The 72,089-nt window shown below is 46.5% G+C and overlaps 2 protein-coding genes across 2 annotated transcripts; one reads left to right on the top strand and one right to left on the bottom strand.

Moving 5' to 3' along the window:
• Positions 1 to 10,682: 10,682 nt before the first annotated feature.
• On the top strand, positions 10,683 to 20,321 carry NUTM2F (NUT family member 2F; the record flags this gene model as incomplete). The annotated part of the gene is made up of 8 exons (XM_080668287.1): positions 10,683 to 10,698; positions 12,680 to 13,397; positions 13,750 to 13,878; positions 14,350 to 14,489; positions 14,947 to 15,191; positions 15,604 to 15,720; positions 16,246 to 16,496; positions 20,252 to 20,321. The coding sequence occupies 8 exons, from the start codon at positions 10,683 to 10,685 to the stop codon at positions 20,319 to 20,321; spliced, it is 1,686 nt and encodes a 561-aa protein (XP_080524413.1).
• Positions 20,322 to 31,917: 11,596 nt separating this feature from the next.
• Positions 31,918 to 56,843, bottom strand: LOC308248632 (protein FAM240B-like; the record flags this gene model as incomplete). Its single annotated transcript, XM_080668766.1, has 3 exons — positions 56,826 to 56,843; positions 46,943 to 47,088; positions 31,918 to 32,011 (listed from the first exon to the last, which is right to left on the bottom strand). Exons 2-3 carry the CDS (start codon positions 47,083 to 47,085, stop codon positions 31,918 to 31,920), a joined length of 237 nt encoding a protein of 78 aa, XP_080524892.1. The 5' UTR covers positions 47,086 to 47,088; positions 56,826 to 56,843.
• Positions 56,844 to 72,089: the final 15,246 nt, after the last annotated feature.

Genomic DNA, 72,089 nt, shown 5'->3' with positions numbered 1-72,089 from the left:
GCCAAACCTATGTATAGCCTTAGCCACAATAATCATCTATCTGCATACTGGGCTTGATTCCAACAACCCGATTTTAGTACACATAGCATTAAACCTCTCCCCTGGCCAAATTCTCCCATAAATCTCACTCATCAAGACAAGCCTATTCCCCTCACCATTGACATCCAACAAAAGCATCTACAATCCAATGAATTTATGTGAGGCTTGTCACACAAATGTGTGGGCAATGGTGGAGTGAGAACATAATCTATTTAGTTGACCCAGGTACTGACTGTGAGGTAGAGAGCACCCAAGCCTGTTTGACTATAACATTGTATACTCCTATTCCCACGACTTGAAATTGTACTAAAGCCACACAAATTTACTTTTCCTAGGGACAGAGTGTACAGGCAACAGAAAGAGCCTGGTAGACTTGAAAGAGAATCAAATTGCCTCCACTATCACAAACTTTCCCCCCAATCAACCCTGCAACATATTTCCTGCACCTGGATTTGGCTCAAAATTCCAGCAGACTTTGTTTCAGCAGTGGACAGCCTCTACCCGCCAAACATACTTGTTTCCACACACCATTCTGCCACAGCTCTCCAATGCCACAATGAGCTCTTCCAGTAGACCTCCTGGTACTAATCCTTCTGAGACCACTTATTCTAGGGACAGTAGGAACAGCCAATGTGCAGGACACCTCACTATAAGCAAAAGAAACACAGATAACTGTATCCAAGGAATTATCCACAGAAATTTCAAAAATGGTCCAGGAACTGGAACTGGGGTGAATCCTAATGTACTTTAGGGACCATGGTGTTACATAACTGTATAGCCTTAGATTACTTATTAGCTGTGAAATGGGGGTGGGGGAGTTATATGCACTTACTTACACATATTGTTGCATGTGGCTCAATAACACTCACCAAGTTTTACAGATAGACAGAGACTGTTGTGAAAGGGGCCATAATGTCAATGTCTACTGACTAAATAGATTGACTAAGTCAAAATCTTCTGATCTATTTTCCTGGCTTTCCTCCTCTAAGTGGGCCAACTGGTTACAAATGGGATTTGAAATTCTACTTTGTGTCCTTGTAGAATTTGGGGTCTTTAGAATGCTTTATCACTGTCTCCAAACACAAGCATTACAAAATAACACACAGATTATAAAACAACATGGAGCCAGGGGGGCAGGGGCGGGGGGAACAGGTCTCTCTAGAAACAAGCCAAAGATGCTCCTGTATGTTGTATGCCCCTGTGTATTGACCCTTATGCTGCTTCCTTCTTCACAACAGTCTGAAACCTCTAGCTCAAAGCCTGTTGGTACCTGTTAGGCACATGCTTTACCTTTCCCCTGTGCTCCATTATGCCCTACGTGGGGCTCTTGCCCTCTGGCAGTTTTCCTATTATTCTTATTACAGGTTTCACAAGACATGATTAATGGCTTTTAGTTTCCAGTAAACTGCCTCACCCAGTTTCCAGCGGACTGCCTACTGAACTCCCATCTGCACCGGGCCCGACCCATTACTCTGACCTACACAAGAGACATAAATATCCCGTCCCCCTACTCTTGCCCATTGACACCATTTTGGGGCTCAGCCCATCTGGTTTCCAGATGATCTAATAAATTTATAATTCTTTACCCCTTTCAGCCTCATATGTTCCTCCTTCGGTGACCCTAACATTGGCGCATCCCCTCATAAAGTCCAGTTGTCCTGAACCACAGTCACCTACCCCGGTTTTACCCCACAAAGCTAAGCCATTTCCTTAGACTGTAAATATTTTAACTTCTCCATGACTGTCCCCTCCTCTAGACAAGAAATGCTCTTTCTCGGGCTTTCTGGGTACTTTCGCCTCTGGATTCCCAACATTAGTTGTCTCGCAAAGCCTCTCTATGACGTGGCAAAGGGACCGCTCACTGAGCCTTTGGATCCTAAAGCCAGCATTCTCACTGCTTTAATGCTCTGAAAACTGCTCACACCTCGGCGCCCAGCTTAACACTTCTCAACCATCCAAGCCCTTCATCGGATGAAAGGAAGGACATCTTCAATTGGCCTCCTGGGCCAGAATTCAGGGCCACACCACAAGTTCGTTGCCTATTTTTCTGAACAGTTAGACCCCACTGTTAGGGACTGGCCTGCCTGCCTCCGGGCTCTAGGAGCGGTGACCTTTCTGACCCAGGAAAGACAGAAACTTACCTTCTCTCAGCCAATGATGGTCTGTTCCCCACATGAACACTCAGAACTTATCTCCACCCAGGCTGCCTTCTTTTTCCCCCTCCAGACTCCAGGCCCTTCACCTCACCCTCATAGAAACTCCCCATTTCACCTTATGCCGCAGCACCTCCCTAAACCCGGCTACTTTACTTCCTCTTCCACCTTCTGATGACAATAAACAACACTCATGCCCAGATCTCCTAAATTTTAGCAGCCGTATTTCCCACACATGAGCAATACACTTCTCCCCAAGGTGGCAGACACCTGGTTCATAGATGGCAGTGCCAGTACACACAAATCGATGCGTGGCATTATGCAGTTGGCGACAATACCCACACTATAGGATCAGAGGCTCTGCCCTGCCCCCAGCACCTCCTAGCTGAAGGCAGAACTTATAACCTTTACTTGAGCATTAACTCTAGCAACTGGGCAGACTATCAACCCAGCCGTGGGCAAACTACGGCCCGCGGGCCAGATCCGGCCCGTTCGACTGTTCTATCGGCCCGCGGAGCCGAAAGAGCGGAGGGTTCTCTTGCTCTCCCCTCCGCTCCTTTACTTTGAATTTATATTAGTTCACACAAACACTCCATCCATGCTTTTGTTCCGGCCCTCCAGTCCAGTTTAAGAACCCATTGTGGCCCTCGAGTCAAAAAGTTTGCCCACCCCTAGACCAACTCCTGCTATGCCTTTCGCATCCTCTACTCACACGCAACAGTCTGAGGAGCGGGATTTCCTCAGAACTAGAGGGATCCGGATCACCAACGCCAACCTCATTCTTAAGCTCCTTCAGGCCGCAAGATTCCCTAAAGTGGCAGCAGTAATCCAGTGCAAGGAGCATCAATTTGATACAGAACTCATTGCCCTAGGGCAGTGGTCAGCAAACACATTAGTCAACAGAGCCAAATATCAACAGTACAATGATTGAAATTTCTTTTGAGAGCCAAATTTTTTAAACTTAAACTTCTTCTAACACCACTTCTTCAAAATAGACTCGCCCAGGCCGTGGTATTTTGTGGAAGAGCCACACTCAAGGGGCCAAAGAGCCACATGTGGTTTGCGAGCCGCGGTTTGCTGACCACTGCCCTAGGGAACAACAAGGCAGGCAGGAAGGCAAGAATGGCAACCACATACCAATGTGTGGAATCCCAGCTCTTAGCTATCCCCGCTTTACACTCCTCTTACAACTGAAGAAATCTCCTAACTCACACAGGCAGGAGCTGTTTGGGAAGGGTCCTGGCTTACCATCGCAGGAAAACTGATCCTCCCACAACAACAGACAGCCCAAACCCTAACCCCAATACACAACTCCCTCCACGTAGGATGTAGGCCCCTCCTTAAATTCCTTCAACCCCTGATCTTTAGTCACCAGATGGCTACACATCTCAAGAAAATAATCAGTCAATGTTCTACTTGCTTTCAGACCTCTCCCCGGAGTTCCCTCAAAATGCCCACATCTTTTTCCACTCACCAAGCCAAAGGACAGATACCTGGTCAAGACTGGCAGGTTGACTTCACACACATGCCCTCTGTAAGGCATTTCAAATACCTACTTACCTTTGCAAACACTTTCTCGGGTTGGGTAGAGACCTTTCCCGCCACCTCAAAAAGGCCACCGAGGTAGTTAAGGCCCTTGCTGAACATTTCGTTCCTCACTTTGGCCTGCCCACCTCCCTACAGCTGGATCCTGGTCCAGCCTTCATATCGAAAGTCACCCAAGGGGTTGCCACTGCCCTTCAGATCTGTTGGAACCTACACATCCCTTACCATCCTCAATACTCTGGCAAGGTTGGGAAAATGAACTCAATCCTGAAAGAACACCTCACTAAACTAAGTCTTGCGGTCCAAGAAATCTGGATCACCCTACTCCCCTTAGCCCTAATTCACATTCGATCCCCCACATTCCTTAGCCCTTTGGGACTTTCATATGGCAGACCCTTCCTACTTGGAAACTTCCCAACAGCCTCTAGCCCTTTGGGAGAGCCTCTACCCTTAATCCTCCACTAGATCCGGGAGATTGGGTATTCCTCCAGGCATTCTATAGCATGGGAATGCTGAAGCCCAAGTGGACAGGCCCACACCAGGTACTCCTGACCACACCGACAGGGATATGCATCCTGGATCCACTCCTCCAAGTTGAAGCAAGCCCCCTGCACCCCAGGCTCCAAGCAGCTTGTATCAGAGCATCAGTCTCAGATCAACTCACCTCAAACTTACAAAAATTCTTCAGGAACGGTAAGCTCCAGACCTTTACCCTGATCTCCTATGAGCCAGGCCTCCCCCATCACCCCTCACTATTCTGTTTGTGCTGCTCTCTCTCAGGCCCCGCCCCAGCCAGCCCCTTCCCTACCCAATGACATACCACAGAACAATTCTGTGATCTTATCTTATCCTTACTCAAAGAAGTCCCTTCTCTTTGTCCCAGTGCTGAAACATAGTTACTGACTTTCTTGTGGGATTGTTATCTTCAGGGAGATTTCATAGACTTTTCTTGGGACCAAATAACCTGCTGGCTGGAAGTGAACTCAGGATTAACTCAACTAGAATTTAGTCTCATGATAGACCTGGAGGCTCTTACTCACCATTTATTCCTCAGGATCTCCCTTGTCATTTTTGACTTTTTAATGCGCCTTTGCCTTATGCCATCTGGTTGGAATTACACCCATCGCTTAGTCTACAATGACCTCCCCAAGCCTTCTCCTCCTCTTATTGTGTATGCAAGTCTAATCCATCCCTCTTAAAAAATCTCCTAAGTCCTCACTATCTCTCTCGAACCCACAACCTAATATATCATCTCTTCAATACCACCAACCCCACTCTCACACAAGACTGCTGTCTCTGTCTTCCCCTCTTATCAACTAGCTAGATGGCAGCCCCAACCTCCTTACACACATGGGCCAACTCCAGTGTCTCCGTCCTCTGTAAGATACATGGAGAGCCCTGTTTCAACTCATGTGCCTTGATAAACTTTATAACTTCCAAATCACAGAAATGACAAGAGGAACATTCACAGGCAGAGCCATTCAGTTACTCCAGTCATACTTAAACATAATCAAACACTCATCCAACAAAGTCTCCAAAGGACCAGTGATAACCAACACTGTCCCAGCATATAGGCACCTCTTTGCATCAATAGAACACTCTATGCAGGAAAGGTTTTAGGACATCTTGATCAACGCTTATTCAACTTTACTCTTGACTTTCAGCCTTCCTCTGACTGGGCTATTTCATTATCCAAACAGCCCCTTTTCTGAGCCTGGCCTACCATCTCAGTGACCTTTCCTTATAGAATCATGATTCTATGCTTTCCTAGTATTATTTTCATTCTAATTTTTGCCTCAATAATTATCCATGCTATTGAAATTGTAAAAAATAGTTGAAAATGATATCAATGAGACAAAAGCAGGATTAAGACAAATACATGTATTTCATGATATCAGAAATATCTCTGCACTAGAAAAGCTTTATTCTTGTCTCAAGGAGAGTTCGAATGGAAATAATGTATGTACTGCATATTATCCCTTCAAGTTATAAAGATATGGGAACACCTGAAAAAACAACAACAACGCCTTATTCTCTCTTTTGATTCTCCTGTAGATGTTCCATTTTTATCTTCAATTGTATAGTCTTTTTTCCTTTTCTGAACTGTCCCAGTGATGTGTTGTCCTGCTTTCTTAGTTTACATGGAGATAACAGAAGGAGATGCAGATGAGTTTTGTATTGAACCTTGTCCATAAACTTTTCACTGTCAGTGGCACTGGTCACCAGAAAGGTTGTCGAGGAAAATAGCCAGTTGTCTTGTGAAGCTTTCCCAAAAAAATCTTCAGAGCTGTTTTTTCTTTATCAATCTCCCTAAACCGTATATTTAATGCCTTCTGGAGTTTTTGAATGTGGAGCCTAGTCCTCTTTTCCTCTCCAAGGTTGTTCACAAGGGCCTTTCGCAGGTATACAGGGTCTCCTATTTTCATGGTGCTTTTCTTCACTGTATAGCCCATTCCACCCATGTTCAAACTTTGGCAGAGGAGGTTCAAGACATGAGAAGGAGGCTGCCTGTAAATGCCTCAGTAAAATGATTCTCCTGCAGCTTGGAATGTCAGAACCATGGCACCATGGGAACAGAGACTCATAGAATCTTGGAGCTGAATGGCATCAGAGGTTCACTTAACCCAAATCTTCATATCGACTGATAATAAAATTTTAAGCTTACATATATAGTTAGATTAGAAACAGATGAGCATTTTGATAGATCAGAATGGCCATCAGGGTGCCTGTTGCCTTTTTGTGCTTACACTGAGGTTGAATGGTAAGTCACTTAGGTTGAATGGTAAGTGCCTTTAGGTATTCATAATCAGGTTCAGATTGTTTATGGATAGAGAGAAATAGAAAGTAGATTCAATAATTCAGTTTAGTTTTAGAAGCTATTATTCATTCCTGTATGAATTCACTTCAAGTTGCTAAATACTTGAGATATTATCATTTGTCTAAGTATTGGATTGGACTTAAAGAACTTCCTCATGAATTCTATTTTTCAGACAAGGAAAGGAAACAGGGAAATACACATGTATTTATTCACATGTGCAAAAAACCCTTAAGAAATAGAATAAATGAAAAACAAAAGAGATGATAGAGATGGAAAGGGACAGGGGGCAAGATGCAAGGGTGGGAAAATGAAAATAGGGCAGAAGGCACAGGAAGAGAGACACTTCTTTGAGTATACCCTTTAATTGTATTTACATTTAGAAATATGTTAGTTTTTCATGTGCTCAAAAATAATTAAAATAAAAAAGATGGGTGGTACCCCCTGCTTTTTAATGTGTATTCTAAGGATTTTGAGAGCCAGGTTCTGTCTGTTGGAGAAAGAAACTAAATAAAAAAGGAAAGCTATAATGTACTCTGTGGTGCTGGACTGGAATTGGAGATGTCAGTATGAAATTAGGGCTCTGTGAATCAGATGAACTCACAGTTCTAAAAATCATTATGGATTTGTAATTCTATTAATCAGTATGAGTTCATAGTTGTATAAATTGTATAAATACTTATGAAGAATGGCTCACTATAAACTGTCTTCAAAATGCCTTTGGGACTTTGGGACATAGTGACTCTCCCCCATATGGTTTGAGCCCCATTTATACTACTTGGCCACAAAATTCTATAATGGGCAGACTACAGCTTTTATGTCCCTCTCTTTGGGTTTTAGCTATAACTTTTGCCTAAGCTGTGATTATGTTATTTCTTTTAATCCATTATGAGCAGAAACATTTTTAATCAGCAGCAGAAAACTTGAATAATGTAGAATGTTCCTAAATAAATAGGAAGACACATTTTTCTCCTAACAGAATAGCACTATCAATTGTCTTTGTTTTTATTGAGCTACTAGAGGCCTGGTGCACGGATTCGTGTACCGGTGGGGTCCCTTGGCCTGACCTGTGCCCTCTCTCAAACAAGGACCCCTTGGGGGATGTCAGAGAGCTGGTTTTGGCCTAATCCCCACAGGCCAGGCTGAGGGACCCCACCCTTGCACGAATCCATGCACCAGGCCTCTTGTATGCATATAAAATCTTCGGTTAATCTCTTCCCTCCCTCCCCCTCCCCCTTTCTGTCTGAGATTCATCAGTCTGTTCTGTTTCCATGCCTGTGCCTTGAGTGTCTGCCCCCTGGTGGTCAGTGTGTGTCATAGCTACCAGTAAAACAGTTGAACGATTGAGCGGTCGCTTAGGCTTTTATATATATAGATAATTGGCATATAATGTATTAGTTTCAATTGTACAACATAATGATTCATTACTTGTATATATTGCAAATGATCACCACTATGTCTAGTTAATATCTGTCCCCACAGATTGGTACAAAAGTCTTTTTTTCTTGTGGTGAGAACTTTTAAGATCTACTCCCTTAGCAACTTTCAAATATAAAAATACAGTATTAACTATAACCACCAAGCTGTACGTTGCAGCCCCATGTCTTAATTTTATAATCAGAAGTTTGTATCTTTTGACCCTCTCCACCCATTTTATGCACCCTTCCCCCACCCTCTGGCTCTGTCAATCTGTTCTCTGTATCTATGATCTAATATTTGTGTTTTAGAATTTATATGTCAGATAATATGGTATATGTCTTTCTCTGACTGACTTATTTCACTTAGCATAATGCCTTTAAGGCCCATCCCGTTGTCACAGTGGCAGGATTTCTTCCTTTTTTAATGGATGAATAAAATTCCATTGTATTATAAATACATTTTCTTTATTCATCTGTTGATGGACACGTTTTTCTATTTCCTGGCTATTGTGAACAGTCCAGCAATGAACAAGGGGTGAATATATCACTTCAAGACAGTGATTTCATTTCCTTTTATATATACACAGATATGGGATTTTGGGGTTATATGGTAGTTCTACTTTTAATTTTTTTAAAATCTATTTTTATTGATTTCAGAGAGGAAGGGAGGAGAGAGAGATAGAAACATCAATGATGAAAGAGAATCATTGGTCGGCTGCCTCCTAGCTCTGGTGTTATTCAGAATGCAGGAGACAAAGAATGACCCTGAGAACTTAATAGCTTACACACCTTATTAGACCCGCCAATCACTGAACCATCCATGCAACAGTTCCGGTATAAACACCACGAGAAGTGAGGCGTGTGTGTGTGTGTGTGTGTGTGTGTGTGTGTGTGTGTGTGTGTGGCGGGGGTGGGGGGGGGGAGGCAAATAGCCCACATGGTGAACAGCAGAGAAGAGGGGGAACACCTGAGGGGTGAAGAGGCGGCGCCCCCTTACCTACCCTCCTGAGGAGCCCGCCATACCAGGCCCCGCACACAGCCAGGGCGGCAGTTGGAGACCCGCCCTGCCGTTAGCGCATGCGCGCCTATGGGAGCCAACCACTGTGGACGCTGGGAGCAGTTGCAGGACAGAGCCCCGCCCCCAGTGGGCGTGCTCGTGCGTCTTGGCGCCAGGTACCCTGGGAAGGGGTCCCGGCTGTCCCTGCAGCAGAGGAAGAAGGTGGAGGGAGGGGGCGCCCTGGGAAGCCTCCTGCAGGTCTTCCTGGTCAGAACCTCCCAGCGCATGTGCAGGGAGCATTTGCGATTTTAAAGCTGCAAACGTGCAGTCCATTCACTTAGCTGCGCCCTCGGGACAGAGTTGGGAGAGGCGGGCCTGAAGCACTTTCCTCAGAGGGGCAAGTGCCTTGATGCCCTTGGACTGCATTTCCGTGGTTTCTGAAGAGTAGCCCTTCCTCCTAGAAGTCTGGGCGTTCCATTGCGCAATTCTGGCCAAGAATTTTAGACCTGGGACACACTCTAAGAGACACTTAACCCTGACCCCGTTCCTCCTGTATTTATTCAGTACGTGGAGGTTTTTCAATAAATGTTGCTTCACAGATGTTTTCTTGCAAGGTTGTTGTTCAAACATTGATCAAAACGTGGCTGTCTGGGCCAGTTTCCGTTGACATGGCAGGTAGCATGGGAACAATGTGACCCTGCCCGCCCTCCTTTTTTGTATTATATTGCAGAATTTCAGTTGTCAATAAAACATATGTATAGTAGCAGAATCAACGTACTGACTTGAGTTTGTCATATTTTCCAAAAAAACCCTGAAATTATACCATCATCTTTTCGGTCATTTGCAAGAGGGGAAAGAGGCAGGAGAAAGACCCCTCACTACATTTTCCAATTTGCACAATTTGTGAACTATGCAAAGGCATTACTTGTTTAAAACATTACATTAAAATCACTCAAAGGGTAAAAAGTTAGACATTGAACAACATAATACTCTGAGAAACAAAAAGTGGTGATTTCTGGTCTTGCCCTGTAGGCTGCAGGGCCTTGCCCTGATGGACTGGAGCAAAGGGGATGGGTTGTAAGCCTGGGCCGGCTGTATCTGCAGGGCTCCCAGCACTGGGCGGAACTTGGGGCCACAGGACTGCTTCCTAAGGAATGATGTGCACACAGCAACCGAGCATGCTGCTTCTGCGGGGTCAATCCTAATTTCAAACACTGGGATCCGTGAGCCATAAGTTCCCATTATTTCTTCAGGCCGTATGTTCTGAATTTTGTTCAGAAAGTGTAGCCTGCGTTGAAGTAAACCAAGACCAGATAGGAAGCAGGTTGAGGGACCCAGAACTAGGGTGATGGATCAAGAACGGAGATAAAGGGCACATCAAGTGACTTTGGGTGCCTAGAACTTACCTTGGGGAAGGTCATTACTGTTAGTGTGTCTTTAAATTTGTGACTTTAAATTTGAAAGGAACTGCTGGTTCTTGCCTACCTATCAGAGCCCTCCATGGAATGTCCCCCACCCAACCCCAGCCCACTGGTCCTCTGCCCCTCCCCCGCTGCAGAATGTCTGGAGTCCTACATTCTACTCTTTAAATCCAAACCTTCCCTCCACTGGATGCTGAGCAGCTGTTGGAGCAGGTCACTCTCTGGATCCTCGACTTGACTTTTCTCATTGTGGAGGCTTCTAGGCAGCGGTGGTCAGTGAATGAGCCTGTGGGCATGGCTTCAGTAGGAGGTAAGCCTATAGATTGGAGGGGGGATGTTTTAAACACTGAGCTGTCCCTCAAAACTTGGGATTGAAATGTGACACTGGGGAAACATGGTTTGACTGAAGTAGGGGAGGGAGAGAGCACTGGGCCTCCAATGACCTGTCACCCGGGGCGGCTGGGAGCCAGTGGGAATCTGTGACAGCACTGGCCAGGAGGGCGCCTCAGAGGGGGTCAGGGTGGCTCAGGGACATTCCTGGGTGTGGAAAAAGGATGGCAGCAGGCACGTGGATTCTTTCCAGAGGGGAGACAAGCCACTTCCATGTGTGTGGGGGGAGTAGAGGGGGGTGGCACAGGGTGGTCTCAGGAAAGCCCAGTCCTGTGTGCTTTTCTTCGGGCACCTGGAGCTGGCCCCGCAGCATCTTTCTAAGGGATTTGAACTGAGTGCACTAGAGCGAATGGGGGCAGTGGGAGGGTGGTCTGAGCCAGAAAGCTGTGGAGTGGGGCTGTCTGTGGCCAAGTCCACAATGAAATGTCCTCCCGAGGGTGGGCTGGAAGGTCCTCCACCTGCTGTAGCCCAGAGCTTCTCCCCTGCTTCCAGCCCAGAGCTCACTCCTCCTCAGCCCAGGGAGCCACTTGTTGGCTGGGATTCCCCACGGGCAGGGCGGCCCGGAACCTTCCACCAAGATAGGGCCCGGTTCCCTGAGCTGTCCCGAATTGTTCCCTGTGCCACCCAGGTCTTCACACGACTTCCTCTTGTGGAGCATCCCATGTCGCACCCTCTGCCCTGCCCTTTCTTTACCTTTGAGATGAGGGTTTTGCTCACAGTCCACGTCCCTGCTTCAGGGACAGAAAACAGATGTGGAGCGTGGGTGGTGTTCCGCGGAACGTCTGCGAAGGCGGATTCCTTTTTAAAGGGGGAGGGGAGTGCACAGGGGCAGGAAGACCATGGTCTGTGTCAGTAGTAAACGTCCAAGGCCGCCTGTCCTGGGTAATTGGGGGCACGCGGTATGCAGCGTGCTCTCCTGGACGAGGTCTGCTCCAGTTCCTCTGAGTGGGAATGTGTTCAGACAACTGTGTCCCACTGTCACCGCTCACACCTGCTTCCTACTGTGCCTTCACTTTCCACTGTTGGGAGCTGGAAGGGGAAGGACCTCACCCAGTCTGCAGTCCGATGACCCATCTAACAGGACAGCAGCTATGGAAGTTTCTGGAAACCCCTACCGCCAGCCACACTTTGCCCCACTCCGTGGCCCTCCTCTAACTCTCTGCAGCCATTGCTGGCTGTGAAATGACAGAGCTCCTGAAGGTGGCCATTAGTCTGAGCGCTGGGGCCGAGTGGCAGGACCTGGCCATTGTTAAGTGTTCACTGTTGGTTCTGACACACATGTGCATGCTGGGCGGTGTGTTGAAGGGTTAGATCAGGGTTCCTGTGCCTTCTTGTGGAGAGACATTACTCAAGTGTTTCTGTGTTGTTGTGCAAGCCCAGGACAGAAAGGGGGTGATTTGTATTGAGGAAGAGGAAGACTGAGGAGCAGATGGGCCCTAATATGTTAGACACGGCCTGTTCTCAGAGGCCCTTTGGGTGCCTAGAACTTACCTCGGAGATGTAAGTTCCAAGGTCACCACCGCTAGTGTGTCTGCCTGGGGTCGTTGCCCCAGAGCAGACTTCTGCCCAGGGCCATGCCTCTGAGGTTGGCAGGGTCGGTGCCAGGGAAGCCTTAGGGAGGCTCTCAGGGTCAGCGCTGGCTGGGGCTGTGGCTTCTCGCAGACAGTGGTCAGGGAGCCTTGGTGAATGGGGGTAAGCTCTCCAGTGGAATAATTTTCAGCTGGAGGTCAGAGTGTGACAATGACCTGAGGACATTTGCCACCTCCGCAGTTTGCCCATCCAAATGGCCCTCCCCTGGTGAGACCACTGCCCTGATTCCCCAGTGGCTAAAGGGGCCCAGAGCGCCTCAGTGCTGTTTGCTGGTCCTCCTCCTCCATTCACCCTTCCCTTTGTCTCAATAGCATCTGCAGCGCTGGGAGCGGATGTGACCCTGAAGCCCGGTGCCTCCATGACTCCTTTCATGGCCCAGCCCTTTCCTCCGCCCTCTACTGGCCCCGCACACCGGCCACCTGGGGAGCAGCACCAGCCGCCCCTCAGAACCCCATCATTCCCTCCTGGCCGCCCCCTGGTGCTGCCGGCTTGGCCCAGGACACCTCTGGTGGCAGGAGATGCTGGTCAAGGCCCCGTTGGGACTGGGGCTTACAACATCATGGACCAGGTCAGGTCAGAAGGGGGACGACCACAGCCCTCCCAGATTCAGCCCATTGTCCTGACTCAGGCCCCCCTCTACGGGAGTGCTCCAGGTGCCACCTGTGGGGGTGCTGTGTGTCCTGCACCCCTCTTCTTGGAAGCCACTGCAGTGGAGAGGATTATGCCCCCCGTGGCTTTTGGGGGCATCCAGGCCAGCGATGGAGGCTGGTATCCCAGCCTTCCTCCTCAAGCTCCACTGCCAGCTGCCCAGCTGATCCCCATCGTCCCCCGAGTGGACCCTGGAATACGGCCACATGGTGCTTCCAGGGAGGGTGGCCTGGCCGCCTCCCAGTCCAAGGCCTCACTGGAGGACGCCTCTAACCCGAAGAGTGTGTACGAGGACTTCCGGCGTTGGCAGCGCTTCAAGGCCCTGGCCCGGGGGCACCTTCCCCAGAGTCCTGATGCGGAAGCTCTTTGCTGCTTCCTCATGTGAGTGCACTGGGCAGAGCAGGGGGCGCTCCTGGAGCTTTCCCATCACAGAGGAGGTGGGAGGGACCTGCAGGCTGGCTGATCCTGGGACGCTGGGGGGAAGGCCTGAGGGTGGGGTCCCAGCTATGGGTGCGAGTGCGGGGTCACCTCCAGTCCTGGTTCACGGGCTGGTGTGAATGTGAGGCCCTGACAGCAGTAGCTGGGAGGCTTGTCTTCCCACACAGAGGCCTCCTCCCTCACCTGCTGGCGCTCAGTCCTGCCGGGCGGGGGTGGGAACCAGGCTCCCCTGAGCTGGGGTGGCCAGGCGGGTGGAGGCCAGGTTGCGGCCATGACTGACCCTGAGGCATTACAGGCCAGTGCTCCGGCCCCTGTCCCGCCTGAAGCCCACCATGACGCTGGAGGAGGGAATAGGGCAGGCCATGCAGGAATGGCAGCGCAAGAGCAACTGTGACCGGAGGGTCTATTTCGAGATGGCAGAGAAGTGAGTCAGGGTCCTTGGTCCCCACAGCTGGGGTGGGGGTGGGGAGGGCGCCTGCTTGGCAGGGTCCAGCTGTGAGGGCTCATCAGAGAGGAGGGTGGTGGGAGGGTGTCACTCAGCACGGGGTCCCCGCAGCCCAGAGGTGCTTCCTTCTGGGGAAGCCTCTCCCTCAGCTTCAGAGCGTGGGTGCTCCTGTCCCACCTCCCCGGGAGCTCCCCCTCCTCTGACGCTGACCCGTCCTGGGCGGGACATGAAGGCTCAGGACAGGCTGGGGAGGAGGTGCCCCGCCCAGTGGGCCAGACTCCATCCAGCCAGAGGGGCTGTGCAGGAATGTGCTCAGCCAGCCTCCTGCCTCCCCAGTGTCCGGGCCCTGACAGCCCAAGGCCCTTGCTCTCCCATCCCTCCATCCGCTGCTGCCTTTGTGGGTCTCCCAGCGGCCTCCTTCTCAGCACAGCCTGTGCCCCTCACCCCCAGGTTCATGGAGTTTGAGGCGGAGGAGCAGATGCAGATTCAGAAGTTGCAGTTGAAGAAGGGGGCGCAGACCCAGCCTCCTCCTGCCCCACCGAGACCTGATCCTCGGGGGCCCCCAACCCCAGTGGTGGGCGTGCAGCCAGGTATGCCAGCACGTTCCCACAGGAGCCCAAGGCCAAAGGCAACAGGGCCTATCGCAGGCCACTGTCCCACCCACATCGGCCCTCTCCTTCAGGGGGGCTTTGGTTTTTCAAGGGAAACAGCTCTGAGAGCCGGGCCTCAGCGGCCCTGTGTCCCCATGGGGTCTGGACCTGGTCCACTTTCTCATCCCCTCTCCCCGCTCCCTCTCAAGGGCCCACATGAAGTCTGCTGAGAAGCGGGCTGGCTGCGGGGCCCCTTGGAGAGTCGGTGGCTCCACATGTCCTCACACATGGCTCTCTTGGGTGCTCCCCTCTGGCCTCCCCTCACACAGTCACAAGGCTTCAGTGCCCCCGACCCAGCTGCACCTGTATTAATGCCCCAACACTGCCCTCAGCATCGCATGCCCTGGAGGTGGGAGCTTTATCCCCTCACGCTCCCTCCTCTTCCCTCTCTGCCCAGCGCCCACTCCCAGGAAGGCTGTACCCAGCACCCAGTGCGCCCACACACCCCAGCCGCCCTGGGAGACTGAGTCACATGATGGGATCCCCCCTGAGGCCGAGCAAGAGGACATGGACATCACGGATGAGCTGCCCATGGGGGCGCCAGGTGGAGGATGGGAAGATGAAGTAAAGGAGTGGCTGCAGGATGAGGGTCTCCTGAGCTACCTGGACCAGCTGTGCTCCCAGGAAGACTTTGTCACCCAGGTGGGCTGGCTTGCAGCTCCGGGCCTACAAGATCCCAGAGGGTGGCGCTGCAGCACCCAGACCCGGGTTCTGCCAGGCTGATGGGATTGGGCCCTGCTCTTTGCTCCTGAGCTGGGCGCGTGAGAATGTGTGTGTCTGTGTGTCCATGTGTGCGCTTTGTGTGGGTGTGGTGTGTGCTGTGTTCATGTGGGTGTGCCCTTGTGTGTGTATGTGCATGTATGTGTTTCTGTGTGTGTGTGTGTGTGTGTGTGTGTGTGTGTGTGTGTATATACCTGATGACCATGATGGAGTGAAACACCCACCTGTGCAGGAAGACGGGGTGGGTCTTGGCTTTCCCATGTGTCCTCCAGGCCCCGCTGACTCCCAGTTCACTCCCTGCCAAGGGGCTCACAGCCGCTTCCTTCTGTCCCAGGTGGAGGAGGTCATTCACCCCCAATTCCTGAAGCAAATGAATTCCCCAGACGCACAGCAGGACCCCCTGGCCCTAGCTGAGGAGTTGGAGGAGGAAGAAGGGCTCACTGCTGCCCAGGTGAGCCAGGGGAGGGTGGGACCTTAGGGAGATGGGAGGGGGACCCCAAGTGAGCCATAGGACCAGGGACCCCAGGGGAGTTAGGGGAGGGATAGGCCCTAGTGAGTCAGGGAGGGAGGGATCCAGGTAGATTGGGGGTTGGGGGGGGAACCTCAGGGAGCCAGGGGAGGGTGCACCCAGGTAAACCAGGGCAGGGAGCAACCCAGAACCAGGACACACAAGCCTGTGTCCACGCCACCCCTGACTGCAGGCAGCGCATGCCGAGGGGCCAGCCCTGGGTGGGAGCAGTGCAGGACGACAAGAAGGAGAGGACATCAGAGAGGAGGAGGGGATGGGAGCCCAGAAGGGCAGGGGCACAAAGCTGGGAATATGGCACAGGGGACAGAGGAGAGCCTCATGACTGTCGTGGATTCGAGTCAAGGCGCTCCTCCCCTCTTCCCCCCAGTGCCATTGTCCCATCTCCCACACTCCTCCTCCTCTCACACACGTGTGCAGCGCCAGTCACCTTCCCCTTCTTCCTCCCAGCTGGTACAGAAGCGACTACTGGCCTCCAAGGAGGGGGGCGTGCAGGCACCCCCGAGTCACGGTGCTCCCCTGTGGGACTCAAGTCCTTCTGAGTCTGTGACCAGCCAAGATGCCCGGAGGCGTGACCACGGCCCCCAGCTGGGGGTCAGTGACGAAGCCTGCCCACCAGAGACTGGCTTCCAGGACCATCAAAGGCGCGGCCCAGCAGACGCCCCCTGCTCCAGGCCCCTGGCTGTTGCTGTCTCTTCAGGGTATGAGGAGCACCCACCACTCAGAGCTCGATGCCCCCCTCCCCCCCCCCCCCCCCGCTGCTCCCCAGGGCCACGGGCCTGCTGACTCTGCACTGGGACCCAGGGATGCCTGCGTCCCCAGAGAGCCCTCTCTTGTCAGAAAGACCCTCGGGCCAATGGACAGGCCCCGTGAGGACGAGGAGAACCTCACCAGCCTGGCCTTCCTCTGGGCCTCTCCCGGCCGCCTGCTGCCCTGCGTGCTCTCTCTGAGTCCTGTCCCTGCCTCCGGCCTGGCCTGCCCTGAAGGTCGGGGGCCCAGGACGCTGCCCACTCCCAGTCCCTGCAGAGACGAGGCCTCAGCCACGCTTCACCTGCAGCTTGCCCGTCTCGGAAGCGCACTCTGGGGGGCGGCCCCACCCATGCTGAGAAGACCCCCACCCAGGGGCCGACCTGGGGGTCTGGGGGAGGCCAGCACTGGCTCCAGGGCTGGTTCCCTCCTCACAGCCTCACAAGAGAAAGTGTGACCCGTCTGACCCAGGGAGTTGGAGGAAGCGGCACTGCAGCCAGTATGGAGCAGAGGGGTGTGCCCCCCACTGCCAGCGCCCCGAGGGGCCCAGACTCGATGGGACCTGGCTGTCCCCCAGAGGAGCCAAGGGCTCCTTCTCATGGCAGGGCTGATCCTGCTGTTCCACTGACATGGGAGGATGGGAGGCAGGGAGGGAGGGCAGGACCCTTAGGGCGGGGGTGGGCCTGGGGTGGGAGTAAAAGGGAGGGCAGGACCCTTAGGGCGGGGGTGGGCCTGGGGTGGGGTAGGAGGGAGGGCAGGACCCTTAGGGCGGGGGGGGGCTGGGGTGGGTTAGGAGGGAGGGCAGGACCCTTAGGGCGGGGGTGGGCCTGGAATGGGGGTAGGAGCAGCACCTTTGGGGCATTGTGGGTCAGTTATGAATAAAGATGGTTTTGTTTGAAAATGCTCTGGGGTCTGCTGTGTCCATACTTGGGTCTGCGCTGCTCCTTGGAGAGAGAACCTGAGAGGAAGTGAGGATGCAGGAGGTCCTGGGTGCTCTGCATCCACAGGGGACCCTCAATCCCTCCTTCCTGATTGACAGAGACCTCTTCCGACTGCTCCTGGGAGCACACAGCTCTCTAATCCTTAGGGATCCCTCCCACCATCTGCTGACTGTGGCCTGTCCCAAGAGGATAAGGCTGGGCCTCAGGGGCAGGCTGTCCCCTCTGGGCCTCCTGCAGGAGGAGCATCCTCTGTCTCAGTGGGTGATTGAAAATGAAAGGGGGTGGAGGGGGGAAGCTGGAACGAGGGGGTGACAGGGAGTAATGGACCGAAATGCTATTTTTAATCCTGCTCACTGACTGAATTCTCTCACAGTGGATAAAGGTACACAGGCCAAATTCTGGGCCAACCTCTGAAATTTAATGCCCAGCAAGTGGAGAACAGTATGAAATAAACCCTCTGGTTTCAGGGTAAATGGACTGAGGGAAATTTGTTAACCTAAAAAGGTCAACCATGATGACCTTGATGTGTCTTCAAGAAAATACAATGCGATATAAGTAAGTCTGAATATGAATAAGTAAGTGTCACATGCAAATCTAAGGAAAGCATTGCACTGTGAAAGCAGAAGGGTGGCATTCAGCTGTGGGACAGTGGTCAAAATGTGTGAATGTGTGCGGTGTTTCACTGCTCTGAGCCCACAGTCACCGAGCACCAACCTCTTATTAACTTGGCTCTGGATTTTGGCTCTGCTATTGGTGGAAGAAGGTACCAACCAGCTGATACAATGATTTTGAAACACCTAATCAAAATATTCCTTATTGTAAATGGCTACACTGTTACTCAGATTTGTATAAATTCTTGGGTAAGTTTGGCAGTGCTGGTCAGTTCCACAGCCTCTAAACTGCTTTGACCTTCCTCAGAAGCCCACCATCTGAAGGATGGCAGTCATTTTAGACATGCGATTAACAGCATTTTGCTTTAAACAGAACATTTTGATTCTGAGCATTTGGTCTAAAGTCCCATTTTATATCAGGGCTGGTTTAAATCTTCTCTTGGACAAAAGCACACCCTTTGAGATCTCTCCTTTTCCTCTCCAACATGGTAACACAGAGTATGAAGCTTATTGTATAACTAGAGGCCTGTTGCACGAAGATTCGTGCAATAGGCCTTCCTTCCCCTGGTTGCCGGCACGGGTTTTCCTCCAGCACCCAGGACCCAGGCTTTTGCTCTGGCCACCGCCTTCCGTCTTTGCTCCAGCTGGAGTCTTCAGTCTTCTCTCAGGCTGGAGCTCCAATCCTGTAGCTCCCTCTGCCCCCTGCCCTCCCCCTCAGAGAAGGCATCCCACCCTGCCTGGCCACTCCTGCCTGCATGCATGCTGCCCAGAGGCCCAGAGCAGCTGGGGGCCAGGGCCACCACCATCTTTGTCGTGTTGATTTGCATACTCACTCCTGATTGGCTGGTGGGTGTTTTGAAATGATGGTCAATTTGCATATTTCTCTTTTATTAGTGTAGATAACAATATTGATTGGCCTTTGTCTCTGGTTTCCAGGAGGGAGACTACATCCTAAGAATTTCCGAGTTGATAGGAGTCTATTTCTTACTCATGAGTCCCTTGCCCCAGACAAGATGATCAGAATGGAGGCTGGTACCAGGAAGACCAGCCATGTGATGAGAGGGTGGAGGCTTTGAGCCAGCCTAGCTTCCAGAGAGGGCAGAGGAGCTGGAGATTTCATTCAACCCTGTGACCAATGATTCCACCTGTCATAGATGCGTAAGGAAACCCTAATAAAATCTCTGGACACTGAAGATGGTGGCGCTTCCTGGTAGTGATCACATGGATGTGCTGAGAGGGTGAGGCACCTTGCTCTCATGGGGGAGGGGGTGGGAGCTCTGTGTTCATGACTCTTCCAGACCTTGTCCTATGGGCATCTTCATTTGACTGGTCCTGATTAGAATCCTTTATAATAAAACTGTGTAATATAGCCTTTCCTGAGTTCTATGAGGCATTGTAGTGAATTATTGAAACCAAGAAGGGTCTCAGGGATCTCCTGGACTTGTCGCCATTTGATGAGAAGTACAGGTGTCCTGGAGATCCCCAAACTTGTGGCTGTCATCTCAGATGGGGAAAGTCTTGTTGGGGACTGTGCACTTTAACCTGTGGAGTCTGATGCTAACTTGGGGTGTTTCCATCAGAATAGAATTGTGTTGCCACATACAAAGGCTGTACTGATGGCTGGGGAGAAGGAGTGTCTGCCCTGCCCCGGTGTCCCTAGAATTTTTGTAGGGTCACATCTCCCAGATAAGATTTCTTTCCCTTAACTTCATATCATTCCATGTATTTTTTCTTTAGTGGCACATGTGTCTTAGGAAAGACTCATAAATGGATAAGTGTTTAGTTATTGTTGAAACAGCCTGTAACTTTTCTTTTTTAAGTAGTCAGATGTTCTCAGGCAGTCCAAGAAAATCCTATTTTTAACAACTGGTTCCAGTGCATCCAGTGCATGGGCTGTTATTCAGGATGATGTTGAGCCCAATGATAGTGGTGTCCTTCTCTGAAACACTAATTCCAGGCGTAAGCATTTGCAGGGGATAAAAGGGGGATACTCATGAACACAGAGGCTCTGATGCCCTAAGAAACAAATTCAGAGAGGCAGTTTTGGGGATCAGCCACTCACATGGCTACTGATCTCAGCCTGTGACCTAAGATCCCTTGGCACGGGGTCCGCTGAGGGCCATTTGCTCCACCTCAGGCATCTGTTCTCCTTGATAGCAGCCCAGGCCTTCAGCAGCAGTTGCCATCCTCCACTTCAGCATTGGTGCAGGCTCCTCCCCCTGCCTGAGTCTGCATCACCAGGGAGGTTTGATAACATGCCCATAGCTGTCCTCAGCTTGAGAAATACTTGCTTACCTAGGCTAGGTCATTCTCCTGAGCTCTGCTGGGCACAGCCTCTCAAGGCACCGTGCCCTCTGCTTGCTGGCAGCTGGCTGGCTCCACTAACACCAAGAAAAGGTATCTCCTTGGCTGTGTCTCCTAACTCACTCTTGGGTCTGGCCCATTCTGTCTCCCTCTTAGCTTGCACAACTAGAAATCTAGTTGTCAGTTTGAAATGCTTCATCTAGTTTAGCCGATCCAATTAGGCATCTCCAAAACTGATATGAACAGAACCAACAACTACCTTCTTCAAAGAGAACTTACATTGTGCTAAAGGTTTTCCATGCATTTCCATTTTCTTGGCATTTTTATTGTGAAATATGATACACACATACAAAAAGAGTTTAGAAAACAAAAATATACATCTGAGAGAATTATCACAAACACTCAATTAGCCAATGCTTAGATTAAAGAAGAAATAAAACAGCTAACACCTCAGAAACCACCCTGTCCTCCTTTTCACTGACCCCTCATTCTCCATCAAAGACAGCCTTCACCCTGACATTCAGGTAATCACTTGCCCATTGTTTTTATTTTTTTATTTTTAATCGTCTGCCGCAAAATATGCATTTCCAAAGTTGGGTTTTGTCTTGCCATTTGTCGGTTTCACATACACTGAACCTCACAGTATGTGTTCTTTTGTGTCCAGCTTCTTTTGCTCAATATCACAGTTGTGATTTATGCACATTGCTTTATGTAGCTGGGATTCATCCATCTTCCTTGTGATGTAACATTTCATTGCATGAAAAAAACATACACTTATCCACTCTATTGTTCACATCTGAGCCAATTCCAGGTTGTGGCCACTGTAACAGTGCTGTTATGCACATTCCTGCATTCATCTCCTGCTCACACAGGAAGTGCTGGGCCAGGGGCTCGCTCATCTTCCCTGTAGTAGATTGTGCTGAGCCCTTTCCAAAGTGGCTGCATCAATTCACGCTCCATCCCACCACCAACAGCAGTACTGCCGGTTGTCCTCACATGAGCTGTTTCCAAGCTTCTCTGTTATCTGTGTCAAAGCCCCCATTCACTCCAAGGCCTGACTCCGCATCCTCACCAATGGTGGATCCAGATGAACCAAGATTCCAATTTTAAAATAGACCGTGTACTTTTCCTCATGTGATCCCTCCACAATTCTTGTGGAATAGAATGATTGTCACCATCCTGAGGGTGAGGAAACCGGTGCTTAAGGAGTTTAGCTAACTTGCCTCGCAAGTGGCAGACCTGAGATTAGCTCCCAGGCCCATCTGACTCCAAAGCCCATGCACTCATTCCTAGGCTCACAGTCCCAGCAAGCAACACATTTGTAGATTTCTGTTTCTTTGTTCATTACTCTCCCAGCCACTGTTCCACACAGGATAGTTGCACATTAACTGGTCCCTGATATTTATTAAATATTTACTTAAAATACTGTGACTTTAATCCTGCGAAAGGTCTTGGGAGAGAAATATTATCAGGCCACACTTGCTCTAGTAAGTCTCTTTTAGCTTTTATCCAAGTTTTAACACCTAAACTTAACCACTTGGCAAGGTCCTCCCAAAAGAAGACTCCACAGGGGAAAAATCAAACATGAGAATTCAAGCGACATCTTCTGGATTCCCACGTCCATTGCACCACGGGATCCTGCCCTGTGCTGCATTTGGGAGCACTTGACTGCACTTGGTTGAGTTGGCAGGAAGAAAGGACAAGAATAATGTCAACTCACAATGTTTCATCCTATGGCGATGTGTGTCAGATACAGGACAATGGGAAATAGAGGGACAGAAAAGGAATATCCAACAAGTGCCAACCAAAGAAAGCTGGGGTAGAAATATTAATATTAGAACAACTATAATCTCTATGATGTCTTTGTTGCACACACACATCCCCCTCCTCCCCCAACTCGTCAGCTACATTGCCCAGCCTTTGGCACTCATGTAGAGGGGCAGTCCTCCCATTCTGTTTGTTATCAAATGATCTTATAAGAAAGCTTAAGGCTCTTCACTATTGATTCTGGGTAAAGGGAGGCAATACCCAGTCATGACCTGAACACTCTTCTAGTGTGAGTTCCACCAGAGAAGGTTCAGCTTTCACCTGACCTGGAGGTGTCGCCATGGATTCTGCAAATTTGCACCAAGTCTAGTTTCTCTTGAGTCCTGGCTCTGTTCTCACCTGTCAGACCTTGTGTGTTAAATGAACGGTGGGAGGAAGGAGCAGCATGTGTTGCTTCACCTGGAAAGACATGGGTCAGCTTGAAGTGTCCAGGGCCGGTGAACAGAAGTTATCCAGGAGGTGGCGCTGCAGGGCCTCTCTTAGCAGAATCTCCAAGGGACATGGTGCCAGCAAAGAGGTGAACTTGACAGAAAGAAAGTTGATTGCTGGGTCTTAGAAAGTTCAGGCTGTTTCTCTTCTTCCTTTTATGTAAACTAGAGAAAGAGGTGGAGAAGAGTTTGTACAGAACACCAAACAGAGTCTCGGGAGAGAGCCAGGGATGGAAAGAATCAATGTGTAAAAAGCTGGTCCTTGGAAGGAGTTTGGTCAGTCTCCAGGACTCAGCCTCCCCTGGCAGCTACTCAACTTCCTGTACTATGGGGGCCTTAGGGGAGGGGACAGGAGGGGCCTTCCTTTGCACTGTGTTTTCCAGTATACTTTGAATTTTTCTCTTACCATGGGTATATGCTATTTGAATTTTTAATATACTGATATAAATATGCAACTGCCCAGCACCTATTTAGTGCTCTGGGGTGACTAGGACACTTTCACACACATCTATCATCCCGAGCAGGGGAAACTCCCCTCCTGTCTTTGCTGTGGGCCAGGGGCCCCCAACCCCCTCTGGAATACCATTGGCACAAGTTTTGACTTATCTGTGCACCATCTGTCTTATTTGCTTAATATTTAAAAATATGCTCACTTTCTTTTGCATAAGTAAATGTGTTGTTATTTATTTATATTTTTAAGATTGCTTTCTAGAGAGAAAGGAAAGGAGAGGGAGAGAGACAGAAACATCAATGTGAGAGCAAAACCTCCATCAGCCACCTCCTCCTTGCTCCCTACCGGGGACTGAGTACAAAACCCTTGCATGGGCCCCAACAGCAACCTTTCAGTGCACAGGACGACACCCAACCAACTGAGCCACACCAGCCAAGGCAAGTAAATGTGTTTTTTTTTAAAAAACCTTTATAGGTCTCAATCAGGCTTTACCCAATATTATATGAATGTGCATTCACATCTATTAAGCATTTTTAAAAACCTTTCACTGCATTGGTCTGATCGGCACATAGTAGGAGGAATTGGTGGTGAGAAAAGACTGAAAAAACTTAACAGTTGGGATGAAGTAAAGGAGGGGTCCCCCAGCCCCAGGCTTCTGAGAGGCTACACCACCTCCTTGGGGACAGATGGGCCTTTTCAGGGGTCAGCCTGTATTTATGGCCCTGGAGTGACATCCTGGCATCAAGGAGGTATCTGAAGGGTTGAGAATTTTCTCCCTGGGAGGAATTATAACACATTTTTGTACCAGCCAAAAAAAAAAAAAAAAAGGAAAGGAAATACTGAAACTCAGCCCTGAACAAACAGCCAAGAAGAGCAACCTTGGCAGGAGGTCGCCTCCTGCCCCACCTCCCAAGATGCACTGTGACAACAGTTTACACATGAAGAAGCTCAGTGGACACTAAAGCCAGTTCAGAAGCCAAAAGTCAAGGTGACCTTGATTCCCAAATGGCTCCTTTACTGCACCTTCTACTATTATCTCCTTTCAACCAGCCTCCTGCCAGGTCACGTGACAGTAGGGAAGGACCTGCTCCCTGCCCTCTGCTGGTTGTACTAGTATTGGGGCGAAAACACAAGTACAATAGAATGCAGGAAGTTTGCTTTCTGGTCAAGAAAAATGAGTTCTCAGGTGAGGCAATAAGGGGAGAAGTACATGGTAGACTTTGTGCTAACCTTTATTGCAGACTTTTGTGTGTAAGGTGCTGTGCAAACAATTTGCTTATGCAACCTTCACAGCAGCCCTGAGGTTCAGAGAGGCCAGAGGTGTAGCCCCAGGACTCTCACCTGGCAGCCCAGGGCTGCTTGCCCCAGAGTTCCCCCTCAGGCCTGGAGCACAGGGGGCCTCTGGAGAGTCCTGATGCCTATCAGCATGTAATGAGTCTGAGAAGGTCAGCAGTAAACACTTAAAAATGAAGCATTACTGGGGGCCTGCAGTGGACGACACTGTTCTTCAGTCTGGAGTTTCTCACACTTAGTTCACAATGGATCTCCTTGTGCCAGGCCTTTTTGAATGGAGTTAATATTCCCTGAAAATAGAAAGGAGTGAGCCAGGCCTCTGAGGGCCCTCTGAGCAGCTGTGGGAAGAGCTTCCCCTCCCAGCTCAGCTGCTGGTGGGCCTCTCCTCCAGCACTCTGTCTCTGTCCACCCTGGGATCGGTCACTCTGGCCAGACGGCCAGAAGGGATCACTGGGTGCACCTGGTCTAAGCCCAGGAGTCCGTGCCTATTTACTGGGGACCCACTCAGAAAAGGACTTTTTTCCCTTATTCAGGACATTTTCTAACTATAAGAAAAAGACAATTCCAGTGATTTAAGGGAGAAAAAATGGAGGGAGTTTTTGTACACATCTGCTCAAGAAACCACAGGCTCTGCTAGTGCAGATAGCTAGATATTAATAAAGGAAGAGAGCAAAGGGGATCATATTCTTAATTATAATCAACTAGGGAGCATAGGCTTGCTTCACTAGGAAGCTACAGCTTCACACACTCCCCAGGGCATCCTGGCCTGAGGACATAATCCCCCCAAGTCCTCAGCAAGGATCATGGGGCAGGGGGATAGAAATTCCTCTGCTGGGCACATGCTCAGCACAAGTCAAGATGGTGACCACAGAGGCCTGTCAGTCCAGCCTGGGAAAAGGATCGGATTGGATAAGGGACACAGAACCCCAGAAGATCTAGGAAATTGATTGGTTGGAGGGTGGGACCCGCCCAAGATCATGAAAGATTATAAAGTTGATTAGTTTGAAGAAGCACCTGGTCAATCATAACCTGAGATTATATAATCAAACTAGAGGCCTGATGCACAAAATTCATGTGAGAGTAGGCCTTCCTTCCTCTGGCTGCCAGTACCGGCTTCCCTCTGGCACCCAGGACCCAGGCTTCCCTCCAGCTGCCAGCAGGCACCTGGGACCCGGGATTCCCTCGCAGCCTCAGCTTTGTCTGTAGGTCGTCAGGAAGGATGTCCTGTCTAATTAGCATATTATGCTTTTATTGTTATAGATTAACAAACAAGTGTGCCCTCTCTCTCTCTCTCCCCCCCCCCCCCCCCCCGACTCTTGCTGGTGACATGCAGTTGCCCCATTACTTTGCCATTTTGCAGTAGCGATGCGGGTCCAGCAGCTGCCTGGGGCCTGCAGTGGACCACACTGGCTACAAAGGGCTCAGCTTTAGCGCTGCACAGAATCTCTGAGCACTGGTCTTTCCTCTGTGCCTGATGAAGGCAAGACTGCACTTTTGCCACAGTGGGATGAAAGGAGATGTGACATTGGGGACCTAGGGGCCATCCTCTCTTTCCACCCAAAATAAATCTTACCATGCCCCAGTCTCCCATACATGGGTCCCTGGCATGCTTTTCTTGGGATTCTGAGAAAGAACATGATTTTCACCGGCAAGCAATCCCAGGGATAAAGCTTGTTTCAGATCTGTCTGAGTTCAGGAACTCTCGGCACCCACCCCCTTCTCCCAGCTTTGCCTCCCCCTGTGTTGGCTTCATTTTGGGGCAACACTCTCCCCACAGTGAACGACAGCAGTTCCAGACTCCATCATTACTGCTCTCCCTTCCCTACAGTTCTAGTCCAGGCCCTGGGCCATCCATGAGCCAATCTCTGGCACTTCTCTGATGGGGCAGGCTGTGTCACAGGCCTGGCGGGAGAGGGGGGGGCGGTTAGCCTCCCTTTACCGCAGGAAGGTGAGTTAAAGATGAGCATCTTCCCTATAGCACCTGTTTCACTCTGCTGAAAGGGAAGGGGGATTGACGCCAGTCAGGCAAAGCCAATAGCTCCAGTATGAGGGGAGGTGTTGTGAGCAAAGAGTTGTCTATTCACCTCTCAGAGCAGATCTGGTTGTTAGAATTTATCCTAAGCAGATAATTGGACAGACATGCAAAACATGTATGTGTATGTATGATGTTCATTGAAATGTTGCTTATCATAGTGAGAAATGAAAAAGTCTTTAAAAAGGGAATTGTTTAAATAAATTATTGACACCCAAATACTATGCAACCATCAAAACGATGATGTAGTCTGTAATCATTAATTTTGAGATTTCCAGACATATTGGTGACTGAAAACACAGGTTACAAAAATCATTTGTGGTAAGATCATAATTTTGAAAAGTTATTTATCTTTTTATTCTGCATGGATAAAGAGCTGCTCAATACTTTTCTAAATACTGCATTAGCAGTGTTCATTGCTGCATGGTGGACTTTGGGTAATTTTTACAAGCCTTTTACTTTCCTGAATCTTTAGTATACACATGCATATATTTACAGTTGGAAAAGTACAATTATTTATTCTTTTTAGAGAACTCTAATCTAATGAAAGATTCTGGGCATGGGCGATCCTGCTTCTGCCTTTAGAATCTGTATGTTCTCAAGGAGCAAGTTGGCCAGCGGGGTCTGAGGGCATGGCCTGGAGCGCCTTGTCCCTAAGGTACTGCCTCCTGTCTTTGTCACGGTCACCTGGGAGGCCTGGCTTTGGTCCTGGCTTACACTTTCCCAGCATCCCATGCTCGTGGAGTATGGGTGAGGTGGCCCAGCATTACTAGTTATCCTCTGATTTGCCCTCCAATCTTTGGGTGCTGACCATCTCTCTGAATGCTGGACAGGAAATCTTCTTTGACCAGTGTCTCCCTCCCTCTCTCCCCTGCTCCCTGTCTCCCGAAGCAAAGCCTCTGCCTGCTGCTCTCTGAGCTGGGCACCTATGTTCAGCTTGTCTGCACCAGAAGCGGCCTGAGGGCCTGGGCTGTGGTCTGGAAGCAAGAGTTCTTCTTAATTTTACCAGTAAATTGCTTTGTGAAGTCAGACTTGTTCTGCTTTCATTTCTTCTGTCACTGCTACTGACTCATTTGTCTCCAAGTCAAGCGGACCTTCGTTGCTACGCATCAGTCAAACATAAGTAAAGCTGTGGCTTAAATTCAGTAAAGCCTTCCTGAGCAGCTGAGCTCACTTCTCAGTTGGTACATTCCAAGATTTTGTCATTTTCCAGCCTACATGTCAACAAGGTTATTAAAGGAAAAGTGCGAATTAATTTTCAAATAAAAGCTGGAAGTACAAGGGTGTTTACCTTGAGTCTCAGCATGAGGCATATTTGCCACGTTTCCCCCTAAACTCCACCATTTAGACCGCCCTCTTATGTGCACTGTCACTCACCTTGAACAGAGTGGAGGTCACATAAGGAGTACATTTTCCAGTTGGGCTGATTGGGTAATCGCAGTTTTAGCAAAGACAATCCCTAACATCTGTAGAGTGCATTCCCCACCCGCTGCCAGGGTGCTCTCACTCAGCCACTAAGACCAGATCTTAGCAAGTCACTGCCCTGCTTAGAAACCTCTGATGAGTCTCCATTGCTTTTTGTGATAAAGTCCAAACTCCTTAGTCAGCATTTCAAGGGCTTCCCATTTAACCACAACCTCCCTTTCCTTTCCTCCCTGGACTCCTCTAGCTGACAGCATAGCTGACTCCTCACTCTGTCTGGGAGACCTACACATCCCCCACCCCCGGGCCTGACCCCCAGAGCAGCAGGCATGCTCTTCTTACCACGCTGACTCAGTCTCTCCCCCTTTATTGAAGTGTAATTGACAAGTAAAAACCCTATATATTTAAGGCATAGAATGTGATGTTTTGATGCACATATTCTTTGTGAAATGCTTAACAAAATCAAGCTATTTAACATTTCCATCAGCTTAATTACTCTTTTGTGTGTGTGGTAAGAACACCCAATCTACTGTCTTAGCAAATTTTGAGTCTACAACACAGTATTATTAGTTATAGTGGCTGCTAGGGGCTGGGGGCAGGGTAGTGGGGAGATGTCACAATTTCATTCATTCAGAACGACTAACTCCTAGCGATCTGATGTGCAGCCTGGTGACCAATCAGTTTAATTGCTTCTCCACTGGCTGCTGCACCCTCTGGGGATCAGCTCCCACATCTGGCTAAGCATCTAGATCTGCTGGGCAGCTTGATACAAACACAACATTTCTGACCCTCACACCAGGCCCACAGAATTAGAACCCGTGGGAGTGGAGCCCAGGGATGCATATATTTAAAAAGTGTTCCAGGTGACTGTGGTCAGCAGGCAGGCTAGGTAACCACTGTCCAGGACGAGCCCTCATGTCCGGTGGTCCCAGCCGAGAGACAGCGGGGATGGAAGGAGGCAGAGCTGAGGAATGTGGAGGCCTCGCTGCAGGCCAGGTCCTGCTCTAGGAAGCTCTTACATCTGCTACTTAATCTCAGCCATGGGGAAGAGAGATGACAGGATGCCCATTACCACAGACAGGAAACCACAGATGAGGAAGCCAGAGCTCGGGTCCCAGGTAACAGGACCAGTTCTGCCGTCTCTTTAGGCTCCTATTCTTTTTTTAAAATATATTTCTATTGATTTCAGAGAGGAAGGGAGATGGAGAGAGAGTTAGAAGCATCAATGATGAGAGAGAATCATTGATCGGCTGCTACCTGCATGCCCCCCTGCCTCCCAAGCCATCAATCCGGGCATGTGCCCTCACCAGGAATCAAATTGTGACCTCCTGGATCATGGTTCAGTGTTCAACTACTGAGCTACACTGGTCAGGCCCTATTCTTTTTACTGAATCCATGTTAATTAAATATTAGTTAAAATAAATTGACATCTTGTTTTAGGAACTCTCCTGCATTCAGTCCACCTGCCTCTCTGCTCAACTTTCTGGGAAACCACCTCCTCCTTCATCTCTCCCCATCTTGGGCCATGTCGTCTCTAATCTGCTTTCCCAACTGCTGACAAGTGATCATTTAAACTTGAAAGTCTGCCAAAGCCATTCTCCTTATGGTACCTGTGGTCACATATAAGGCTTTCTTTTTTACACTGACAGCCATGTCTCTCTTTCCTTTATGTCTTTGAGGTTCTCAGACGTATAGTGGGTGTCTAGGCAGGCCTTCCCTGCCCTCTAGACTTCTAATGCAAATGGCAATCCAGGGGTTAAACTTACAATGTGTAAAGAGTTTGTACACACTGACAGAGAAAGACTAACTTAGACAAATGGGCACTACGTCTTCATAAGCAATTCACAGATGAGGAAATTAAACTAATGAACAAACAAATGAAAAGAAAGCTCATCACAGGAGGTCAAAAAAAACAAGTGCTGTCTACATCCCTTCGACTAGAAGAAATTGAGAACGCTGTCACCCTCACCGCTGGCCGTGAGGCAGGGAGAAGGGAACTCTCTTAAACTGCTGGTTCCAGTGGGACTTTCACCAGCCTTTCTGGAAAGCATTCCAGAAACATTTAAAAGTAGAAACGACAATGCTGTTTGTTCTCATCCTCCATTCCTGGGTTCTATTTCCCAGCACAAACCACTAGCGTGAAGGACCTGCGAACAAGACTATTTACTGCTGAATTGTCCCCATAGCAAACACCTGGGCATTGGGTGCCTGTCTGTCTCAGAAGAACTCTGACTTTATTAGGAAACACCCAGAGCAGAGTGACATAGTAAGACCCGTGAGAAATGGGAGGCACAGCCGCACTGACCTGGAGGCTGGAGGAGGTGCAGCTGAGTGAGGAAACCAAGGTGCAGAGCGTGTGCTACGCTGACCCTACTTTGTAAAATGCTTCCACACACACATCCACACGAAGCCCTTTAGATGCACAGTTTATGTGATGTGTGAGTGTGAGTGTGAGTGTGAGTGTCTGCACATGGCTATGTGAGCACAGAGAGAACTGCCTGAGGACCCACACTGGGCTATTAACATGGGTTAGGGGATGCCGGTTGCTGATGATAGGGAAGAAAGGGAGGGAGCCAGCAAAGACAAGGAGAAAAGGTTAATAGTAAACTGTAACAAAATCACATCAGCACGTATGATATGATCATACTTATGAACTTCTATAAATTCTATACATGTATGTATGTGTATTACAAAATCTGAAAAGTTTAGAAATGCAGATGTAATCAGCTCATTCTTCCTAAAACATGTCATGGTTTCGTGTGCCCACGTGGGTCAATCCAGGATCTCAGCCTGGGCTCCGGAAGCCCCTGCTCAGCTCCCCACCCTCCTCTAGAGCAGCCCCCCTCCTCCCTCTGTGTCATGGGCCCACATTTCCTCAGGACCCTGATATACAGTATATTCCCAATGATTCTTTGTCCTTACCAGTACTCCATTTTACTATTAGCCACGTTTTTTAAAACTTTGCACACATTTTCCCAGCTGGTGTTTACTGTTTACTGTTTCTCTATTGTATCCAGATTGGATAAGAGCCCACAGCAGGTCCTGAGCGTTGCACCCTGGCTCTGGTAACTGTGGTGACCAACAACCACCTCTCCAGCCCTCGTGGCACCCCATTGCTCTCTCAGCCATGATGAGCTCTTCTAGTTTTCCAGGGGCAGCAGTTTATGCCACCAGAAGGCACCCCTAGCACTATCTCAGAGTATCTGCCACCTCACCCCCTGGTTCCTTGCCTGCTCAGGGCTCCCCACTCTGCTCCTTTCCCCTAGAGAGGAATCCCTGGGCAGAGGAGCCCTAGTTGCTGATGGAATCCCTCCTGCCCTGTGATCATGATCTGGGCCTGAGAGGAGCTGCAGTGAGGGTGGCTTGAAATTCCAGAGCATGTCTGGGCACAACTGGAGCTGGAATTGCTATTGCACCTGAGAACTGACCAAGACGGGGAATTAACACAAGGCACATCCCAGGAAGGCCACCGCAGCCACGTGTACTAAGCATTACCTGTTGTCACTGCTTATTTCTAATTAAGCAAGTTTATGAAAAAAAGTAATCCAAATCATATGAAGAGAAAAGAAATTAGTTTTGTTTATTTTCAAACCACATCTTCTCTTTATAGTAATTGCTTTATTTCTGTAAGTGGTTGCATTTTTGTCTTCACACACAGGGGTGACAGGAAGCAACGATTATATGACTGTTTTCCCAAAAGACTGAGGAAGCCAGGTTCCCAACAAGATCATTGCCCTCTGTCAGCTTAGATAAGGCATTCAGCTTTCACAAGGAAAGAAAAGGCGGAAATAAGCTACCCTGCATGGATCCGTGAAGCTGGGGGATTGCTGTTCCAGGAGCTTTTATAGTAAGTCACCTGAGCTTCATATCCCATTGGCAGTCATCCTTCTCCTGCAGGGAGGAATGCCTTGGGTAGTAACTTCCAGGAGCACAGGAAGGATTCGCATGTAAATGGGAGAGGAAACAGTGTCCTGCTCAGTAAGTGGGCATAATGGAAGCATTTGTTGTATCTCCTAGGAAAGTGCCCTTGGCTTGTTATCTGTGAAGTGGAGGAGGCAGGAGGCCATCAGCCCACAGTGTTTGCCTCCTGGGGCTTCTCCTCAGGATTGTCCAGCATCCGCAGTCTTTCCTCCAGTCTCCGTTTCCATCCTTCTCTGAGCCTGAGGGGGAGAAACAGTACACTGGGCTTAGTGCATTTGCCTCCGTGTCTGCTGGTCCCACGAAGGTGTTTTTTTTCCTTGTAAAAGAACATCATTAAGAGAAATATATGACTTTTACAAATTAGTGAAGAAAAACATGCATAGACAAATGAGCAAAGCCTCTGAATATGTAATTTCCCCCCAAAGTTTATTCCTTCCTATGTGGATTCAATGTAATCTCAATCAATGTCCCATCTTTTGTAGATAAGAATAAGTGGACTCTAAATTTTATGTGGAAAGGCAAAGGAAATAGATTAGCGAAAACAATTTTGAAGAAAAACAAAGTTGGAGAAGTCACACTGAATGTTTTTGAGACTTAAATTAAGGCTACCACCATCAACACAGTGTGGCGTTGGTGAAGATCTATTCCAAATAGATCACTGGGTTTAAATAGCCCAGAAATAAATATACACAAATATGGCCAATTGCTTTTGACAAGGGGCAAAGACAGTTCATTGGAGGAAGGTATATATATATATATATATATATATATATATATATATATATATATAGTAGTATACATATGTTTTAACAAATGGGGCTAGGACATCATACATCCATATTCAAAAGAAAAGATGGACTTTGACCCACATTCCACATCTTATACAAAATTAAGCATAGACCTAATGATTAAGACTAAGACTAAGACTTTTAGGAAAACACCCACAAAATGATGTCTTTATTATACTCCTTGGGATAAGGAAGAATTCTTAGATACAACACAAAAGGCATGATTCATTAAAAAAGGGAAGATTTGGGACTTAAATTTGCTCTGTGAAAGATACTGCAAGTAAAATAAAAGACAAAGAGAAAAGATATTTAAAAATCACATATTCATGGACTTAGTTCCAGAATACATAAAATTTCAAACTCAATGATAAAAAAATAGCTGGTAAAAATTTGAACAGACATTTTACCAAAGAAGTTGTATGGATAACAAATAAGCCTATATAAGATGATCAACATAATTAGAAAAATGCAAATTAAAACCACAATGAGGTACCACCCAGTTTGATCAAAACAAACAAACAAACAAACCAGATACCAAAAACCCACCAAGAAAAACACACAAAAAAGAGAAATATAAAAACAAAAACAAAAAAACCTTGCCCTAACAGATTTCACTCAGTGGTTAGAGCAGTGGTCGGCAAACTGCGGCTCGCAAGCCACATGCGGCTCTTCGGCCCCTTGAGTGTGGCTTTTCCACAGAATACCACGTGTGGGCGTGCACATTCAGCGTGATTGAAACTTCGTGGCCCATGCGCAGAAGTCGGTTTTCGGCTCTCAAAAGAAATTTCAATCGTTGTACTGTTGATATTTGGCTCTGTTGACTAATGAGTTTGCCGACCACTGGGTTAGAGCATTGGCCCTTGGAATGAAGGGTAATGGGATTGATTCCACTCAAGGGCATGTACCCTGGTTGGGGCGAGTGTGGGAGGCAACCAATTGATGTGACTCTCTCACATTGTTGTCTCTCTCTCTGTCACAATGAAAGCCAAAACAGGTCTTGGCAGGATCCCAGGAAGGTGAGGGGTTGCCTCTATGATGAGGGCAAAACAAACCCCACCCCAAGCAGTGCAGCTGTACTGCCTATGGAAGCTGCAGATTCAAGACTGGAAGATCACAGAGGTAGAAATCTTCCAATCCAGTGCCAACTGTTGGAAAATAGTAGAAAGACCTTTCAGAGATAAATGTGTAAGCAAAGGAGGATAGCAAGTATCATGAAGAACTACAGTAACGAAGATGACCATAAAGGAAGTGAAAAATCGCCAGAAAGCAAACTGGAACACATGGAAATATGTGATATAAATGACAGAGATTTCAAGATTGCAGTTCTGAAAATACTCAACAAGATGCAAGAAAATACCAACAGAGAATTCAGTGCACTCAGAAAACAAATCAAAGAATCAAATGAGTACTTTTCCAAAGAGACTGGAATTTTAAAAAAGAATCAATCAGAAAAATCTGGAAATGAAGAGTGCAATTAAGGAGATGGAGAGTAAACTACAAAGTATAGAAAACAGAACCAACAAGATGGAGGAAATAATTAGTGATATCGAAGATAAGAACAAGAAATGATGCAGAGGGAAGAAGAGAGAGACCTGAGCATAAAGAAAAATGAAAGAGCTCTATAAGAGCGATCTGACGCCATCAGAAAAGGCAATATTAGAATTATAGGCATTGTGGAGGAAGAAGAGAGGGAGCATGGAATGGGAGTCTATTAAAACAAATAGTGGGTGAGAATTTCCCAAAACTATGGAAATACTAGATCCTTGAATCTAAGAAGTAATCAGAACACCTAGTTATGTCAATCCAAACAGGCCCTCTCCAAGGCAGTTGGTATTAAAGCTGTCAAAATTAATGACAAAGAAAAAATTATCAAGGCAACCATGGAAAAGAATGAAGTTGACCTACAAAGGAAAACCCATCAGAATTTCATCCGAATTCTCAGCAGAAACTCTATAGGCCACAAGAAAGTAGAACCAACTATTCAAAAGTCTGAAAGAGAGAAATTACCAGCCTCAAATAATATATCCAGCAAAATTATCCTTTAAATATGAAGGAGAAATAAAAATATTCCCAGACATACAGAAGCTGAGGGATTTTATCATCAGAAAAGCTCAATTGCAGGAAATACTCAAGGGAGTTATTCTACTTGAAACAAAGACCATAAAGTCACAATACTATTAGTAAGATAACAAACAAAAAAACACAAAAACAAAAACAAAATAAAACAAAACTTACAGCATAAACAGGGAGAGTTTGTGACAATAAAAATATAAAAAGGGAGGGGAAAAGTCTGAAGTGGCAAAGAAAGATGAAGATCAGATGCACTACAAAATGAAAATAAGAAAACAAACTATGGTGTATATGCAACTTCATTTTTTATAAACCTAACTAGAGGCCTGGTGCACGAATTCATGCACCAGGGGGGTCTCTCGGCCTGGCCTATGGGATTGGGCTGAAACCAGCTCTCTGACATCCCCTGAGGGGTCCCGGATTATGAGAGGGCACAGACTAGGTCAAGGGACCCACTGGTGCACGATCAGGGCTGGGGAGGTTAGCCAACCAGGGAGGGGATGCAGGAGGGCGCCAGGGTGTGTCTGGCCCATCTCACTCAGTCCCAATCGGCCAGACCCCAGCAGCAAGCTAACCTACTGGTTGGAGAGTCTGCTCCCTGGTGTTCAGTGCACATCATAGCGAGCAGTTGAGTAGCCTTAGCATATCATTAACATATTATGCTTTGATTGGTTGAACGGACAACCGGACATTTAGCATATTAGGCTTTTATTATGTAGGATGGTAACCACACACAGAAATCCCCAAACCAGGACATATAGCTTAAAAACAGAGGAAAAAAAAGAAAGATGTATGGAATACCATCAAACAAAAATACCAGAAACATAAAGGAAAAGAACCAGTGAAGGCACAGAACTATCATAAAACAAAAGATAAACGGGCTATAGGAAATCGTCATACATCAATAATTATCATAAAAGGAAATGGTCTGAATTCACCAATGAAGAGACACAGAGTAGCAGAATGGATCAAAAAACAAAACTCAACCATATGCTGCCTACAAGAGACATATCTAAGCTGCAAAGACAAAGGTAGATTCAAAGTAAAAGGGTGGAACAGGATTCTCCAAGCAAACAACATCCACACAGAAACAGGTGTGACCATCCTTACATCTGACAAAATAGATTTCAAGATAACAAAGATAACATGTGACAAGGATGGATACTTTATAATGACAAAGGGAACACTACATCAATAAGACATAACACTTCTTAATATATACGCACACAACCAGGGAGCACCAAAATATATAAAACAACTACTCACAGAGCTAAAGGGAGAAACAGATCAAAGCACAATGATAATTGGGGAACTTACTACTCTATTGACAGCTCTAGACAGATCAACCAAACAGAAAATCAATTAATAAATATTGGCCTTAAATGAAACACTAGACCAAATGGACATAATTAACGTTTACAGAACCTTGCATCTCATAAAATCAGATTATGCATTCTTTACCAGTGCACATGGGACATTCTCATGGGATACATGTACATGGGATAGACCATATGTTGGTCACAAAATTAGCATCAACTAATTCAAGAAGATTGAAATTATACCAAGCATATTCTCTGACCACAATGCCTTGAAATTAGAAATGAACTGCAAAAAGGACGTAAAGAAACCCACAAATACGTGGAGATTAAGCAATATACTACTAAAAATTGACTGGGTCAAAGAAGAAATAAAAGATGATATCAAAAGATATATAGAGCCAAATGAGAAGGACAATACAACCTATCAAAACCTCTGGAATTCAGTGTAGGCAGTAATAAGAGGGAAGTTTATATCATTACAGGCCTAGCTCAAGAAACAAGAAAAACCCCAAGTAAATAATCTAACATCACATCGTAAGGTACTAGAAAGAGAGAACAAAAGCAACCCAAAGTCAGCTGAAGAAAAGAAATAATAAAAATTAGAGCAGAATGAAATGAAATAGAGAATAAAAAGACTATGCAAAAAGCAATAAAACAAAGAGCTGGTTCTTTGGAAAGTTTAATAAAATTAAGAGATCAACCAAAGGACTTGTATGCATGCATATGAGCATAACCAATAAACACATATGGGGGAGGGGGGTTGAGGGCATGTGCTGGGGGGGCAGGGAGAGGTCAATGGGGGTAAAACAAGACTTAGGTAATACTTTAAACAATAAAGAATTTAAATTAAAAAATTTGACAAGCCACTGGCTAGACTCACTAAGGGAAAAAAGGGAAAAGACCCATATAAACAAAATCATAAATGAAAGAGAACTCACCACAGACATCGTAGATATACAAAGGATCATACTAGAATTATGAAAGACTATATGCCACCAAATTCAATTAACAAGAAGAAATGGATAAGTTTCTAGAAATATATAACCTTCCTAGACTAAATCATGAAGAACTGGAAAATCTAAATAGACCAATCAACAGTGAGGAAATTGAAACAACCATCAAAAACCTGCCAAAAAACAGAAGTCCAGGACCAGATGGCATCACCAGTGAATTCTACCAAGTATTCACAGAAGATTTAAAATCTATCCTTCTCAAACTTTTCCAAAAAATTAAAGAAGAAGTAATACTTCTACCATATTTTATGACGTCAATATAACCCTGATACCAAATCCTGGCAAAGATATCACAAAAAAAAGAGAAAACTATAGACCAATATCTCTGATGAATACAGGTGTAGAAATCCTAAACAAAATACTAGCAAATTGAATACAACACTAAATCCAAAAAATAATACATCACAATCAAGTGGAGCTCATTCCAGGGCACAAGGATGGTTCAACACACACAAATCAATTAACATAATGCACCACATTAACAAAAGAAAGGATGAAATTCATATGATCTTATCAATGGATGCACAAAAAGATTTTGATAAGATACAACATCGATTTATGATTAAAACACTCAGTAACATAGGAGTAGAAGGAAAGCACCTCAACATAATAAAGGCCATATATGATAAACCCTCAGTCAATATCATACTCAGTGGTGAAAACACTAAAAGTCTTTCCTCCAAGATCAGGAATAAGATAAGGTTGTCCACTCTCATCACTCTTATTCCGCATAGAGCTGGGAGTCCTAGCCAGAGCAATAAGGCAACAGAAAGAATTAAAAGGCATTCAAGCAGGGTGCCTTTTTACACATGACATGATGCTGTATATAGAAAACCCTAAGACATCACTAAAAACTATTAGAAACAATTAACAAATACAGTCAAGTTGCAGGATACAAAATCCATTGCCATTCTGTATACTAACAACAAAACTCCAGAAAAATAGCACAATTTCTTTTGTAATTGCAACCAAAAGAATAAAATACCTAAGAATAAACTTAACAAAGAATGTGAAACACCTATATACTGAAAATTACAAAGCATTATTAAAAAAGATTGAAAAATACACAAGATGGAAAAATTTGTGTTCATGGATTGGAAGAATCAATGTAGTCAAAATGGCCATATTACCCAAAGCATTACACAGGTTTAGCGCAATCAACATCAAAATCCCAAGGTCATTTTTTAAAGAAATAGAATGAGAAATCATCAGGTTTTTATGGAACCACAAAAGACCCTGAATAGCCAAAGCAATCCTGAGCAAAAAGAATAAAACTGGAGGCTGTTGGGGAGCACAAGAGACTTGGATGGAAAATTGTAAGGAGGACATTCTGAGAAAAGGGAAGTGTGTGGAAGGCTGCCTGCCCTGTTTATTGGAATTCTGACTTAGAGGAGACTTAGGGGAGTGTTGAAGGCGGTGTCCCTGATTATTCCTTGACCTTTCCAAACAAGTCTGTGTATGTGCAGACCCCCAGGTGTTTACTGGAATCACTATGCTCAATCCCTGGATGCCCTTGCCTAGAGGACAATGTAAACATGTGTCCCCCCAAGATTACTCACCCTACTGATTGTATCTGAAGATAATAATTCCAATACAGTAGGTCCTCGGGTTACATAGGCGATCGTTCTTACGGCGCGATGTAATGCGATTTTCGCCGCAAGTCGGAACCCACCTACATAAGCACCTACGTCACTCACATGGAGCACATACACAGCAGTAATGAAGTGAAACAGTAAAAAAGAAATTAAAAGACAGGTAACAATTTCTGACCTTTACTTGTGGTAAATAAATAATAAAAAACAAAAAGCACATATGTACATACGTCGAAATGACGGAACTTTTTTTTTTTTTTTTTTATAAATAAATGGGAGATGGCGACGTAACCACGAAACGATGTACTTGGAGTCCGACGTAACCTAAGGACTGCCTGTAAAGGCCTAACGAGGCAGGCAATAGAGGCTGCTCTGGCTACTAAAGCCAGGGGCTCCTTAGCTCTCTCTTGCACAGTAAAACTGTGTCTGAGTAATCTACTCATCTGTTGTTCAGGAGCTACTGGTCAGCCCCGGCAGGAGGTATTACGCAACCTGACTTCAAATTATACTATAGAGCTACAATAATCAAAACAGTATGGTATTGGCAGAGAAACAGACACACAAATCAATGGAACAGAATAGAGAGCCCAGCTATAAAATCACATGTATATGGACAGATACGGACAGTAGAAGAGCAATACAACGGACATGACAGCTTGAAGAGAACTTTTTCCATATGCCTAGAAACACTGAGCTCACTTTCAAATGGAGACCAAATGATGTTTCCTACTTATTGTTCTACATTTATCTGCTTTGTGGGGGAATTGTAGTTAATATCTAGGAACACTAATTACCCTTGATAAATAAGGGGTTTGGCTAGAAAGTAGGATGGTGTTCATGAGATTCCTGAACCAGAATCTTGCTGTTCTCACTGGGAACCGGTGAAGATCAATTGGGCACATAATTAGATACTTTCTCTCATGTGCTCGCCACTGTGTATATGCATCAGTCTGAGTCCTCCAAGTAGCAGATTAGGAGGATTCACCCACAAAAGATAAACGGGGGAGGGAACAGAGGTGGTAGGGAAAGCCTTCAGACTGCCATGCTGGGAAAGGACAGCGAGAAGGAAGGAGTGCTGAGCTGGGAAGAGACCCACACCAGCACAGCTCTGAGAGAGCTTGTCCCTGGGCAAAGGTCGCCCACCAGAGGAGCCCTGCCATGTAGGAATCGCCCAGGACTAGTCACCCGTGCCATGACCAGTCATTGTCTAGGAGCAGTTGGGGTAAGTGTGGCCTCAGCTCAAACGCAATGCAGATCCAGAAAGGTGGCACCCGGAGCTCCATGCGGCTGTGCTCCCCATTGCAAGTGACCTTGAAGGAGCTCCGAGGAGCACTTCTGTGGCCGCCCCAATGGAGAGAAGGTAGTAAAATAGTAATCCCTGCCGCCAAGGAATTGATAGTTACGGAGTTCTTGGGCTCTCCTTTCAGATCTCAGTCATCCAATCAGAACCTCTGCACTTTTGTTTTAATATGAAAGGTCAGATGATGGTTTTGCCTCTCCTACTCCAGCACAGTAATGAACATGCCTCGCAGTTGTCTGTCCTTAGCGAGGACAGATGGGCCTGATTTTGGATTTCCTGTGATCTGCAGCTCCCCGGTGGGTCTGGTCATAGGGCAAATCATGTCCACGGTCAGCTCAGGCTGGCAGCCCCGGCGCACCCCACTGACCAACCCAATTTACCAGCCACTTTCCTCACACACTCAGTTTGAACGAAAAAATCTAACTAATTTTTTTCTCACTGGTTGTTGCTTGTCGATGAACTCTTATTTTATAAAAAGGTTGAAATAATGATTTCACCTAGCTAAGAGCTACGAGTTGAACATTTTGGTACCTGCAGCTGACAGCATTCTGACGGACACAGTTGATAAGCAGGAATCTGAGCAGAGGAGGTGAGTGGTCTTGCGTTGAGGCTTGCTAAACCCCTCTGCCCACTCAGGTCCACCAGATGTGATGTCTCCCTGACACTGTGAGTTCTGCTAAATCCCAAAGAGGTATTTCGAAGACTCCTTCTTGCGTAGAAGCACGGCATGTTTCTCAGTTAAAATTCCAGGCTGGTTACGTAGACTTAGGTGTCCATTTAATTTGTCCTCTAAACTGACAGGCTGTTGGAAATAAAGGAAGTGCAATCCACAATTACCGCAGAATGATAAGTGTACACCTGGACTGTCCCAGCAAACCAGGCAAACGCTGCACTTGACTTTATCAGGTTGCCTTCATCAGTGATTTGCATGCAGTTTTCACCTTCTCCCACTTATGCCGTGTTGTTTCTTTGTAGCTGTACTGGGAGAGAGTATGGGTGTGTCCAGTTCTGGTGCTGGACACTTTGCCTTGTGATCTCAGCTCCAGGGCCTCTGCCAGATGCAACCTCCACCAGGTAAATAGCTCCCCAGCATCCTTCGCATCTGTGACCCTGCAGGCATGTGTTTACCGGCATGTCCGTGACAGAACACCTATTTCCCTTCCACCACAAGTCCTTGCTGGTCAGCTCAGCAAAGTGAGAGGAACAAAGTAATATTGACCTTGTTCTATCAGCAAACGGGTTTGAGGAAAGTTTTAAGGTTTTTGTCTTCCTTGTTCACTAGAACATTTCTTCATGGCACAAGGACTTGGATTTGCTGAGTTAAAAAAAATGTTCTTAGTTCCCTTTTTGGTTTGAAAACATTTTCTTTTTCTTTTTGGTGCAACCTGGTTCATGAGAGATATATGTGGGTGTGCGTTTTTTTAAGTTTTAGCAAAAATAATGATAAAACCACTAAGTTGTCATTCATTATTTACCAAATTAGGAAGGGTTGGATTTTGTTCACCGTTCATAAGGTAACAGTGCTGGTGAGTGAGACTCCAGCACAGAGGAGGGGACACAGGAAGCTGCCTCCACTCCCCTCTCCTTAGACCTTCCTCTGCTCCACGCAATGCAGCGGCTCTGCCAAGTCTTTTAATTTTTTAAATATATTTTATTGATTTTTTACAGAGAGGAAGGGAGAGGGATAGAGAGTTAGAAACATCGATGAGAGAGAAACATCGATCAGCTGCCTCCTGCACACCCCCTACTGGGGATGTGCCCGCAACCAAGGTACATGCCCTTGACCGGAATCGAACCTGGGACCCTTCTGTCCACAGGCTGACGCTCTATCTACTGAGCCAAACCCGTTTCGGCTCTGCCAAGTCTTTAAACTTTTATTTGGGGGACAGAGTGATGACGTCTTTCAGGAAGAACACATTTTGTTTTTTTAAATATATTTTTATTGTTGATATTATTACAGATATCTCCCATTCCCCGCTCCCTTTACCTCCCTCCTCCCAGTCCCTCCCCCGCCCCCACTTCCAGGTCTTCACCACCCTATTGGCTGTGTCCATGAGCTATGTATATAAGTATCTAAGTTCTTTGGTTTATCTCTTCTCGCACTCCTCCCTAACCCCACATCGAGGTACGTTACGTCACTCTATTCCATGCCTCCATGCTTCAGGTCCTATTTTGTTGTTCAATTAATTTTGTTCATTAGATTCCACAAATAAGTGAGATCATGTGATTTTTTTTCCCCTGAGATTGGCTTAGTTCACTTAGCATAATATTTTCCAGGTCCATCCTGCTGTCCCAAAGGGTAAGAGGTCTCTCATTTTTTTTTTTTTTTTTTTTTTTTTTTTTACAACTGCATAGTGTTCCATAGTGTAAATGTCCCACAGTTTTTTGATGCATTCATCTACAATGGGCACTTGGGCTGTTTTCAAATCTTAGCTATTATAAATCACACTGCTATGAGCATAGGGGTGCATATATTCTTCCTGATTGGTATTTTGGGGTTTTTAGGATATATTCCCAGAAGTGGGATCACTGGGTCAAACAAGTTCCATTTTTAATTTTTTGAGGAAACTCCATTCTGTTTTCCATAGTGGCTGCACCAATCTGCATTCCCACCAGCAGTGAACTAGTATTCCCTTTTTCCACATCCTCCCCAGCACTTGTTGTTTGTTGATTTTTTAATGATAGTTATTCTGACAGGTGTGAGGTGATATCTCATTGAAGTTTTAATTTGCATTTCTTTGATGATAGTGACTTTAAGCATTTTTTCATATGTCTCTTGGCCATTTGTATGTCCTCTTGCAGAAATGTCTATTTAGGTCTTCTGTCCATTTTTTAATTGGATTGTTTGTCTTCCTTTTGTTGAGTTGTATAAGTACTTTATGTATTTTGGATATTAACCCCTTATCAGGTGTATCATTGGCAATATGTTCTCCCATACAGTGGGTTCCCTTTTCATTTTGATGCTGGTTTCTTTTGCTGTGCAGAAGCTTTTTATTTTGATGTAGTCCCATATATTTATTTTCTCCATAGTCTCCTTTGCCTTCCAAGATGTATCTGTAAACATATTGTTATGTGAGATGTCTGAGATTTTACTTGCCTATGTTCTCCTCTAACATTTTATGGTTTCACGCCTTACAGTTAAGTCTTTTATTCATTTTGAGTTTATTCTTGTGTATGCTATAAGTTGGTGGTCTACTTTCATCTTTTTGCATGTGTCTGTCCAGTTTTTCCAATACCATTTGTTAAAGATGTTGTCTTTACTTCGTTGTATGTTCTTGCCTCCTTTGTCAAATATTAATTGATGTAATGGTGTCGGCCAACTTATGGGTCTCTGTTCTGATCCATTGGTCTATATGCCTGTTCTTGTGACAGTACCAAGCTGTTGGGGTTATAATGGCTTTGTAGTATAGCTTGATATCCGGTATTGTGATCCCTTCTACTTTGTTCTTCTTTCTCAAGATTGCTGAAGCTATTTGGGATCTTTTATGATTCCATATAAATTTTTGTAGTGTTTGTTCCAGCTCTGTGAAGTATGCTATTAGTATTTTCATAGAGATTGTGTTCAATCTATAGATTGCTTTGGGTAGATAGATATTTTAATGATGTTAATTCTTCTAATTAATAAACATGGTATATGCTTCCATTTATTTGTATCATCTTCTATTTCTTTTTTCAATGTCCTATAGTTTTCCAAGAATAGGTCTTTTACTTCCTTGGTTAAGTTTATTCCTAGGTATCTTAATAACTTACATTTTTTTAATTGCAATGGCAATTGGGATACCTTCTTTAGTTTCTCTTTCTGAGAATTCATTATCCTATATAATAAAAGGGTAATATGCAAATAGACTGAACGACAGAACATCCAATCAAAGCATAATATGCTAATGATGTGCTAAGGCTGCTCAACTGCTCGCTATGACATGCACTGACCACCAGGGGGCAGACAGTCAACTGATCAACCAGTCGCTATGAGGTGCGCTGACCACCAGGGGCAGATGCTCCAACCAGTAGGTTAGCTTGCTGCTGGGGTCCGGCAATCGGGAGTGAGCGAGATGGGCCAGACACGCCCTGGAGACCTCCCGTGGCCCCTCCCTAGACTGATCGTGCACCGGTGAGGTCCCTCAGCCTGGCCTGTGCCCTCTCGCAATCTGGGACCCCTCAGCGGATGTCGGAGAGCCGGTTTCAGCCCGATCCCGTGGGCCACTCCCATTGGGAGGGCGGCAGACACAGGGCTCATGGCTTGTAAGCACTGCTGCGGCAGCGCAAGCCTCTCCCAATGGGAACTGATTGGGCGTGAGCACAGGGCAGGCACAGTGGGACCAGGATGAGTAGGAGCAGCAGGTCGGAGTTGCAGGCGGCATTGGACTGCGGGTTTCATCCTGATCCCTGCAGGCCACCCAGAGGGACCCCATCCATGCACAAATTTGTGCACCGAGCCTCTAATTAGTGTATAAAAATGCCATCGATTTCTGGAGGTTAATTTTGTATCCTGCTATTTTACTAAATTAATTTATTAATTCTAGTATTTTCTGGTGTGAGGGAATGACTCAGAACAAGAAATCCCAGAGCCCTCAACCCTGGCTTATGCTTACACAGCTTCAGTCCACTCTGCCCTCCCTCTGCTGTAGCCCAAGGTGAGTGGCTGCACATGAAATTTTGTGTGTAGACATTTCTAGTTGACTCTCCCTGGCAACAACAACCCTACTGCTTTTCACAGCCAGATGTTACGTGGTACCTTTCTCAGTTCTGGTGCTCTGTGCTGGGGAGCCCAGGTTGGGCATTAGACCCCAGAGTTCTCAGTGGGAAACCCCCCACAGCTGAGATGTCTTTCCAGAACTTCAGCTGCTCTCTGTAGGAGCCTGGCCAGCCCTTTCCCACCTCTGCCCTTCCTACCAGTCTCTATGTGGTCTCCACTTTCCATCCTTGGTTATCAGGGTTCTCTCCAGCTAGTCTTCAGCTGGTTATTCAGGATGGTTTTTTATTTTTATTTTAGTTGTATTTCCAGGTTGGTCCTAGGAGCGTGTATGTGTAGCCTCCACTTACTCCACCGCCATTTTTAATCAAAGTTCACATTTTAAAGATTTATTATTTTGCCTACAGAAGAAGAGCAAACTAACCCAAACTTTGACTAGGTCATTTTGGTGGCACATGGGAGCCTGGAGAATTAATGCATTTGTTTTATGCACCATTTGCATTTGGTGGCCTTTTCTATATATTTTTTCTTTAATTACAAAATGGCACAGTATTGTTATAGGAACTTTGGAGATAATAGAGCACACACACAAACTCTGCCATTCCAAGAGTCAAATATTACCACTCTTAATATCTCAGTGTATTTTCTTCTAACCTTTTCCCAATACATACAGGTAGACTTTGTATGTGTGCATATGCACAAATATTTTGACCAAATCAGATCATATTGCAAGTTTTGCTTTTAATATTGCACCCAGGGCTTCTGGAAGGGAAGCTGCAATGCAGGGTTCTTACTGGCATCTGGTTCCACGAGCTTGTGGACCAGGACTGAGCAGAGGAAGATGGCCGGGACCCCACCACTGACTCTTCTTGCTCTCCTGGAATCGCCAGGACTGCATACTCTAACATGTGGGCTCTAACATGCAGAAGAGCCTGGTTTTTACATTACACGGGAATGGAGCTGGCTTGGTGGCAGAGCTCATGTCTGGGTGTGGACACAGGTTATTTCCCCTCAGGAGCAAAGGAAGGTTTTTATAAGTGAATGTTGATTCAGCACATGTGAATTACACTTGTTTTCAGCTCAGCATGCTCAGAAACATGGAGGCACGGTGCCTTGCTGACTAGCAGAAAGCCCAGCTGCCACTCCAGTTGCGTGTGGAGATCTCGGCAAACAGATCACTTGGCTGGGCTATTCCTATTTTAGGGGCCGAAAACATAGACCGTCCCTGAAAAACTGAGCTGATTTGTGTGCTGCAAGGCCCTGCACATGTGCAGGCAGGTGCTGCTCCTTGTACTCAGAGCAATGTTGACACATGTCTTCTCACGTAAGTAAGTGTCCCCCTCTGAGCAAACTCCTCCTTTAGCTAGAACACAAGTTCATTTGCCAATGAGAAAAAGGCCACATTAGCCTTCCCCCACAGATCTTAATATGTATAACCCCAGACGTGGGGGTCTTTCGCACTTACACATACCTGTTGACCTAATCTTGAAATTTATTATAATCTCATGTGCTGGGGATGGTAAAAGAGGTGGGGTGGGGAAGATATTTTGTAGTTCATCTAGATATAAACAACAGAATCTCATTGTTGTTTATATAAAAATGCTTATTTTGTCTACAAGTCATTGGTTCTCAGTGGGGTGACTATGCCTTCCAGGGCACATTTGTTAATGTCGGGAGATAGTTAACAAGAATTATCTGGCCCTAAATGTCAATTGTGCTGAGGTTGAGAAACTCTGGTATAGATTGTGGTAAGACTGAACGGGTAGGTGAGTTTAACATGTCTTTAATTTTCGATACTTCATGATATTCTGACATCGTGAAATGCATGTTGGCCACTGAAGGACTATCCATCCCAGGACTTGCCCTCTCTTAGGGATAGCAAAAAGCTTGGCTGCTAAGCATCTAGATCAATCCTCCTCCTGTGACCCCAACTACTTACTTACCTAATAGTCCCACATGAAGCCATATTTCCTCTGTCCTAAATCATCCCATGGCAAGGGACCAGGCAGCTAGGGACCACATCTATAGACTAAACAAATCCACTGGAATTATTCAAACTAACAGTCCTAACCTGTGTACCTGCCCTTCCTCGCCTTTCCTCGCCTTTTCCATGGAGACCCCAGGAAAGGCTCTGGCTTAGACTTTCCCTTTGGTTCTGTCTCTGCCATCTGATGAGAAGCTGGTGCTTCTGCTGTGGCTCTGCATGGCCCGTGGTGCCCCGCCCTGACACCTCATTCTTCCTTCTTCTTGGCGGCAGGGACTTCACCACACCACAGCCAGCATTCGCACTCTCAGAACCATGGGTCATGAAAACATCCCGTCTCCCCATCTTCACATCTGGTCTGTTTCTGGGGAACCCTACTTTTCAAAAGTAGTAGAGAAACACCCCACATACTTCCTCAGGGCGCTCCTTCCCTGACGCTCTTCCTCCAGCTCCCGATAGTAAGTCTGTTTGCTAATTTCTTTTTCCCAGAAGCTTTTGAGCTCGTGACAAGTTTCACAGCAAAAGACTTCCCGACGGATGTATTGATTGTTCATCCCCTAAAATTAAACAAAAAGAGAATAACAAATCTCAGCCCCTCAAATAAAGCCACTCTAATTTGGGAGCAGTGAAAGATGGGTTTGAATCCAGACATTGCCTTTCATACTTTTAGTGAGTCTGAACAAGTCACACAGCCACTATGAGCCTGTTTTCAGAGCTGTAAATGTGGGTAATAAAAAGAAAATACTGCAAAAAGATTTGAAATGAACAAAAAGGTGTTGAGTAACTGTTCCAGATTATCTGGTTATATATAGGCCGGGCACTTTCATTGTCCTTGAGCTGGTTTACAACTCTGTAAATTGTAGGAAAAATATGGTAGTACCAGTCGTTCTTGAACATAGAAATTCAAATAAATTTTGTCCAGTGGAATGTAATTTATATCCTTATGGATACCAACCAGTTTTTCATAAACTTGTAAATTCATCTCAGTATTCTTTATTGCCTATATGTGTTTTCTAAAATTCTCCTTTAAATACATTGTAATATCTTACTAGTTACCTCATTAATTAATTATTAAGCTTGGTACAATACTTGAAATGTTTATTTTACATTTTAAGAGAGTCATGATTTTAACTTTGTTTAAAAATTATCATTTAACAGTTGCTTTACAGTTCCATGTGAAATGGATAACCTATGCAAATAATAAATAGGCACTCAACAAATGTTATGCTCTTTCCATCCTTCCTCAGAGAATAACAATAACATATATGGTTTATTGAGCACATAGTGTGAGATGGGCATTTTACACACACGGGTTCATTTGATCCTCACTACAACTCGGAGATGGGTGATTTCACACTCATTGGACTGATGAGAAAACTGAGAGAATTTGCCTGTCGTCTCATTACTGAACATGAAGGAATGGGAATTTGAACCTAGGTTTGTCTATCTTCAAAGTAGATGCTCTCCTCACAGATGACTGTTGCCATTATTATGACTTTGGTCCAAAACCCGTCCTGTGCTCTGAGCCCAAGTTTCCTTATCCATGAAGTGGAGATTAAACGTGATCATATAGAGGAAACTGCCCAACACACTGCCATTCACTCCCCAACATTCATCTACCCAACAGCAAATGCTTGCTCTTGGGAGCTCACAGTCTATGTCCTGTCCCTTCCAGGGAATCACCACCTATGTTCTCACTGTCTCTAGTTTACGTATTATATTAAATGCTTTGCTCCTTATTGAATCAGCCTATAATTAAAGTTTATCTATCTCTATTGCTGGGCTGACAAGACTAAAAATTCTTCAATCTCAGGGGCAAGATGCTTCCTTTCTTGTCCAAGGTCCAGTGTTGGGCTGTGTCCAGAGAAGCCTTTAGCAAAAGCTCTTGGTGGTGAGTTTCACCCTTACACCGTTTAGGATGTACATTTGGGAATCACTGTGAACAGTCACTGAGGGATGCCCGACACGCCTAAGAAGTGGTTATGTTACTACAGTTGACAGTTGCCATTCTGCTAAAGATTCAATCCCCCAGGTTATTGCTCAGCCTAACTGCCTGTTTTGCTGGGAACTGCTGGGAACCTTCAGCATCTAAGATCATGCCGACTTGTAAGAACTGCTACAAGGGGAAATGCATTCTGTTTTAGATGGCTTGTAACATCTCCCCCGCCCCCCTTTTTCACTTGTTTTGGATTTGTTGCTCCATTTACTATGCTTAGTGTGAGAAGCACGTTAGTAGCTGGGATCACCTGCTTTATACTGTCAAGAAACAAAATTGATAGCAATTTTAGAAAAACATCAAGATAAAGCAGGGAGCAGGGAATGAATGGTGTCCAGTTTTCCCTGTGGGTCCTGACTGCTATTCTCTGCACCTGCAGAGGGCTCTGAGGAGAGCAACAAGGCATCACTTTCCCAAGTCGTTCTCTCAGTGGGACCAGGGAGAAGGGAGAACACTGTGATCTCCTTGAGATAGATCGGTGGTGCTTTTCTAGTCACAGAAATAAATCCTAAGGAGTGTGTAGACATGTAACCTATCAGGTACCTGAAACCTCCCGAATCACTTAAAGATCTTCGAGATATAAGTCTTATTTTTTCCTGAGGAATTTTTCAAAATGAGGTATCTCCATTCTGTTCTTAAGCAACTTTTTAAATAAACCCACGTTTATATTTTTGCAGTCATTCGTCTAAATTTCAATTTGCTACTTTCATCCCATGGTGTATGCAGATGGTAGGGAAATAGACTTCACAGGTGACCTCTCCTGAGATCCTCTAAGAACATAGGATTTTTTAAATTGATACCCAGATAACTGTGTTTTCCTTCACCCTCAATGGCACAAAACTCAGCAGCAGCAAGTGTAAATAACTATAACGGCTAGAAGTTTGCATGAGTGAGTCATTCTGGTTATCTTCATAATAAACGCTTAGGAATAGTAGCTGCTTCCCCCTTTAAGAATATCTATCAGGATCACTGAGATTGCTTTTTGTGTCCCCAATTTTGATATAAACATGGCCAACACACTGCCATTCACTCCCCAACATTCATCTACCCAACAGCAAATGCTTGCTCTTGGGAGCTCACAGTCTATGTCCTGTCCCTTCCAGGGAATCACCACCTATGTTCTCACTGTCTCTAGTTTACGTATTATATTAAATGCTTTGCTCCTTATTGAATCAGCCTATAATTAAAGTTTATCTATCTCTATTGCTGGGCTGACAAGACTAAAAATTCTTCAATCTCAGGGGCAAGATGCTTCCTTTCTTGTCCAAGGTCCAGTGTTGGGCTGTGTCCAGAGAAGCCTTTAGCAAAAGCTCTTGGTGGTGAGTTTCACCCTTACACCGTTTAGGATGTACATTTGGGAATCACTGTGAACAGTCACTGAGGGATGCCCGACACGCCTAAGAAGTGGTTATGTTACTACAGTTGACAGTTGCCATTCTGCTAAAGATTCAATCCCCCAGGTTATTGCTCAGCCTAACTGCCTGTTTTGAGACATATTTCTCTTTTTTAAGATAGACAATAGGATAAAGGCATTGGTATTGGCAATGATGCCCAGTCCTGGGGTGACAACAAGGAGTAACAGTGATTTAGGGATGAAGCAAGACTGTTCTCACTAGTGGCCAGATAAAACCTGCTGACAGGCCCTCACCTACTGGCTGGTGGGCTGCTGGTCTATGACCTCTGGCTTATTGTTATGCTCTTCATTTAGCACATGTTGAATGCCTTCAGTCCTCAAAGTGCTATACAGTCCTCATTCATTTCTCACAAGCCCACTCTTGGCCACATTTGCAGAGGAGGTGCAAAAAGGCAGGCCACTGCCTAAGGTCACCCCATTGAAGGGGATGGAGTTGGGATTCAAGCCCTGCCCAACTCCAACACCTGTGCTCATCACTGGCACGCGACTTGGCAATCAGCCACAAAGATGGCACTCGTGGAAAGAGCTGGGCGGCTCTAGAAGCATACCTCCTGGTTAAATTGTTCTGAGCAATGTGAAGATCATTAATTCTTTATCAAGGCTGGAGTAGATGAACTTTTTTCAAGATTAGTCCATGTTATTACAGTGAGACAGACTTCCTTTTCTCTCTTTAATACCTTTTGTCAGAGGAGCACACTGCAAGCAGTTTTATGTGTTTCATGGTAAGGACAAACACACAGACACACACAAACACAATGCTCATGGGACGCTGACTCTTCCTACACCAGCACTTTGTAAAATGTACCCCTCACCATCCTGCACAAACACCCCTTCCATCACCCAGCAATTCTGCCTCTACAGGTGCCAAGGCTGTGGCTGCCACCTCATTTCTTCTCAGGTGGACCTTGTCACTTGGGATGAAAACACTTTAAGAAATCATGCTCCTAGGTCCAGGTGCTAAGATGAGGACAGTTTGGTAGGATTTGCTAGGTGTCTTCTCGCATCCCTCTTTGGGCCCCACTGGACAGAGATTAAGATGAGATTTCTTTCGTCCCCTTTTCTCCTTCACAGATAGAAGTGGGAGCAATGTATGAGAGTGCTTCTCCTCTGGTCAGCACCTTTTTAGAAAACACTTTCTTTTTAACCTCTCCTCCACAATTCAGTCAAGCTCTTTGAATTTAAGACTTGAGTCCCTGTCCACAGTTTGCCCTCCAATTAATATCCTTCAAAGCCATTTCAGACTTTGCCAACAATTTGATATTTGAGACTTAAAAAAAGGTGCAAGTGAAATAAAAGGCCACCTGGGGCTGTAAGAGTGACCTTGAGAAATATAGTATATCCTTTCTACAGCTTAAATATCTCATATTGGGAAAAAATGACTTTTTCTGTGAATTACCTGTAGATTAGCAGCCAAAGTGCCTGACATAGAATAGAATCTGGCCCACTGTAAATGCTCATCATCATCATCATCATCAACGCTCATAGCAAACTGCATTGAGTACAGCCTTAAATGCTATCTCATTTAATTCTCAACATATTGTGTTAGTTTCTATTCCCATATTTGTGGGTGAGGACGTGAATCTGGGAAGTGAGTGACCGTCCCTCAGTCTCAGAGCCAGGAGTCTAGCCCAAACCTGCTGCCCTCACAGACCCGGGTCTGTCCACTCACTGGGTGCTGATGTGACACCTAAGTAACAGTGAGCCGCACATCCTCCTCTGCAGATGCCAGTGAGATACTGAGAATTGTCTTCATGATAACAGTAGCTCTGGGAAGCATGTCTTATCATTTCCGCAGTTACCAGACGAGAAGCCAGGTTGAGAAGTTCTAAGTGCTTGTCAGTATCACAGAACCAGTAAACGCTGGTGCTGAGCTCTGAACCTACGCTGTCTGCTTCCAAAGGTCCTGTCATCACCTCCCACAGTTTGAACCACCTTCCACACCCATTTGAGGGAACGAGTACCTGCCTTAGAAAAAAAGACGTGTTAGTGTCTGTCATCAAAAAGGATAATCACCACAAAAGCCCTGCCAGGGCATTGCTTAGACCCACCCACATCTAACCGGTGCTGTCAGTCCTGTGAGCTTGATCTGGGGTCTTGGTCACTAGATCAGACAGCACCCTTGTAGAAGGCAGAAGCTCTGGGCACCCAGCTGGGACTGAGGACCAGTAAGATCATAAATATCCATCTAGTTAGTTGATTGGCTCAAAAATTAAATTTCAAACTGCTATATAGCTCAAAATTGAGTCCATGTACAAACTGGAATATGGACCATAACAGGATTGTATGTACATTAAACTTCCTGATGTTGACAACTGTGCTCTGATTATGAAAGAAAATGACTGTGTTCTTAGGACGTTCACAATGAGGTATTTTGAGGTGAAGGCTCATGATGAGTCAACTTATTCTCAAATAGTCAAACTATGTAGAAAGATAAAGCAAATCTTAAAGCAAAGCGGGTGGTGGAGGGTGTACTTGGGTTAACAGTATATGATAATTCTTTATTCTGGTAATGTTTCGCAGCCTTAAAATTATCTCCAAATAAAAATGAAATAAATAAAAATTACTTTTCTCTTTTTTCAAGAGAAAAATGATTATTTGGCTTGCTTCTCTCAAATTTACCCCCCTCCCCACCCCAAACTCTTGTGCAATACACAAACCTCTGTAGATAAACCCCGGACAATTTTACCTTTTAACATTCTTTAATTGATCATTCTTAATGCCAAGAGTAAGCAAGGGCTTAAGACACAAGTGGGGGCATTGCAAAAACACAGAGGAACCACCTTGAAAGAGCTCCCGATTGCCAAAACTGCAAACAATTTGAGCAGCAAAATAAGTAACATGATATCAGTTACAAACAAAAGAATGAATGCAAACTAATATAAATTATTGAAATAAATAAATGAGGGAGGAGCAACTATTGTTTTCAGAACTATTCTGATGAATAAATGCAGAAGAAATGAAGGGATAAAAAATCTCCATGAGAATATCACAGTAATAATTGCTACAGACAGGATCCATTAATCTATACTAATAAAAGGGTAATATGCTAATTAGACCAGATAGACCAGAAATCTTCCAGTTGTCCGGTCCTCCTTCCAGACAAAGCCACAGTGGTGGGGGCTGAGGCAGAGGCGGTTAGGGGCGAACAGGCTGGCAGGGGAGCAGTTAGGGGTAATCAGGCAGGCAGGCAGCGTGGCTATGGGCAATCAAGCAGGCAGGTAGAGGCAGTTAGGGTCAATCAGGCAGGCAGGCAGGTGAGCAGTTAGGAGCCAGTGGTCCTGGATTGCAAGGGGGATCCCAGATTAGAGAGTGTGCATGTTGGGCTGAGGGATCCTCCCGCTCCTCCCCCCGTGCCCGCTTGTGCACGAATTTCATGCACCGGGCCTCTAGTGAATAATAAAATTAGTGGATGAAACTTTAAGGAAAAGCAGGGTATTTACATATCCTCAAAATATCCCTCCAAAAAATTGCTAATTATTGTGGTGTTTTTAAAGATGACCACAAATTCCTTGATTGCTCACCCTCCACTTCCCTCAAGGGGGAGATGAACTCCTTCTCCTTGCATCTGTTGTGACTTGGTGACTGATGAGAAAATGATAACTGCAGTGGAGAAACAAACAGCACCTCAACCATGTGATCAAGGTTCACATCACTGGGAATAATCTATGTTGATATCACATAGCCCCTGCCACCATGTGACAGCTGGGACATTGCCTCTGTGGTATCCTTCCCCTAACTCCACAAACTTCAGTCTATTCATGAGAAAACTGTAAACAAACTCAAATTCAAGCAATTATACAAAATAACTGACTACCACCCGTTAAACATGTCAAGGTCACTTGCCATGCTAGGCATGTAAGTTAAAGAAAGACTGAAAAAATGGTCAAAGATTGAAAGAAATTAAAGAAACATGAACCCTAGCCAGTGTTATTTCTTTCTAAATGGAAAATGGGCTGTGTATTTCTTTTAAAAGAGTGGGCATGAGCTAGAGTCTGCAAAAATAACTGAGTTTCCAGAAACATTTTTTCTTTTAGGTCATCGAATATCTGGATGGCAGGCTCCTCAATCATCTCTATTTCCCTGTTGAGTGAGAATTAAATGACGGTGGTGGTCGCCCCACATTCCTATCGCATAGGGTGTGCTTTCTAAACAAGCTGGATGACTCTGATCAACAGAGCGTAATTCCTCAGAAACCCAAGTGGTGTGAGGGGCAGCACGGCTGCCCAGAGGAGCAGCACAGCTGCACACTTGCTGCTGGTGCTGAGGGGAATCAGACACTGAGAGCCACAGAAATGAGACAGACTCACCTTCACTGTCCCTTCCCTCCCCAAGTGCTGCAGGAGGTCTTTGGTTTGCGTATTTGGAGACACACACGTGAAAATTATTGCACGCCATAATTCACCCCAATGGCTCTTCAGAAAATCCCCACAATAATTTGGTCAACGGGTTTCAAAGTTTTACACCATTAGCAATGATGCTCCTTTAAGGCTACATCGGGAAACATGTAAATGTAATACTTGGACACAGCAAAACACTTCAGAGTACTGAAGCATCGAAACCTAGTAGTAACAGTCCTTTACCTCCTTTCTTGCTGCAACCAGCTACACTTCCCTAAGATACCCAGTTAAGGGTCTCATTTATCTTTCCCTTTTAATGAAAGCATGTGTGTGTATATACAGAGTGGGGCAAAATAGGTTTACAGTTGTTCATACTGAAAACAATCCAATAATTAATAAATAATAATAGAAGAATAAACTGTTTCGCGTATGCACAACTGTAAACCCACTTTTGCCCCACCCTGTGAGTACGTGACATTTTCATTTCTGCACGCAGAACCATGCTACATGTACTGTTCTGCATTCTGATGTTTTCACTTAAGAAAGTATCTCCCGGCCAGCCCACATGGGTTTCATAGCCTCCATGGTGTGGGTATGCCGTAATTCATTCAACCAGTCTTACACTGATGGACATTTAAATTCATTCCTGTTTGGGTCTACTACACAAAAACCCAGACAGAGTGAATCATTCATGTTGTTCACATATATAAGCGTATATATAGCGCAGACTCCTAGAAGTATAATTGCAGGTCAAAGGCCACGTGTCTTTAAATGTTGAGTGTGTAATTGCATATCGACCTCTGCAATTCCATGAGTGTTGGAACATTTGTGGACAGAAAACCCTCTTCTATGAGGAATGCCCCATCTCCGCTAGGGCAGCAAAGACCAGGCTGTCAGCTCATGTGGCTCTTGGTGAAAAGGCTCAAGCACAGCTTCTGGTCTTGGACTCAGGAGACCACACCTGAATGGCACCCCCAGACAGACCCTGGAAGCAGCTGGCACTCAAACATCTATTGGATTAATGAATAAACAAGCCATGCTGTGCTGAGACGGAGACAGTATGTGTATTAATTCTGTTACACTTCAAACATACAAACTCAGTGTTTAAACAAATAAACATTAACTTCAGTTTCATTGCATTCTTTTGCTGATAGGAAAAACACACACTTTGAGGTAAGTAAACAAATGGTCACGTTCTAACAGTCTACAGATATCTACCTGGCCAATTCCAATTCCTGTTTCTCTCTCCTTTTTTAAAAAATAATGTTTGACTTATAGTTATTTCAACCATATTATTATTAACACATAGTTACTACTTAGTACATGTTTAATTGCCTTTTATTTCATGCATTTCATTGACTGTTAGGAAAGCTTATTTTGTAGAATTTGGCAGATTCTTCGCTTCAGTGTCCTCATCTGTGAATTCAGGTGTTTGATTTAGAGGTTCATCGAGGCCCCCTGGCTCTAACAGGCCAGTAAATCCATCAACATCAAGTTAAAGATGAGAGGGGCTTTGTATTTTAGTTATTTCAGTCCAAATGAGAATATCTGGTTGCCCTACCCATATGTGAAGGGCAATATCAGTAATTAGACAGGCTTTTAGGAAAAGGGGACTGGTCTTTGATAAATAAACAATTCTATTTCTCTGTAGTCCCAACAGCAAAGGCATGTTTACTAGCCTTTATATCTATTGAGAGAATGAGTTTTATTTGCAGTAACTCATTACTAATTTGGAAAAGTCACAATTCCAATGGCAAATCTTAAATTTACTTTACTGATTAAGTAACACTTAAAGAGTACTAGAACTCCCTTTTAATAAATATTAATCAAATAACATTTGTTGAACATTGACTTTGTGTTGGCTCACGCACTTATGTCTAATAAGGGATTAGATAATGGTTAAATGTATAAACTAAAACAAAAGGAAATTCCAGTTTAAATTGCCAAGTTCCAGGTTACTCTGTCAGGTAAAATCCCCAATGAACGTTTAAACCTCCTGACCATCAGCTTTCTGAGAAGCCTCCATAATTCTGACACCACTAGTGAGTGTTTCCTTGGGACTCAATTATTAATCAATCAAGATGAGATACATTCTGTGTTTTATTTCATCTTAAGAGAGCCTTGTTCAGTGAGATCAACACTAACTTCTGTTTTGTTACACTCTGCAACTTGAAATTCATGCATTACTGACACCTGTAAGTCAGAGAGGGAAAAGCTCTCTGGGCCTGTGAAATCACTTCCCAAACTGGTGAGGCTGGGCCGCTCCAAAGGAGGAGAAAATGAGTCCAAGTGGGCACCAAAGGCACAGGAATAAGAAGCGTGTCTCAGCGTTCAGCCCCCAATGAGCTGTTCACACTCCTGACAACACAAACTCAACAGACTGTACCTTAAAGATGAATTGGCAGGTGAACTAATATCCTGCTTGGTGCAAAGGAGGCCCGTCTCCCAGCCCCACTCCTCACTCCTCAGCTCTGACTTGTGAAGGCCACTGGCGCCGTCCTGAAATCTCACTGTGGCAGCCCTTTATATGCGGAGCGGAGGACTCACAGGAATCCCTCGACCTTTCAAGGTGATTTGAACCAAATTAGTAGCAGAATCAGACAATACCTTTCCAGGGACATTGCAGCCTTCCCTGGTGGTGAGAGATGCTCTAAGCATCTTTTGCTGCCCCGCCTGCCCCAGGGCAGGCCAGCTTCTGTTTGGCAGGTCCCATGAGTGCTATGACTTGGCCTGACACAAGAGAGATGATTTAGAACATGCCGGGATTATACATGCGCCCTGCTCATCTGACACTTGTGAAAAGCCACTGTCTGCCCCTTGGTGGGACTGGAATGGTGGGACAAGTCACTCTTGGGTGTAACATTACAGGGAGACTTAGAAAGGCATCTTGTTCTTTGGAGCCATTAATCCTTGAAGGGATCTGGTGATGACATATCACGGTCTGCTTAGTCCTCTCCCAGCTGGAGCAGGCGTTGGCCTTTAATGAGTGGTTTTCAATAAAATGCATCCAAGTGAGATCAACTTCTCATTTTAGAGTGGCCCTTACCCTATTGCAGAGGAGGACATTTCCTTCTTAGGAAAAACACTTAGAATACTCACTCCTCTGATAACAACAATAGCTCTGCTTTTCATCAAATACTTCTCCTATTCTGCTAGTTGCATACCCATCACTTGGTTTAGTGGGTTGTAAGTTTATAACTTATGGTACACATGACAGCTCATCTAATATTAATGCTCAGAGTTTATCTTGTTGAAGTGTTAATATTTAATATTGAATGTATAAAAGTAGTTTAATAAGCGTGTTCACTTTAAACTGTATTCCTACTTTAATAATAGAACCAAATTCTACAGATGAGATTTTCTTTTATCCTCATCATAGGATATATGTTTCTTTGATTTGAGAGGGAGAGTAAGAGCGAGAGTAAGAGCGAGAGCAAGAGCGAGTGAGAGAGTGTGCGTGTGTGTTATGAGAGAGAAACATCAATTGCTTGCTTCCCACAAGCGCCTCAATGAGGGATGGAACCCGAACACGCCACCTGGGTAGGTGCCCTGACCAGGAATGGAACCTGCCACCTTTTGGTGCATGGGATGATGCTCCGACCGACTGAGCCACACTGGCCAGGGCGACAATTTTTCTTTTTTATAGCAAAAGGGAGGAATTAATTCTGAAACCATATTGCAGGGTATGTCCTACAACAAAAGCAATAGAAGTGAAATTTCATATACAGTATACACATGTATCCTGCTAAGAAAATAGAGTGAAACTGAATAACTAGCAGATGACAGATTACTACATGAGAGTTCCTTTTCTTTCCCCTCCCCTCCCTATCCTTCTCCTCTTCTCTCTCCTCACCCCTCCCCTCTGTTTTTAGCTCCCCTTCCCCCACTGATCCATCCCTCTCTCTCCCCCTCTCCCTCCCTCCCCTCTCTGTTTATCACTGATATTCCCAAAGCCTTGAAGGTTATTTCTGTTACATGGGATTCTTCAGTCTTAGTTTAAACCATTAGCAAGATTACAAGAGAAAGGTTATCCAAATACTTCTTACATGGTGTTATGCTACTTGGTATAGCAATTCTATAAATACTTAAGCTACTAACATGGAATTTTGCATAATTAATAACTTGCTGAAGTGTCCCAAATCATTAATTGTGCAAATTTAATTCTACTGAAGTTTTAATCTCAAAGTATTTGGATGTTTAAATTTTGGTGTTTCTTTTCTATTTAACCGGATTGGGAGAATAGGGGCATGAAGAGGTAAAGTCACATGGCTAGGAAGTGGAAGATTTGGGTTTGAACCTAAACTGTTCAACTCTTCACCTCTTACTCAAAAGAGATGTTCAGTTTCAAGGAAGTGTGTGACTCTGCCCTAAGCCCAACGTGCTCCCACCATTCATTCCCCTACTGATAAAGAAGGGGGGAAAGGAAAACAAATAAGTAAGTAAGTAAGTAAGTAAGTAAATAAATAAATACATAGACTATGTGCTCAGGTCAGAGACCCTGCAAGACTCCTCCTGCTGGAAGGTGGGACAGCGACAGGAAGAGCTGTGTGTAGTAGAGGCAGGGCCCACATATGGCCCTGCATCAGATACACAGCTTGCTCTCCTCAGCCATTTTCAAGCATCACTGCCTCCTCCCACTCCTTCTCCACTGACTTGGAGCCCTCACTGCCCTTTTCCTTGCCAATTCCCTCCCTTCCTCCACCAAGACAAGAACTGCGAATGCTTTCTCCTCCCTAGCCACAAACATCCTTCTTTCAAATCCAGATAACTTATTATTTTCATTTCTTTGCTTCTATTAGATTTTCCCCTTAGAGCATATATCATTTTTCATTACAAGATCCATTGCTCATTGCCTTTCTTGAAATTATTTTTCTGATATAAATGTCATTTGTTTACAAGACTTGTTCAACTGCATTCCAAATTGGGGATTCCTGTTGGCATTGAATTGGTGACTGTGACCTTTGGTTGACAATATGTATGTCACATATGTGACCAATGAAAGGTTAATGTCAATCAGCAAAATATAAGTAAACAAAGAACAATGGGCAATATAAATGGGCAAAGGACTGAATAGGCAGCTTTTAGAAGAAATTCAGATAGTGAATAGCTATTTGAAATTCTAACCAACCTGATTATTAAAGAAATACAAAGCAAATAATAATAAAATTGTTTTCAGGTATTTGATGATGGAGAGTGATGACAGCCAATGTTTGTGAGTATTGTGGAAACCGGAACCCTTATACTCTGTTGGTGGGAGCATAAATTAAAAAGTATGTACCATAATTTTATTCATTTTTGGAAATAAGTTGCTTTAATTTTATAAGGAGTAAAGGATTGACTTAAAGACTTTACTGGCTTAAAAGACTGAAAGAGCACCCATGTCATTAGAGATGTGTTTAGACATGAAAGTTTTCTCTCCACCACCATGTCCTCACACCCTGCCCCATCTCACTCTTCTCCTAAGTGCCCACTGTTAACCTTTTGTTGTGCATCTTTCCAGTGCTTGTCAATCATATGCATGCAAATGTGTGTGCTCACACACGGATGTATTCTTCTTATTGAGTGGACTCATACCATTATATAAATCTTTAACTTGCTTTTCCACTTAATATGTATGTTTATGTTTTTCTTTCCACATCAAGACTTAAATGATGATGGCATTCCTTTTAAATGGCTGCATAGTCTGTCTTAGTATGGCTATAGTCTAGGGAAAGGGGACATTTTGCCCCCTGGGGTGTATCTAGGAATGTCTAGAAACATATATAAATGTCACAGCTGGAGGGGTGTGTGTGCTACTGACATTTAATTGGTAGAGGCCAGGGATGCCACTGAACATCTTATAATGCAAAACACAGATCCTGCTTCCAAAAACTTTGAACCTCATTATTGAGCTCAAAAGTTAATAGTGCTGAGGCCAGAAAACCTTGGCTGATACTTAAAATTCCTACTATTTCTACGTATTTAGACTTTGTTAAATAGTTATCATACCTGTACTTGACATCTTTGTGTACACTGTGCAAGTCTGTGGTTGCTTCAGCTTATGTAATATTGGAGACCTCTTTAGAAATATGATTATGAAATAAAAAGTATAAAGCTTCAGGGGTCCAAACAAGTGAGTAGCCTGAAGCTTCAGTAGCTTCACAATAAATGTTTTCTGTGTCAGTTATTTTTGTAGGACAGGTGGCTGGAGGTAAAAGTGCTGAGTCGGTGAGCATGGTCCCTGTCATAGACTGACTATCCCTTGCAAAATTCATATGTTGATTCTAATCTCCAATGTTATGGTATTTGGAGGTGGGGCCTTTGGGATGATCTATAATAATAAAAGCATAATATGCTAATTAGACTGGACAGCCGAACGACCTTCTGGATGCCCTTCTGGATGACCTTCCAGATGAAGCCGGGGCTGCGAGGGCTGAAGCAGCTGCCACGGCTACGAGGGCCGAGCCCCTTGCACGAATTTCATGCATCAGGCCTCTAGTTAGGACATCAGAGTCATTCAGTCATGTGGATCATTCACTATCTTACCAATGGGATTAATGCCCTTATAAACAAGACCTCTCTTACCCCTTCCACCATGTGAGCACACATGCAAAGGAGAAGGTTGTCCATGAGCCAGGAAGGAGGCCTTTACCAGACACCAGAACCTGACCATGCAGGCACCCTTATCATGGACTTCCAGCCTCTGGAATGGTGATAAACAAATTGCTCTTGTTTTTTTTTTTTTTTTTTTTTAATATATTTTATTTATTTTTTACAGAGAGGAAGGGAGAGGGATAGAGAGCTATAAACATCGATGAGAGAGAAACATCGATCAGCTGCCTCCTGCACAGCCCCCACTGGGGATGTGCCCGCAACCAAGGTATATGCCCTTGACCGGAATCGAACCTGGGACCCTTCAGTCCGCAAGCCGACGCTCTATCCACTGAGCCAAACCGGTCAGGGCAAATTGCTCTTGTTTATAAGCAACCCAGTCCATGGTATTTTTGTTAGAGCCCTCTAGCTGATGAATTTTAAATTAAATCATTAATTAATTTTTTCAATTTATTGTTGAAAATATTACAGATGTCCTTCTTTCCCCTTCGCCTCCATTAACCCTCTCCTCCCCACTCTTACCCGCTCCCAGGCCTTCACCCCAGTGTTTTCTGTGTCCATGGGTTATGTATAAAGGCATATAAGTTTTTTGGTTGATCTTTCCCACCCTCCCTTCCTTCTAAGAATCCTCAATCCGTTGCAAGCTTCCATGTCTCTGGATCTATTGTTTGTCAGATTATTCTGTTGATTAGATTCTTATAGGAGTGAGATCATGTGATACTTGTCTTTCTCTGACTGGCCTATTTCACTTAGTATAATACTCCCCAGGTTCCTCCATGCTGTCTCAAAGGTTAAGAGATTCTTCTTTTTTACAGATGCGTAGCATTCCATTGTGTAAATGTGCCACAGCTTTTTTATCCATTTCTCTACTGATGGGCTTTTGAGTTGTTTCCAGATCCTTGCTATTGTAAATTATGCTGCTGTGAACGTAGGGGTGCGTGTATGCTTTCTCATTGGTGTTTCAGGCTTCTTAGGGTATCTTTCTAGAAGTGGGATCACTGGGTCAAATGGCAGTTCTGTTTTTAATTTTTATTAGTTAAATGTCAAAATTAAATCATGAATTTAAGTTTTGTGTCACTTGTTCTGAGTTTACACAGCAAAGGTTAATGAAAACAAGAACAAATTAAATAGTAAAATTTAAATAAATATTAACTTCTACTTCTGCATTGATGAAAGTAAAAAACTTACTGCATGCAGAAAATAGGTTGAGATGTGCAACAACATGGGTGAAACTGAAGGGCATTATGCTAAGTGAAATAAGCCAGAGAAAGACAGAGACTGCATATTGTCACGTACATGGGACTCTAAAGAGAAACAAAGGTGTCTGCCAGGACTGGGGTTGGCAGAAATGGTGGAGCCAGGTCTAACACAGGGACAACTTCCAGTTATAAGACGAGGCCTGAGGCTCTAACAGCTGATAACATTGAAATTTGGTATTCCTGAATTTGCTACAGTAGAACTTAAATGTTCCCACAAGAAAAGAAATAAAAGTAAATAAGTGCGGTGAAAAACACACACACACACACACACAAAAAAAACAGAGTTGAAGACAGAGGAGATTCTGAGAGGATCAATCCCTGTGAAATATCCAAAATCCCTGAGAGCACTTCAGACTTTCAACAGCAACAACATTGGAGATTGGTGGATTCAAGGCAAGATCTCCAAGAGATTCAGACACCAGGTAATACCTGGCTTCTAGGAGGAATCAATGGAAAACTGATGAATGCCTAGAAGGTCCAGGAGAGCACAGGGATGGGGCCTGCTGGGCGGGGAGGGAGGGGCAGTGTTCAGCCTCCCCTCTCATTGCCCTCTCTTTGCCTCAGGAGCCCTTTGTGACCTAGCACAGCTGTGATGTGAGCCTGGGCCTCTAGGCCTCCATGGCTGCCAGCGCTCCGTTGCCTGAGGACAGCAGCAGTGCGATTCAGATGATAGAGAACCCTCTCTTTCCTCTGAAAAGCGCTATTGCTCCCTGGCAGTGCTCCAATCCTTGCTGGGCGATCAATGCCATCGTGGGCATCGTGTGTGGGGCGCTGCTCTTCCTTGTGTTTGTCTACTGCTCCGAGAGTGTTGGACCCTCACCACCACCGAGGGAGCATAGAAACACCAGGAAGGTAAGGATCCATTGGCGCAGACCCAACAGAGATGATCCTTTTTCTATTCTTATTCCCACTTCCCTGAATGACCTAGGGAGACTCCTGCGATGGGAGGAGAGAGCAGCTGCTCTCAGGAAAGGATAGAACCTCATCCTGCTGGGAACCAGCCAGGCGGGGAGGGGTTAGAGCAGGCCAGAGGATTTCTATGCAGAGCTCTCTCACCAGGAGGCCAGGTGTGGTGGGGCCTCTAGGGCACAGCCCCAAACACAGTGACCAGTGGCCAAGGACGGAATTCTAAGGGCTGGGCCTCTGTGGGGGACAGGCCCAGAGCCTTGGTTCCCCACCACCTTCCTTGGCAGGTGTCTCAGGCGAGCCTTCCCTCTGTGGGGCTGACCCCAGGGCAGTGGCCTGAGGGAGCTCCTGGGGGCCGCTGAGCAGGGGCTGGGGTGGGCTGTGGCCTCAGGAAGCAGAGTCCTACCTGAGGGAGCTCCAGGCGGGCCTGCAGGTCTGAGGATGTGTGTGTTTTTCTCGAGCTGAGGAACAGTGATGGAAGAAATCTCTGGTTGGTCTCCAATAGAAATATTCCCTTACCTTTTTCAAAGAAGAAAAATGTGAAATAATTTTTATGCACTTCAAAAATAAAAGGGGAAGAACCAGAGAGCCTGGTAGGTAACTGTAGAAAGTCATATTGTTCACGAACCCTGAGTGTCTGCCGCTTGTCTAGAGAGGATAGTGACATGGGGTCCCAGCCCCTCGTTTTTCTTGTCTCAGCGTTCAGTGGAGCCCAGGAGGAGCAGCAGGAGCAGGAGCAGGAGGAAAAGTGGAGCTTTGAAAGGTGAGCTTCTGCCCTCACTCAGCCCTGCCTGAGACTTTGCCTCCATCTGCACTGTCCCTGAGGCCAGGCAGGTCCCCGAGGATGCCAGCGGCAGAGCTGTCTCTCAGGAAGCAGAGCCCTCGGGAGGCTCCTGGAAGGAGGCAGAAGGCAGATGCTTCCCAGATCCCGCGCTGGGAACGAAGCCTCGGGGCCTGGAAGTGGGTGCTTCCCTAGCAGGGGGTCCCAGGAGGGGCAATGGGCTGTTGTGGACCAGTAGTGCCAGACTGGGAGCTGGGACCCCCAGGTCCAGCTGTGGGTGTGCTGTTTACCTTTCCTCAGACTCCTCCCAGGTGCCCCTGCCCTTTCTCCCCCACAGGGACGTAGGGAGGGCCGCAGCGGGTAGTGGATGTGGAAACACTTTGTAAATGTCAAAGCACTACCTGTCCTGAGCCTTGCCATCACTGTCAGGGGTCATGTGGCCTTGACCCTGATGCTTGGGCTCCTGAGTCAGCTCTCCAGGGTGTCACTCTTAAAGGGCCATGGCACTCAGCCTCCTGTAAGACCCCCTGGCCCTGGTCCACCATGTGACGCAGTCTCCTGATTTCCAGGCTACAGAGAGTGCCTGCAAGAACTGGAAAAGGCTCGGGAATTGATTTGTCTTCTGCGAAGGTAAAGAATCTTGCCCTTCTCTCCTAGGTTCTCTTTTGTCCCAAATCTAGATGTGACCCCAGGGCTACAGGCCGCCTTGCAGGAAGCTGACCTGGGAGGAGCCATGGGGTGGGGTGTGGCTATGGCCTTGGGGTGAGGAACTACAGGAGCACTGGGTACTCAGTGTCAGGGCCATGGAGGACCCTGGGCTCCAGGTGCCCACCCTGGGCTCCAGGTGCCTGCCCTGCCCAGCTGTCTGCCTTTCCCTGGCTGCAGCCTGTGCCTCTGTCTCCTGCAGCCACCTGGGGAGGCCCCCTGACCAGTGCGGCTTTCGTCAGCGCTCCCATCAAGACAAGTCAGCTTCCCAGGAGCTCCATGACCGCAGTTCAAGTGGAGGGTGCTGCCAGCAGGAGCCCCACAGACCGCAGGACCCATGTCGCAGACAGAGCAAGAAGTGTGTCCCCACTGAGGAGAGGGAGGGCAACAGGAGGCCCAATACGGGGAAGCACAGAGGGGGGTCGGCAGCACCGAGGGCCTCACAAGCCAGTGGGATGAGCACTGCCCAGGATCAGAAATCAGCAGAGCCAGTCAGAAGCCAGTCCTGCCAGGGCTTGTGGGAGGGACGGGCCCCTGCAGAAAGCCTGTTCAAGAAGAGGATGAGGTACTTTCTGCAGGGGGTGCTCCCCAGGAAAGGCAAAGGACGGGGAGGTCCCCTGCACAGAGGCCCGCCTGCAGCAGCCACTGCCCGCAGCTGGGGGCCAGCCAGAAGCAGATCAGTGATGGACAGTGGAGCTGCGGAGGCTCACGTGCTCCAGACAGCTGCTGGCCCAGAGGCGGGAACAGCACTTCACCCGGGACTTCATGCCCCAGAGGTACATGGGCGCAAAGGAGAACTCCAGGCTCCAGCAGGTCCCCATCTCTGCCGCCTCGGGGTTCTCTGCCACGGAGAGGTGGCCCGTGATCACCGCGCCACCCGCGGTGGCCACAACAAGAGCGGGTGGAGCACAACTAGGGACAGCAAGAGGGCCTTCCGACCCAGGGAGCCAGAGGCCCCAGGCAGACACTGCCAGTATGGGCCGAGGGTGGCACGGCCCTCAGGCCGACCCTGCCACTGCCCAAGGCCCTGTCCCAAGGCAAGATCTGAGTCCTGGGGTCGGCAGGAGCGTGCTGCGCATGTCTTTCCTGATGGGACTTATGTACAAGAAAGCACATTTGCTCTGTACAGGGAAACCCTTTCCTCCTGTGTGCGCTCAACACCAGAATCATTGCTTCTCCTCTCACGGACAAGGACAACAGTGGTGACGGTGGGGTGGGCAGGTGGAGGACATAGAAGAGATAAATAGTGATGGGAAAAATGATAATAAAATTTTTAAAACTTTCTCTCCTCTGGTCAACCGCAATGTGCTTCTCATGCTTTTCCTGATAAAAAGAAATTTCAAAAATTTCAGTTCATAGAGAGAAAACCTGCTTTTTTTCTCCTTAGCACACGCTCTATGCACTAATGCCTTCTTCCTAGCACAAATTTGTTTCCAAAATATATGATTTTTGCAATGAGAGCTGGTGGCCTCTGTCTGTGCCCTGCGGGGGAAGAGAAGGGACGGGGGTTTGGTCTTCCCGAGTGCCTGCTTTGGCTTCCAGGAGGAAGAGGGCCATGGAAGGGGTTGACCACACTGAGGCATACCCACCCTCACCCCCTTCCCTCAATACACCTTGTCTCCATAGTTCACCCTCACAAAGACAAATGGACGCTTTCACGGGTTGTCAAGATGAGCATAACTGTAACATGTGGCTCGGCTATCCTCTCCTGCTTTCTCTACCTTGAAGTTGTGGGCTGTAGGGAAAATATGATTTATTTTGTTTTTAGTATTGAATATACTTTATAAAGAGTAAAATGTACGTATCCTATGTATACAGTTTGCTGAGTTTGACAACACATCTATATATATAAAAAGCCAGCAATTGTAACGCCGTAACGACCAGGATGACCAGTCGCTATGATGCCCACTATGGCCAGCGAACTGCCTGATCAGGGTGTGGGGCCGGCCTGCCACCCTACTGTGTCCCTCCCTCAGTCCAGCCCAACCTTGATTGAACTCTGCCACCCCAATCAAGGGTATGCCGTCCTACCAAATGCTTTCCTGCCCATCCCCCCAGCCAGCCCTGCCCCCATGGGCCCCCACCACCCTGATCAGCCCCTCCCCCTGGTTGGTCCTGCCCCTGATTGCCCCCCCAATAGGGGGCAGGGCCAGCCAGCCAACTTCCCACAGCCCCTCTCCCCAGCTGCCCTGCCCTGATCAGCCCCTCCCACCTGGATCAGGGGGTGGGGCCAGACCTGCCCCTGATTGCCCCCCCACCCCAATTCGGGTCGGGGGCCGGCCAGCCAACCTCCTGGACCCCTCCCCCTGGCAGGCCCCACCCCCAATGGGCCCCCACCACCCTGATTGGCCCACAGCCCCTCCCCCCAGCTGTCCCCACCCATGATTGCCCCCCTACCCCAATCCAAGGCGGGGCTGGCTGGCCAATCTCCTTCAGCCCCTTCCCCCACCTGGCCCCAGATTGGCCCCCCCACCCCAATCAGGGGCAGGGCTGGCCAGCCAACTGTCTGTGGCTCCTCCCCCTGGTTGGTCCCAGCCCTGATGGGCCCCCACTACCCTGATAGACCCGCAGCCTCTCCCCCAAGCCAGCTTCGTACCCAATCGGCCCCCTCACTCTGATTGGGGGCAGGGCCTGTTGGCCAATCACCCGCAGCCCCTCCCCACAGCTGGCCCAGCCGTGATAGGGCCCCAATAGGGGTGGGCCAGTCAGCTAACCTCTCACCATCTCCTCCTCCCAACAGGCCTGGCCCAGATCCGTCCCAATTGGGGCCAGGCTGGCTGGACCCTACCGGTGCACAAATTAGTGCACTGGGCCTCTAGAATACCCATATAACTCACTGCAGTCTATTTATTACCCCAGAAAGATTCCTGGTACTTAGGGTGATCAACTAGCCTCAGTTTGTCTGGGACTTCTCTGCTTTTAAAATTGAAAGGCTTGTATCCTGGGAACCCTCTTGGTCCTGAGAGGACTGGGGCAGCTGGATACCCTACTGGTAGTTCTTCCTAATCAGTCTGTGCAATCACTGCTCAATTGCTTTGGAGAACATTTGAAGATCTTTTCAGAGAGGAACTTTCTGGTGATGGGAAAGGTTGGGTAAAGGAACATTGCCAGTATATGGTGGATGCTTTAAAAGACTCAGTCAACATTCAACATATCGATGGTGACTTGAATGAATTGGTGGGGCTTTTTCTTTCTTCTGTGATTGTTCTGGCTGGGAAGAGATGGAGGAATTCTTTCTAGGTTTGGTGATCTTTTCAATTCAAAGCAAAGCTAAGCCATGATACATAACTTATTTATTTTTAATTTCTGCAACACTAAACATCAACTCAGACTTAGGCAAAGGGAAGGCAACAAGTGCCAGGAACAGAAAATTGCCACATGATTCTTGAAAACAGTGTCAGAGGATACAGTCTTACTGCCAATGTATGAGAAGGTCCACTTCACACAGCCACACAAGGTCTGGTTATCATTAAAGAACTTGGTTTTTATTAATCTTATAGATTAAAAAATCATATATCCTTGATACTTTAATTTGCATTAATTTATAGTGTAATTCGATTTTTTTCACATTTATTGACTCTTCTTATTTCCTTTTCAAGGAGTTGGCCAGGAGATTTCTGCTGAAGTTGAACATAGAACTTTCACTCTGCTCATGCGTCATTTCCTCTGGGAATTCCTTCCTGACAAATCCCGTACTCTTCTCATTCCCTACTAGGCTAAGATATTCCATCTGCACACACACCCCTTCCTCTTCTCATGGGATTCTTCACACAGATCATGAAGCAATCCTTGTGTTCCACCCCTCTCTTCCTCCTCCATCTCCCTGATCCCCCAAGAGACTGGGCTCCCACCTGTTTCTCCAAGGCCTAGCACAGTTTCCGCACTTTTTGGCTTCACTTTGCCTAAGTCGCAATTCACTTGTAGTGTTTGCCAGATTTTATATATATATATATATATATATATATATATATAATTTTAAATCAGGTGTCATGGTTTAGCTTTGCTTTTTAAACTGTCTGGTCATTGAGAAGATTATTGACTCCAGCGGGAAAAATTCCCTTCCTTTTCCCCCCAGCTCAGAATAATCACAGAGGAAAGAAAGGCAAAATCCCACCAAAACTTTCCGTTACCATTGATATTTTGTGAAAGGGTTAAAGAGAATAAAACCGGGCAGAGAAAAACTTACTGTCCTTAGCAGATATCTAGCAGAAAGCTTGCAGCCTTGAACACCCCATAGCTCAGATAACCAGAAGACACCTGGTGGTGGGAGGAAGGAAGGACCATACCCTTATGTTGGCTGAACTGCTTGCAGCCAGCAATCCTATATAATAAAGAGGGAATATGCAAATTGACCATCACTCCATCACAAAGGTGGCTGCACCCACAGCTGAGGCCAAGTTCCCATAAGGAGCCTTAATGAGCAATCAGCAGGGACCTGAGGCTATGCCCTCCCCCACCCCCATGGGGCTTGACAGGGGACCTCAGGCTGCACCCCCTGCCCTGGCCTCAGGCTGGGGTACCTCAGACTGTGCCCCCCGCCCCAGCACCAGGCCAGGGAACCTGAGGCCATGCCCCCCACCAGGTGGGGCTTGACAGGGAACTTCAGGCTGCGCCCTCCACCCCGACACCAGGCTGGGGAACTTCAGACCGCACCCCCTCCCCAGAGGGGCTTAATGGGAGACCTCAGGCTGTGCCCCCCACCCCAGCACCAGGCCAGGGGACCTGAGGCTGCACCCCCCTGCCTGGCTGGGCTTGACAGGGAACCTCAGGCCATGCCCCCCACCCAGCAGAGCTTGACAGGGGACCTCAAGGTGCACTCCCAGTGCTGGGTCGAGGGAACTCAGTCCGTGCCCCCCGCCCAGCGGGACTTGATGGGGGACCTGAGGCTGCGCCCCCCTGCCGGTGGGGCTTGATGGGGGACCTGAGGCTGCGCCCCATGCCCGGTGCTAGCCTGGGAGACCTGAGGCTGTGCTCACCCCCCCTCTACCCGCCTGGTGGGGCTTGACGGGGGACCTCAAAGCACGCCCCCTGGTCTGGGCTGGGGGACCTCAGGCCACGCCCCCATCCTGGCACCTGGCCAGGGGACCTGAGGCTACATGCCCTGCCCAGCGGGGCTTGACAAGGGTGGGACTGGCTGGGTCTGGATCTAGCCCAATGGGGAGGGGGGCCGGCCAGGTCTGGGTCTCATGTGATTTTGAGGCGCATGTGGGTGGGCGGGGACTTGACTCTGGATCCCATGGTGCGCCCCAGACTCTGACAGGAGGAAGGTTTTCATATACATTTTACTAATTTTCTTTCATCTCTGACACTTCTATTATAGAGAAAGGGCAAATAGCAATATTAAATTATTTCCTCTAATTAATCCCCTTTTAATGTGCACGAATTTCGTGCACCGGGCCACTAGTAGCTGATAAAAGTCTTCCCCCTCCCTGCACTCTCCTCTGACTCCTTGTCAGACTCAGTCAGTCTGCACCCAGGCACCTGAAATAAAAGCATTTTGATACATTACAGCCTCATGTCATAGTTGTGTGACCCCGGCCCACTCCAAACCTTTAATTTTGGGTGCTGATAGCTTTTTAAAGCACCTACCGTATGCCACAATGTGCACTGTTACATTTCCCACTGTGGTGTCAGGGATCCTCCTCTCTAGTGGGGCTCTGATAGAAGAAAAGGAGCTCCTGTCAGTATGAGCAGAGTCTGATTTTTGGCTTTAGGTAAGGTCACAGTTTATAGATGTTTTCCCCACCTAGGTGCACTTTTTCTTTTTAAGATCAACAAATATTTACTCATCAATTAATTACCAGATGCTAAGCAGAGGGAACCACAAAGATCTCTGTATGGGTATATGTATTGTCCTCCAAGGTAGATAAAAAGCACAATAGTTCATGATAAAGAGAGAAGGTGAAACTGACACTTTACACACGAAAAAATGCTGAGGAGGGGAGGTCACTTCCAGACAGCTAGTGCTGATCTGGTCACAGCCAAGAAATGTGAGAGCAAACAGACAGGTAGACCCAGAAAGTCTCCCTGAGAAAGGGAGTGTGGGATTTTTTAAAGGGGGGGGGGGGGCCATAGTAAAGCACTTTTTATTAGAATGTGATATTTGGACCCCTTTCTCAGCTCTTACTGGTTTGAAATTTGATAACATGCAAAGTGAATAAGGGAGGCAGGATGCCAAACCCTGGCTGCACTCGGAAATGAAATTATCTCTAGAGAGAACACATCTTGCTCCTCTGCAGCATGTGAAGTTCATCTAGCCCTGTGCTAAGGAGGCTGTGAAAACACTCATCTTTCCTGTATTTTCTCCTGGGTTCATTGGCCCTGGCAAAGTTTCTCTCCTGGCCCAAACTTGGGCCAGGCTTCTCCGAGCCCTCTTGTGAACTAGGCCTCAACATAGGCCTTGAACACTGTCACAGTCTGTAACAGCTCAAGGCCACATCCCTAAGGAGACCCCAGCCCTCCTTAAAGTGCCTGCCTGAGAAACTCAAGTTGGTCAAAAACAATTATATTTGTTCCAGCCAACACCTGAAGATCAGATCTCTGTCTTCCAGTCTCTGTGGGAGGATGGAATTCTATCTTTGATGATTGCCAGTTACCGGGCACAGCTGGCCTCCCTTAGCATTGACACTGACTAGCCCTTTGTAAGTTTCCTGACTCTCCTGAGCCCACTTGCCCCTCTCCTTACTCTCTCATTCTTTCTTCAAAATGCACAGTCACCTTGGTACAAATTCAAGTGGAATTCAGTTCACATGGGACTCTTTCCTCCATTTCAACCGTTGTTACCGATTAAAATCTGTCCCTAACACTTCAACTAGTGACTGCCTTTCTTTATTTTTGACATCCCCTTGGGCCAATTTGGAGATTCCAATAGAAATGGGCCATAATCAGCTCAGATCTTATGAAAGAATGAGAGAAAAAAATCCTATTTATTACATGACTAGAGGCCCAATGCACGAAGATTCGTGCAAGAATGGGCCTTCTTTCCCCTGGCTGCTGACATCACCTTCGCTCTGGCCAGAGCCACCTTTCTGCCTTAGCTCGGGCCCAGAGTCACCTTTCTGCCTTAGCTCCGGCCCAGAGCTGCCTTCCCACCTTCCCAGGCTGCTCAGAGGCTTGGAGCAGCTGGGGCAGTGCAGAACACCTGCGTTGTCACCATGGCAGCGATGCAAGCATCCCACCCGCAGCTGCTCAGCGCCTGTGTATGCAAATTGACCTGCCATCTTTGTTGGGTTAATTTGCATACTCACTCCTGATTGGCTGGTGGGCATCACCAAGGTATGGTCAATTTGCATCTTTCTCTTTTATTAGAGTAGATTATTTATATTCTTATCTTGTGTTTTGGCTCCTATAGTTATTTTCAAGTATTGATTGGTGAACAATTAATAGCTCATATAACTCTTATTAAAGGCTTCATTTAACATTCACAGACTTTCCAATAAGACTGTCTTTCAGGGACATAATTGTGCAATTATCCTTATTGAATTGGGGTCTATAACATTTACCAAACACCTGTGTGAGGGACTGCTCCAGGTGCCCAGGAAGCAAAGAGAAATAAGATCCTTGTCCCCA

This window comes from Plecotus auritus (assembly GCF_963455305.1).
Source record: "Plecotus auritus genome assembly, chromosome: 5".
In the NCBI taxonomy this organism is placed as follows: Eukaryota; Metazoa; Chordata; class Mammalia; order Chiroptera; family Vespertilionidae; genus Plecotus; species Plecotus auritus.
Note: the sequence above shows the minus strand (reverse complement) of the source record. Positions and strands in the feature narration are given on the sequence as shown.